This window comes from Homo sapiens, unplaced genomic scaffold (genome assembly GCF_000001405.40).
Source record: "Homo sapiens unplaced genomic scaffold, GRCh38.p14 Primary Assembly HSCHRUN_RANDOM_CTG10".
NCBI lineage: Eukaryota > Metazoa > Chordata > Mammalia > Primates > Hominidae > Homo > Homo sapiens.
In genome coordinates this window covers 50,989-123,077 of record NT_167213.1, presented here as the reverse complement: position 1 = coordinate 123,077, position 72,089 = coordinate 50,989, and the positions used below count along the sequence as shown (strand labels likewise).

Sequence of the window (72,089 nt, the reverse complement as noted above, 5' to 3'; positions counted from 1 at the left end):
ACTATAGGGTTGTAAGTCTTTGATTTAAGCCACAAAGTTGTGGTAATTTGTTATGGCAGCAATAGAAAATTAATTTTAAGAACTTTATTATTTGGAAGATAGGCAGACCAGAAAATCCAAATTATAATACAATTCGATTAAAACCTATGGAGATTTGGGCTAGGTGTTTTAGAAAAGAATTGAGTATTAACAAGACTAACAGAAGAAATACTCTAAAATTTACACACTAAGTACATCACATTTTTCTAATGATCACGTTGATAGAGCAACTTAGAATCTATGTTTTTTATGGTTTTAATAAACCAACAAGCATATATATATAAAATATATGGAATAGCCCCATGGGTACAGGCAGCCCTGGGTCAAAGTGTGGCACTATACTAGCAGCCCACACCCCACCTCACCCACCTACCCTGAGCTGACTTGTCTGCTAAATGCTAAATAAACCTGTCAACCTGTCTGGTTTAACTTAGAAGGGCCTGGATGCAACAAGCCTGAGGGCTGTGACTGGGGGAAGAGAGAGCACAGACGGAGCTCCTCCTCCTTCTGCCACTGCCCACCAACTGAAAACCACCAACTGAAGTTTGCTTAGATTCTCAGCCTACACCTTGTTCCCAACGAAACTCATGCAATACTTTGGCTCCCACTATAATCTCTGGAACAAAATATTCTACGGATCTGCTTTTTGAGCTGCAACTTATCTTACTAAATTCCAAGAAGCTTATGTAAGAGAAAACCACCAGATAATACAAGATTTTCAATGTGATCATCATTGCTACTTTTAACTAGAAATTATCCAGTAAATGTATTGTGAACTGCTTTGTGACTATGGTGATTTATTTAGTCTTTCTGATCCTTGGTTTGATTATCTCAAATATGTGAGTATCACCAATTTTATAAAGTTGCTCTAAAAATTAAATTAAAGAAAAATAATCATCCTTCTCCATATATTGAACACTTACAAAATTATAGGCATTGTGTCCAGGTTCTTACATACTTACCTGAAAGAAGTCTCCTAACAACCCTCTCTTTTAAATTACAAGCATTTTGCCATGATTTTTACACATGTACATTATGGAAGCCTCGTGACAATCACATCTTTTGTAGATCAGCAAACTGAGGCTCAGACGAATTAAAAACACATTCACCATCAAATCATAATGAGAGATGGAACTGGGATTCAAATCCGGTTCTCTCTGATGCCAAAAATGGTGCAATTTAACGAGGACAAAGTTACACCCAGAACATGGAGGGATCAAAACATGTGGATTCCCTTTTCTGCCCCCTCATGTGGGAATTTCAATAGCTTTCACTGCCTCAGAGCAATCTTAAACTCCCTCCCAGGTTGCCTTGCAATGGCCCCCTTATTCGTGGGGATTATTAGGAATCTGCATTTTTGGACCACAAGCATCTACAAAGAGTTGTGTTGATAAAGAAATAAAATTTTCTAGGCCATAGGTTACGTGAATTGTCTAGTTTCTCTGCAAAAAATAAAGGGGCTATTCCATGTAAAAAAATCACAGGATCCACTGAATCTGTGCAGAAAGACATATAACTATACGGCAGGAGCATCTTACTGACAGCTGCGTCTGAAGACTAGCCCAAACACACAAAGCAAGAGCACCTCCAATGACCAGGTGTGGTTGCTCTTGCCTGTCATCCCAGCAGTGTGGGAGGCCAAGTTGGGTGAATCACTTGAGGCCAGGGGTTTGAGATCAGCTTGGGCAACACAGTGACACCTTGTCCCTACAAAAAAATCATTTTTTATTATTAGAATCAAGAAGAGTACCTCTAACCCCTTGCCGTTGCTTTAGGGTAGAGAGCTCTGGTCTAGAACTCAAGATATGAAACTGTGAGTCCTAGTGTAGCTACTTAAATTTAAATACAAGAGCTGTCAGACATTTCCTCTACAGCAACGAAATCTGTAGCATCCATTTTGTATTTTGAAAACTTAGTTTTTGGCCAGCCTCTAGGAAGAAGAAGAGGGCCCAGAACTGGGCATATGGGTATGGAGGGGAAAAGAAACCAGCTGGATGCAACAGGGAAAGACGAAGGGATGGAGACCCCAGGCAGAGCCAGTCCTCATGCTTGGGGCCTGGGCCTAGGAAAGGAACTAGGTGAAGAAGGGAGGAGCCCCAGGCTGTGGATGTCTCTAGGGGAACCTTGGTTCAGCAACGGCCAGAGGAGCTCCTGAGGCCAAGCGGTGTCTGTCGCCTCCCTACCTTTGGGCGTCTTCTGGTCGCCAATGTGCTACAGGTCATGGCTCCGGAATCAAATTGGGCTCAAATTGTGCGAGCTCCAATGCAGTGGAGCCTGGCACTACTTCCACCTCCACCTCGTGGATCTCAGAGCTGCAGGATGGCTCTGCCCACCGCACCCTAAGCTGGCCTCGCTTGGGGCTGGCATTGGGGGACAGCATGTTCTGGACGTCTCTGCTCCTTTCTGCTGGTGCCTGTGCCTTTGCTGGCCGCCCATTCATAGATATCAGAGCCACAGGACGGCCCTGCAGAACCCCTGCGCTGGCCCTGCCGGGGGCTGGCTTTGGTGCACATGCGACTTGTCATCGTGGTCCCCATGGGGCACCTCTGCTCTTCTCGAGGCAGCTTGGGCCTTCACTTGCCCCCACGTCTGCAGAGCTGAGCACCTGCCACCTCTCTCCAGGAAAGGCAACCAAATGCCACCAACTTAAGGCACCCACTGAAGGCCACCAACTGAAGGCCGGTTGCCCTGCCAACCAGATCGTGTCCTGCTTAAGAAGAACCAATCAGGCCTTGAGTTCCTTCCAAGCGCTGCCCTTCCATTTGTGACTTGGGAGTCCAGGCAGTAGGTCACAAAGCCGCGCCCCCCAGCGACCCCGCCCCACCTTTCATTTATTGGTAGTTTGTAGCAACTTTCAGTTTTTCTCACTGTGAATTATGAATATGAATTATGATGGAATTACTGTATCCTAATGTACCTCATGCACTATCTGACAGCCAAAGTCCCCTCTTCCCCCATGGCCTCTGAGTTTTTTGGAAACTAGAAAGAAGATACATTTCTGCAGGTGCTTTCAGAATAAAACATTACCACGATCTAAGGTTACTCTGTGATGTCAAGTCATATTTCATATGTCATACGTATTCATATTTATATTCATAATTCAAAATGCACATATTCAATCAAACTAACAGGACTAAAAAGGAAATTTTCTAAAATTTATACACTAAGTACCTTATATTTTTCTAATGATCACTTTGATAGAGCAAACTTAGAATCTATGGTATCAACAAATGAAGAGGCTTATGCAAGAGAAAACCACCACCTAACACAAGATTTTCAATGTGACCATCATTGCTACTTTTCACTAGCAATTATCCAGTTAATATATTGTGAACTGCTTTGTGACTATGGTGATTTATTTAAACCTACTAATCCTTTGATTATCTCAAAAATATGAACAATACTAATTTTATAAACTTGTTCTAAAAATTAAATGAGAGGAAAATAATCCTCCTTCTCTATATATTGAAAACCTACAAAATTAGTAACATTGTGTCCAGATTTTTACACACTTACCTTATTGAAGCCTTATCACAACCCCATCTTTTAAATTACAGGGATAATTCCCAGATTTTTAAACACTTACCTTATGCAAGTCTCATAACAATCCCATCTTTTATAGATGAGCAAACTGAGGCTCAGACGAGTTAAAAACACATTCACCATCAAATCATAATGAGTGATGGAACTGGGATTCAAATCCAGTTCTCTCTGACACCAAAGGTGGTGCAATGTAATGAAGACCAAGTTATATCCAGCACACGGAGGGATCAAAACATGTGGATTTCCTTTCTCTACCCTCTTACATGTGAATCTCAATGGCTTTCACTGCCTCAGAACAATCCTAAACTCCCTCCCAGGTTGCCTTGCAGAGTATCCCTTCTTTTTGGGGACGATTAGGAATCCACATTTTTGGATCACAGGCATCTATAAAGAGTTGTGCTGATCAAGAAATAAAATTGTCTAGGCCATAAGTTACTGTGAATTGTCTAGCTTCTCTGCAAAAAATAAATGGGCTATTCTCTTTATTTTTTGTTATTCCTCTATTGACAATAGCCTAGAATCAACCTAAGTGTCCAAGAAGACTTGGTTTAACCCTGGGGATTACTAACGTTTTCACTGTGGTCATTGCGATAGATTATATTACCATTCTCCCATTATCTGGTCTTCCTACTGCAGTGGCCCTATCTCCTAGAAGATTATACATTTCTGTCCTATTGAAGGAAGGGTCAGATTTAGACATGTGACTTGTTTGGCCAGTGAAATGCAGGTAGAAGTGGCATGTGTAATTTGTAAGCAGAAAATTTCCTTTTTCAAGGATCTGGGAGCCATCTCTTTCAAATGTAGTCCTCCAGAAAGATAATACCTTATTTCCCAGTATCCATGAGAGACTAAGAGCCTAATCTTGCTCCAAGTTGTAAAAATTACCTTATATCATAAAGATAAAAGAAAGTTTATTTTTCCTTTGAGAAAAGACAGTTAGCAAAGACAGGTGGCCTATGATCGCCCCCTTACCCTCACTTTCAAAAAATCCACGGCCCTTTGTATCAGGGGAGCTGAGATCAGACTAGGTCTGGCCTCTCTCCCGTATTGCAATAGCTTGAATAATATCTTCTTTATTTATTTAACTTTTTCCAGTGCAATTTTTTCTTTGACTCTTTCCTCCCTCTCTAAAACTTACATTGAAATTTTAGTAGAATTCAAGGCAGCCAATCTCGACCCTTGAATATATAAAAGAACACTTTAAGATTAAAAAACCCAAGTTATCTTCCATAAGTTATTACTTTGGACTACTGCCTACACAGGGAGGGGAACATCACACACTGGGAATTGTCAGGGGATGGGGGGCTATGGGAAGTATAGCATTAGGAGAAGTACCTAATGTGGATGACGGGTTGATGGTTGCAGCAAACCACTGTGGCACGTGTATACATATGTAACAAAACTGCACATTCTGCACATGTACCCCAGAACTTAAAGCATAATAAATAAATAAATAAAAAGTAAATTTAACTTAAAAATGTTTTTAAAAAAGTTTCTAGTTCTTATTTTTGCATTGAAAAGGAGAATGATGATTTTTAAATAAGTTCCTCCTCACTTTTAATTTCTACTATCACAGTTTTATTGCTTTTCATGGCAATAGATTCCTCTGGTTCAACAAGAGGGCCAGAACAAGGAAGTACAGAAACATCTCAATATATCTCAAAAAGTTATTTAACATGGACAGTGTCATTTAATATCTTTAACATCCCTATCAAATGGATGCTATTACTATCCCTCTTTTACAGGATATTAAAATTTACATACTGTAAATAACCAGCTGAAAGTCATATAGCATGGAAAATACAATAAACATACAAAGAAGCAATGGCATTAGAAGTGGAGGGGGGTGAAGGATTAAAAGGCTAAACTTAGTTTGGTTAAGAAAAAAGAAAAATAGGAGGTGGCAAACTCTTGTTGGAAAGAGGAAGGATTTGGGCAGAGCAAGGTAGTGGAGTCGACCTATCCAATAATCATATGCCTACGGACACATCTATATGAACAACTATCCACATATGAAATTACCTTTACAAGAGCTAATGAACCCTGAATACATGAGTGAGTCTATGAAGCCCCTTTGGACTGCAAAGAGGAATAAAACCATGCTTGGACAGTAAGGGAAACAGTACCCTGTGACTATGATACTCCTCCCCCAGGACATAATGGTATTATATGCAGAAAGTCCTCTTGAACTCACAGTTCTTACACTGAATAAAGTGAGCAGAAGTTGAATATTTTTTCCACCATACTGAGTGCCTTCACAGTAGACTCACTCCTGCATCAGCCCACAAGAAGCACCATGAGTGTCAACAGAGCTTAACCATCAGAGGCATGCTAGGGACATAGAGAAGGGATAGGGTTAACAATACTTACTATATGAAACTTAGCAGTGGCTAGCCATTCCTACCAGAGGAAACATTATACCAGATAGGTTGTTTATGGGCACCACGCTGTGGGATACAGGATACACAGACTGTCCAGATTTGATGGCCTGACTTGTTCTCCCCCAACAGACAGCAGCCTTTCTGTGGATCACCCATGGGCCCATCCAGTTACATTGCATCAGTGGTGAAGCCCCATTGCAAGACTTATGTCTAACCTTTGCTTTAGGCACCTCCTAATGCTAAAATGGAATATAATGTAAATCCACACAGAATTTCTAAACAAGCCCACTGAGAAACAGTCAAAAACAATCCCAGACTGAGAAGATTGAAATAAATATTTAATTCATCAATATGTAGATGGAGATGTACATCTTCAAAAAATAAGAATAGCCTAGGAAAAACTGCCTCACCAAATGGAGAAAACAAGGTGTCAGCAACTGAACCTAAAGACATGCAAATGAATCATGTGGCAGACAAAAAAATTCAAATAGCTGTTTTTTTTAAAAAAGAAAAATCTGTGCATTTCAACAAAGTACAGAGAAACAATATGGAAATTTAGGAGAAATTCAACAAAGAATTTAAAATAATGGAAAAAAATCAAATGGAAATCCTGGAGGAGGAAAGTTCAGTAAACAAACTGAAAAATGCGCTACAGGGCATCAAGAGCAGAACTGATCTAGTAGAAGAAAAAAAGCAGTGAGCTCAAAGACAGTCTCTTTGAAAATACACTGTCAGACTAGAAAAGAGAAAAAAATGAGAAGAAACAAAGAAAACTTATGAGATCCATGGGACACCATCAAAAAAACAAATCTACAATGTTAAAGTTCAACTAAGAATGAAAAAAAGTTAGAAGCTTATTCAGAGAAATAACAGACAACTTTTTAAACTTGGAGAAGGATTAAGATGTTTAGGATGGCCAAAGCTCACTAATCTGATTTAATCTGAATAAGACAACCACAAGATCTATTATAATTAAATCTTCAAACGTCAAAAAAAAGAAGTAGGTCCTGAAAGCACTAAGAAAAAGGAAGCATATAACACACAAGAGAATTCCAATGTGCCTGGCAGCAGACTTCTCAGCAGAAACAATATGGACCAGGAGAGAGTAGGATAATAGAATCAAGTGCTGAAGAAAAAAATTGTCAACCATGAATACAGTATCCAGCACAGCTCTCATTTAGAAATGAAGGAGAGGTTAAAACATTCTAAGACAAACAAAAGATGAAGGAATTCATTGTAACCATACCTGCCTTAAAATAAATGTTAAAGAACAGTCTTCAAACTGAAAGAAAAGGGCACTAATATGTAATACAAAAAATTGGAAGGTATAAATCCACAGGTAAAAATAAATATTCAGACAAATTCTGGATGCTCTAATATAGTAAAGAGTGAATGTAAGCCACTTACATGTTTTTAGCACGAAGGTTAAAATACAAAACAAAAATAATAACAACTACAATAATTTGTTAAGGGATAAGTGATGTAAAAGATGTAAATTAAGACATCAAAAATGCAAAATATGGGGGAGTGATTGAGTTAAAGAGCAGGGTGATTGCTTTTCCCCATTTCTTATTATCAAAATTAAGCTGTTATCCATTCAAAATTACCTATTGATACTATAAAATATTCTTCGCATGCCTCATAGTAACCAAAAGGCAAACATTTTTATTAGATACACTAAAAATAAAAGAACAAGAAACAAAAACACACAGAGAAAATCACTTAACTACAAAGGAAGACAACAAAGGGAAAAAAAGGTACAAAAATTCTAAAAGACAACAAGAAAACAGTATATGGCAGTACAAGTCCTTATCTATCAATAATTACCTTGAATGTAAATAGATTAAATTATCCAGTAAGAAGACAGAGAATGGGTAAATGGATTAAAAACAAGACCTAACTATATTCTTTTTACAACAGACTCCCATCACCTGTAAATACACTCATAAATTGAAAGTGATCAGATGGAAAAATATATTTTATGACAATGGAAATCAAAAGAATGCAGAAGTAGTTATATTTATATCAAATAAAATAGACCTCAAGTAAAAAAACTGTAAACACAGACAAACAAGGCCATTATGTAATAATAAAAGGGTCAGTACAACAAGAGAATACAATAATTGTAAATATATAATGCACTCAACTTTGGAGAACCTAAATATATAAAGCAAACATTAATAGATCTAAAAGGAGAGACAAAAAAACTGTACAATAATAGTAAGAAACCTCGACATCCCATTTTCAGCAATGAACAGATCATTGAGAATGTCAACAAAGAAACATTTAAACTGCACTCTAGATCAAAAGAATTTAACAGTTATTTACATAACATTTCATCCAACAATTGCATAATTCACTGTCTTTTCACCTGCATATGGACTATTGTCCATGATAGATATGTTAGACCACAAAACAAGTCTTAGCTAATCAAAAAATCAAATCATATCGTGTTTTTTAAACCACATGGAATAAAGCTAGAAATAAACAACAGGAGGAAATTCAGAAATTGTGCAAATACATACAAATTAAACAACATATCCTTAAACAACCAATGGGTCAATGAAAAAAAATTTAATTTTAAAAATGTCTTAAGACAAATAAAAATGAAATCAGAACATATGAAAACTTATGAAATACAGCAAAACAGTCCTTAGAGGAAAGTTTATAGCAATGCATTTCTACATCAATAAGGAAGAAAGTTAATGAATAAATCATCTAACAATGTATTTCAAGGAAGTATAAAATCAAGAACAAACTAAGACCCAAATTAGCGAAAGAATATAAAGATCAGAGCACAAATATACAAAATGAAGATAAAAAATACAAACGACTAATTAAATGAAGGAATCTTTTTTGAAAAGGTAATGCCTAGGTTTTCTTCTAGGGTTTTTATGGTTTTAGGTTTAACGTTTAAATCTTTAATCCATCTTGAATTGATTTTTGTATAAGGTGTAAGGAAGGGATCCAGTTTCAGCTTTCTACATATGGCTAGCCAGTTTTCCCAGCACCATTTATTAAATAGGGAATCCTTTCCCCATTGCTTGTTTTTCTCAGGTTTGCCAAAGATCAGATAGTTGTAGATATGTGGCATTATTTCTGAGGGCTCTGTTCTGTTCCATTGATCTATATCTCTGTTTTGGTACCAGTACCATGCTGTTTTGGTTACTGTAGCCTTGTAGTATAGTTTGAAGTCAGGTAGTGTGATGCCTCCAGCTTTGTTCTTTTGGCTTAGGATTGACTTGGCAATGCGGGCTCTTTTTTGGTTCCATATGAACTTTAAAGTAGTTTTTTCCAATTCTGTGAAGAAAGTCATTGGTAGCTTGATGGGGATGGCATTGAATCTGTAAATTACCTTGGGCAGTATGGCCATTTTCACGATATTGATTCTTCCTACCCATGAGCATGGAATGTTCTTCCATTTGTTTGTGTCCTCTTTTATTTCCTTGAGCAGTGGTTTGTAGTTCTCCTTGAAGAGGTCCTTCACATCCCTTGTAAGTTGGATTCCTAGGTATTTTATTCTCTTTGAAGCAATTGTGAATGGGAGTTCACCCATGATTTGGCTCTCTGTTTGTCTGTTGTTGGTGTATAAGAATGCTTGTGATTTTTGTACATTGATTTTGTATCCTGAGACTTTGCTGAAGTTGCTTATCAGCTTAAGGAGATTTTCGGCTGAGACGATGGGGTTTTCTAGATAAACAATCATGTCGTCTGCAAACAGGGACAATTTGACTTCCTCTTTTCCTAATTGAATACCCTTTATTTCCTTCTCCTGCCTGATTGCCCTGGCCAGAACTTCCAACACTATGTTGAATAGGAGCGGTGAGAGAGGGCATCCCTGTCTTGTGCCAGTTTTCAAAGGGAATGCTTCCAGTTTTTGCCCATTCAGTATGATATTGGCTGTGGGTTTGTCATAGATAGCTCTTATTATTTTGAAATACGTCCCATCAATACCTAATTTATTGAGAGTTTTTAGCATGAAGGGTTGTTGAATTTTGTCAAAGGCTTTTTCTGCATCTATTGAGATAATCATGTGGTTTTTGTCTTTGGCTCTGTTTATATGCTGGATTACATTTATTGATTTGCGTATATTGAACCAGCCTTGCATCCCAGGGATGAAGCCCACTTGATCATGGTGGATAAGCTTTTTGATGTGCTGCTGGATTCGGTTTGCCAGTATTTTATTGAGGATTTTTGCATCAATGTTCATCAAGGATATTGGTCTAAAATTCTCTTTTTTGGTTGTGTCTCTGCCCGGCTTTGGTATCAGAATGATGCTGGCCTCATAAAATGAGTTAGGGAGGATTCCCTCTTTTTCTATTGATTGGAATAGTTTCAGAAGGAATGGTACCAGTTCCTCCTTGTACCTCTGGTAGAATTCGGCTGTGAATCCATCTGGTCCTGGACTCTTTTTGGTTGGTAAGCTATTGATTATTGCCACAATTTCAGAGCCTGTTATTGGTCTATTCAGAGATTCAACTTCTTCCTGGTTTAGTCTTGGGAGAGTGTATGTGTCGAGGAATGTAACCATTTCTTCTAGATTTTCTAGTTTATTTGCGTAGAGGTGTTTGTAGTATTCTCTGATGGTAGTTTGTATTTCTGTGGGATCGGTGCTGATATCCCCTTTATCATTTTTTATTGTGTCTATTTGATTCTTCTCTCTTTTTTTCTTTATTAGTCTTGCTAGCGGTCTATCAATTTTGTTGATCCTTTCAAAAAACCAGCTCCTGGATTCATTGATTTTTTGAAGGGTTTTTTGTGTCTCTATTTCCTTCAGTTCTGCTCTGATTTTAGTTATTTCTTGCCTTCTGCTAGCTTTTGAATGTGTTTGCTCAGGACATAGGCGTGGGCAAGGACTTCATGTCCAAAACACCAAAAGCAATGGCAACAAAAGACAAAATTGACAAATGGGATCTAATTAAACTAAAGAGCTTCTGCACAGCAAAAGAAACTACCATCAGAGTGAACAGGCAACCTACAAAATGGGAGAAAATTTTCGCAACCTACTCATCTGACAAAGGGCTAATATCCAGAATCTACAATGAACTCAAACAAATTTACAAGAAAAAAACAAACAACCCCATCAAAAAGTGGGCGAAGGACATGAACAGACACTTCTCAAAAGAAGACATTTATGCAGCCAAAAAACACATGAAGAAATGCTCATCATCACTGGCCATCAGAGAAATGCAAATCAAAACCACTATGAGATATCATCTCACACCAGTTAGAATGGCAATCATTAAAAAGTCAGGAAACAACAGGTGCTGGAGAGGATGCGGAGAAATAGGAACACTTTTACACTGTTGGTGGGACTGTAAACTAGTTCAACCATTGTGGAAGTCAGTGTGGCGATTCCTCAGGGATCTAGAACTAGAAATACCATTTGACCCAGCCATCCCATTACTGGGTATATACCCAAATGAGTATAAATCATGCTGCTATAAAGACACATGCACACGTATGTTTATTGCGGCACTATTCACAATAGCAGAGACTTGGAACCAACCCAAATGTCCAACAATGATAGACTGGATTAAGAAAATGTGGCACATATACACCATGGAATACTATGCAGCCATAAAAAATGATGAGTTCATATCCTTTGTAGGGACATGGATGAAATTGGAAACCATCATTCTCAGTAAACTATCGCAAGAACAAAAAACCAAACACCGCATATTCTCACTCATAGGTGGGAATTGAACAATGAGATCACATGGACACAGGAAGGGGAATATCACACTCTGGGGACTGTGGTGGGGTCGGGGGAGGGGGGAGGGATAGCATTGGGAGATATACCTAATGGTAGATGACACATTAGTGGGTGCAGCGCACCAGCATGGCACATGTATACATATGTAACTAACCTGCACAATGTGCACATGTACCCTAAAACTTAGAGTATAATTAAAAAAAAAAAAAAAAAAGTTAGAATAAAGAATATCATTGACACCATAAAAAAAAAAAAAGAAAAGGTAAACGACAAATGTTTTGTCAGACTAAGAAAAAAAGAGAAAATTCACATATAATCAGAGATGAAAAAGGATATACTATGATAGACTCTAGAGAAATATAAGGAACCATGAGTAAGTACTACAAACAATTATATGCCAATAAATTGAAAAACTTAGAAGAAATACGTACGCTCTGGACACATATAACCTATCAAAATTGAAGAAAGAAGAAATAGAAAATGTGAACACACCAATGACAACTAATGAGATTGAAGGAGCGATTTAGGCTCTCAGTCAAGGAAAATCCAAAAGACTTCACACAGTAGCTCACACCTGTAATCTCACAGTTTAGGAGCCCAAGGCAGGAGAATCACCAGAGGCCAGGAGTTCAAGATTAGCCTGGGCAACACAATGAGACTCCATCTCTAAAAATAAAAATAAAAATTATCCAAGTATAGTGGTGTGTATTTGTACTCAGGAGGCTGAGGCAGGAGGATCACTTAAGACCAGGAGTTTGAGGCTGCAGTCAGCTATGACTGCACCACTGTATGCCAGCTTCAGTGATAGAGTGAGACCCTGTCTCTAAAAAAATAGAGGAAGAAAGAAAAGTTCATGACTTGGTGGTTTTCGCTGACAAATTCTACAAAACATTTAAAGAACTTATACAAATTTTTTACAAACTATTTCAAAAAAATGAAAAGGAGGGAACTCTTCCAAACTCATTCTATGAAGACAGCATTTCCTAATTCCAAAATGAGACAAGAACAGCAAATAAAAGAAAACTCCAGGCCAATATCATTGATAAACATAGATGCAAACATTCAAAACCAGCAGTTATAGCAATGATAATTCAAAAGCACATTATAAAGATTATTCACCATAATCAAATGGTATTTACCCAGGGAGGTAAGGATAGTCTAATACATGTAAATCAATAAAATGTGATACATCACATTAAACAATGAAGGATAAAAAATAATCATTTCAATAGATGCAGAAAAAGCCTTTGACAAAATTAGACATCTTTTATGATCAAACCTTTTAACAAATTAGTTATAAAAGAACACAATAAAATAAAGACCATATGTGATAACCCACAGGCAACATTATTCTGAATGGTGAAAACTTGAAAGTTTTGCCTCTAGGATCTGGAAGAAGACGAGGATGTTCACTTTAATCACTTTTTTCAACATAGTAATGGAAGTCCTAGTCCGAACAATTAGGTAAGAGAAAGAAATAAAAGGCATCCAAGTGGAAAAAAAAAGTCAAATTATCCCTCTTTGCAGATGACATGATCATATATGTAAAAAACCGTAAATACACCACTGAGAATCATAAATAGTAAATGAACACAATAAGCTTTCAGGATAAAAAAGCAACATAAAAAATCAATAACATCTCTATACACCAATAGCAGACTATCTGAAAAAGGAATCAAGAAAGTAATCCCATTTAAAATAGCTATTAAAAAAACAAAATACCTAAAAATAAATTAAGCCATGGAAAGATGAAAATTATTAAACATTGATAAAAGCAATTAAAAATTAAAATAAATAGAAAGATATCCCATGTTCACAGACTAGAAGAATTAATATTGCTGAAATGACCATACTACTCAAATCAATCTATAAATCCAATATAATATCTATCAAATTTCCAATTTCATTCTTCACGGATATTAAAAAAATCTTAAAATCCATGTGAAACTACAAAACACCCCAAATAGCCAAATAAATCTTAATCAAAAAGAGCAATGCTAGAGGATTTACACTATCTAATTTCAAAATATATTACAAAGCTATCCTAACTAAAACAGCATGGTATTGGCATAAAAACAGGCATGTAGACCAGTGGAACAAAAATAGGGGGCCCAGGCATAAATCCACATATTTACATGCAACTTATTTTTGACAAAGTTGCAAACATTCAATGGGGAAAAGACAGTATTTTCAACAAATGGTGCTGGGAAAAGTGCATATCCACATATAGAAGAATGAAAGTAGACCACTATCTCTCATCATACACAACAATCAACTCAAAATAAATTAAATATTTAAATTTAAGACACCAAACTATGAAACTAGTAGAAGAAAACAGGTGAAATGTTATATGTCATTGGTCTGGGCAAGGACTTTTTAGAAAAGACATCAAAAGACATGCACAACAAAAGCAAAAATAAAGAAATGGGATTACACCAAATAAAAACTTCTGCACTGCATAGGAAACAATCACAAGAGTGAAGAGACAACCTATAAAATGGGAGAAAATATCTGCAAACTATTCACTTCATAAGGGGTTAATATCCCAAATTTATAGAAAACTCAAACAACTCAACAGCAAAAATACAAATAATTGGATTAGAAAATAGTCAAGAGAGCTGAATAGACATTTCTCCAAATTAGATAAAAAAATCACTAACAGGTGAAAAAATGCTCACCACCACTAATAATCAGAGAAATGCAAGTCAAATCCACAGTAAGATGCTATCTCACCCTGCTTAGAATGCTTTTTTATGAAAAAGTCAAAAAATAACAAATGCTGGCAAGGACGTGAAGAAAGGGGAATGTTCATATACTGTTGGTGGAAATGTAAATTAGAGCAATTTTTATGGAAAACAATATAACTTCCAAAAACATTAAAAATAGACTTATCACATAATCCAGCAATCCCACTACTGGGTATATATTCAAAGAATATTAAATCAGTATGTCAAAGAGATTTCTGGACTCTCATGTTTATTACAGCATTATTCACAATAGCCTAGAATCAACCTAAGTGTCCATCAATGAAAGAATGGATAAAGAAAATGTGGTATATATGTTGTATTTGGCCATTCTTGCATTCCTATAAAGAAATATCTGAGATTGGATAATTTATAAGAAAAGAGACTTAATTGGCTCCTGGTTCCATGGGCTGTACAGGGAGTATAGTGCCAACATCTGCTTGACTAGTCAGGAAGCTTGAGAACTCGTTCAACATCATGAGGATAGCACCAAGCCATGAGGGATCCACCTCCACGACCCAAACACCCCCTACCAGGCCCCATCTCTAACAGTGGGGATTACAATATAACATAAGATATGGGTCAGGGAAAATATCCAAACTATATCATATGCACATGTGGCCATAAAAAAGGGTAAAATCGTGTCACTTGTGACAACATGAATGATCATAGAGGACATTGTGGCAAGTGAAATAATCTAAACACGGTAAGACAAATATCACATGATCTCATTCATATGTGAAATGTAAAAACACTGATCTAATAGAGAGTAGAAGAGTGGTTGCCAGACTGGGAAAGATAGGGAGGAGAGGTTTTAACAATGTGTCATGTATCAAAATACCACATTGTACCCCATCAACATGTGAAATTACCATGTATCCACTTAATAAAAGAAAAGAAAAAAGAAAATGGAAGAGTCAAGATACTGGGGCACTGGAAGAGATAGAAGAGAAGGTAAATCGGCAGTAAGGAAGAGAGAGTCTGAAAGAGCAGGTCACAGAGTGGAACATTAAAGTTTATAACAATAGAAATCAATTTTTAAGTTATTGAAAAGTTAAGTTTATAGCCATGAAAGTGAGTAGCTCAACTGAAGTGAAAGTAAAAGTCAATGAAATATTAAATTAGAAAATACATTGCTTGGCATTTAATAGTTACTTCAGAAATATTAATAAATCTTAAGAAAATTAAGAACACCAAAGCATTCATAGTGGGCCATTATCATAATATGAATTTATGTGGTAATATCTTATTCTTTCCAGTGAAGGGAGTAATTCAACAGTCTTGATTATAGGTTAGAAAATGATTTCTCCAGGTGTGACCCACTGACCACATTCAATGTATTTTAATTGCTTGAGCAATTTGTTTCAGGAGAAAACGGAAAGATTTTAAGATGGACCAATGAAATTACCACTGAGTGTCTTTAATGGAAATCTCAGCCTTGTCTAGAATAACCTGGGTTATCTGTTTCTATGGGGTCTCTGTGCCTTTTGTTTTCTTTGTTATTTGCAATTCTGTTAGTTGTAGATTACTGATAGTAATGCAAATATTCTTATCTATAGACAGGCAAATGATTGATTTTGGTGGAAGTATAATTAATTTCCCTTTTTCCACCTTCCATCAAGAAGTCAGTTTTGAACCTATCAAGCAAATTTATTTCAGTGTTCCTTAGTGCCTAGATATGTGTGGCACTTAATTTTCCATAAAACTCAGTATAACATCTTACTGGCTCCCTCATTAAATAAATGAGTTAAACAAAAATCTTAGACAAGTGTTCATTTTATATTTGCAAGTCATAATTTACCCAATTTTAAGCAATTTTCCTTTATCATTCCTAAAAATACAGATTCCTATGTCCCATGATAGACCTATTGAATCAAAATCTCAGGCCTAAGGCACAAGAATTTACATTGTTAGTAAGGTTTTCAAGTGATTTTTAGGCTTCTAAATTGTATTAACCTTTACCATTCTAATTCTTTAAACTTGAATTATTGTATTTATAATTCCATCTTCATCAAAGTAAACTTTTGGTTAGCAAAAACCGTAGAAATCCCCTTATTCAATCAGATTGGGACCAGTAATAAACAGATTAATCACAAATTTAAGTTAGATGGAGGAATCATAAGAAGTATTCGATGTAAGTCCTTAAAACTTAACTTTAATTTAAAAGACTTGTGCAAATAAATTTGCCAGAATTTTGATGACAAGGTCAAAGCCTTGCACGGATTCAGAGTGAAGTTTCTTGTGGAAACTATGCCAATGATATGTTGTCATGGATTTCTTGTTTACTTTCTGTGAAGACAACTGGGGTAAAGCAATCTGAAATCCTAGATTACACAATTTTTCCCATTTGTTTCTAGTTGTCTTGCCAACAGTTAAGGTGACAGCAACTGTTTGAGTTTCTCATTTTTCCAACACATTTAGTTTATTTCTCAAAGAAACAACAATACTAATCTTGTTATACTCATTTTCTCAGTTTACATAATATTTATTTATTTATTTATTTATTTATTTATTTATTTTGAGACAGAGTCTCGCACTGTCACCCAGGCTGGAGTGCAGTGGTGTGATCTCTGCTCACTGCAAGCTCCGCCTCCCGGGTTCATGCCATTCTCCTGCCTCAGCCTCCTCAGTAGCTGGGAGTACAGGCACCCGCCACCACGCACAGCTAATTTTTTTGTATTTTCAGTAGAGACGAGATTTCACCGAGTTAGCCAGGATGGTCTCGATTTCCTGACCTAGTGATCCGCCCGTCTCAGCCTCTCAACATAATATTTAATTAAATCGCATAACTACAAGAACAAGAACAAATGGTGTAAACATATTTAGGAATGAACACAGCTTCCTCTTAGAAACTATACAATTTCTGTGATGGAAGGAGAAATGTACAGGCATTAAAAGCAGCTCAAAGGCTTTCAGTTTGCAGTGGACATCAGTCAGTAAGTTGTACAGGGGTACCAGAAAGTGCTGATTGCAAATCAGTTAAGTGGAGGTCAGTTAAGGCAGCATCCACTGTATCTTAATTCATAAAGTGAATGATCTAAAACTGGGTTCACTTTTGCTATAAAGGACCAGATGATAAATATTTTAGGCTTTGCAAACCATACGGTCTCTATAGCAACCATTCAACTGTACCATTGTATCAGGAAAGCACCATAGATCCATGGATGTGCTCCAATAAAACTTTATTAAAACAGGCAGCTGGTCTGAGAGTCATGTATATATCTTGCTGTTTTCATACAATTTTCTAAGTTAGTAGTTCCCTGCCTTTTTAACAATCAAGGATTACTTTTAATCCTCTCCTCTGATTTTATGTTTCAAAAGCCTTAACAAAAACCCACAAAATATATTTATTTTGTAATTTTGGGGGGGTTCTTATTATACTAATAAGTAATCAATGATATATAAAGGCTACCCATTAGGTCAGTATGAAATAATCAACATTATTAACTCTAATGACTTCGTTCTGGATAGAAATAAAAAGTATTCAACTATATATATATAACTTAAAACCTGTATAGTTTTTCTGGCATAAATATATAACTTCTCGAGATTTTTCAAGTATTAAATACAACTTTTGGGAATCCTCACACCTGGCTCCCTATGATGACATTCAAGAATTCCTTAGGATTCTGGGAATCTTAGAATGAAAGTCACTGCTCTGTAGGAATGAATGAATAAGAAAGGGAAGGAAGAAGAAAGAGCATGTGTACTAAATGTAAATTAATCATTAAGGAATGTTTATTTTATTAATAAATTTGTCAACTTTAGTTTGCCAAATCTAACAAGATACCAACATGGCATTCATGGTGATCACACCTCTAGTCAAATTTTATTTTAGTTCATTGACTATAATATTAATATCCTGAAATACTCAAAAATTCTGTCTTAATTCTGTGAATAATTCACTTATTAATCACTCTATACACTACTTAATGAATGGAATGGTGCTTGGAATAAAGATAATTACAGGGCTAAAAGGGTTTTCTCTAGAGGCAGTTATAGAATTTTGTTGTCTGACTGGAATAAAACAAAATTAATCAATATTTTCTGCAACCAGTGGCTTTTGACTTAGTCATCTATTAATATCTATCAATCCCTATAACCTCAGTCCTATTTCCTCCATTCTTCTTTTTTTATCATAAAAACTTGTCCATTTTTTTCCTGTTAGATCTATATGTTTCTCCTCTTTTCTTTTCATCCAAACAACTGGACATCAGCTTAGTACAGAGAGTGCAATTGATCCGAACCCTACATAACTCACTGTTTCCATTTACATAACTTACATAACTGCAAGCTGAAATCACTATCACTCTAAAATTTTTTTAATTCAAAATTTTAATTTCATTTAATCATATTTATTTATTCATTAATTATTTTGAAAATAATTTTAACTTGTATTTTACATTCAGGGGTACATGTGCCAGTTTGTTACATGGGTATATCTCATAATGCTGAGTTTTGGGGTATGAATGATCCCAATCATCCAGATGCTGATTTGGTATGGTTTGACTCTGTGTCCCCACCCAAATCTCATGTTGAATTGTAATTCCCAATGTAGGGGGAATGACCTGGTGGGAGGTGATTAGCTCAAGAGGGCAGATTTCCCCCTTGCTCTTCTTAGATGGTAAGTGAGTTCTCATGAGATCTGATGGTTTAAACATATGGCACATCCCCCCTGGCTCACTTGCTCTCCTGTCACCATGGTAGAATGTGCCTTGCTTCCCCCTTCACCTTCTGCCATGATTGTAAGTTTCCTGAAGCCTCCCAGCCATGCTTCCTGTACAGCCTGTGGAACTGTGAGTCAGTTAAACCTCTTTTCTTTATAAATTACCCAGTCTTGGGTAGTTCTATATAGCAGTGTGAGAACAGATTAATACATGAGCATAGTACCCAATAGTTAGTTTGTCAAACCTTGCCTTCCTCCTTCTCCCCTCTAGTAGTCCCGGTGTTTATTCTTTCCATCTTTATGTCCATGAATACCCAGTGTTTAGCTCCCACTTATAAGTGAGATAATGTGGTATTTCGTTTTGTATTCCTGCATTAATTTACTTAGGATAATGGCCTTCAGCTGCATCCATGTTGCTTCAAAGGACATAAGTTTGTTATTTTTATGGCTGCATAGTATTCCATGGTGTGTGAAATGGTTTGGAAGGTGGCCCCTATAAATCTCATGGTGAAATGTAATCCTCAGTGTTGGAGGTGGCGCCTGGTAGGAGGTGTTTGGGTCACGGGGGTGGATCTCTAATGCCCTGATGCTGTCCTTGTGATAGTGAATTCTTTCAAGATCTGGTTGTTTAAGGGTGTGTGGTACTTAACCCCACTCCCATTCTCTCTTGCTCCTGCTCTGGCCATGTGATGTGCCTACTCTCTCTTCACCTTCCATCATGAGTAAAAGCTCCCTGGAGACTCCACAGACGCCATGCAGATGCCGTCACCATGCTTCCTGTACAGACTGCAGAGCTATGAGCCAATTAAATCTCTTTTCCTTATAATTTACCCAGTCTCAGGTATTTCTTCATAGCAATGTAAGAATGGCCTAATAATACTGTGTGGATGTACCACATTTTATTGATCCAATCCATTGTTGATGGGCACCTAGGCTGACTCCATGTCTTTGCTATTGTGAATAGTGCTGCGATGAACATGCAAGTGCATATGTCTTTTTGGTAGAATAACTGATTTTCTTTGGGTCATATACCAGTAATGGAATTGTTGGCTTGAAAGGTAATTCTATTTTAAATTCTCTGAGAAATTTCCAAACTGCTTTCAACAGTGGCTGAACTAATTTACATTCACACCAATTATGTGTAAATGTTCCCTTTTCTCCACAGCCTCCCAAGATCTGTTGTTTTTCGATTTTTTTAATAGTAGCTATTCTGACTGGTATAGGATGGTATCTCATTTTGGTTTTGATTTGCATTTCTCTGATGATTAGTGATGTTAAGCCTAATCTTTACCACCAGAAAACTGGGAAAATACAGTGTCGCTTGTCAAAATAAATTGTTTTACTTTGCTTTAAAAATAATCAATTGAGTAGTATATTTCTTCCAGCAAAATTAAGAAGTAAACATTTAGAAATGTACAGTACCTTGCCGTTAAGTGTTCACACAAGTATACCAATCGAACATAAAGGCCACCTTAAACTTTCATTTGAAATGAAAGACAATTTTTAAGAGGTTAAGGGCTAGTAATTTGTTAAAATCCTGAAGTTAAATTAGCTCAGGTAAATACAAAGACTTTCCTTTAATTAAAGCCTTTTAAATGAACGGTTTAAAGCATAGTTGGTTTCTCCGTCAAATATTGTCCAAAGCCACTGTTTACAACTCAGTATATCAAAGAAGTTTTCAGACATGATTATGAAGCTCCCTCAACTTACAATGTGCTATTTGCAACCTTAGATGCTATAATTCTGGCTTTTCTACCTTTTAGCAACAATAAGCACACCCTTCCCATTACTCCCCCACCCTAACTTACCCCTCTTTGCATTTAATATATAATTTTTCTCAGAGTGTTCTTACACATCTTTGACTGCAAATATGACAAAAACACACAGTATAATACATGTGCCACATGTATAAATGTTGTATCTAGTCATACAATTTCCTTTTAAAACAGAAATATTTTATTTTCAAAAAGCAAAGACTCTAGGAATCTTTTCTAGCTGCCAGTCATAAAAACATAAATTCCTGGTTAGATTCCAAAATTTGTCTGACCATAAGAACCACTTGTGATGCTTGTCAAACATATGTATTCTGAGTCCCATCCGTGATCTCCGGAATCAGAATCAGCAGGTGAGAGGCCTGGGAATACACATTTTAAACAAACGTCCACAGTGATTACGACTAGTAAAGCTTGAAAAAAATTTCACTAGGATCTTTATGACTGAATAACCTCACAAACATAGGAAAGTTACTGAAGAAAAATACGAGCAGAATTTCAGAATTCTGCCTTTGCTGAAAGTGTTTGTTCCCTCCTCTACTCATCAAGACCTGACTGCTTATGTAACTCCCCCAAACCACCAACACCTGGAAGGAGTTGAAAATGATTTTCATGAAGAAGAAAAGCTGATGTTTAATTTCAAAACTGACGGTGACAATAGAAGGGAGAGGCATGAATTTATCTTGATTCTAACACAAAGCATTGTATTTGAGTCTGCAAACGAAATTGGTTTCATTTTTATTTTTTGTAAGTTTTCGCAAAACTCTGTGCATATATAGAGGCTGGGCAAGAAAGAAAGAAATCCAGAAAAATGGCATATGCCATCCCTTATTTATTTCCCCATGCGACCAGCCAACAGCTTCTTCACCTAGTCCCTGCTTCAAGCTGACTTTCTGTCTACTCCTCTATCGGAAATGGAGCTTCCCTAAAGACTGCCTCAGTGTCAGTTACCCAAAGGCCTTTTTCCCATCTTGTGCTCCTAAACTTCTATGATATTAAATGATATTACCCTTTCTGGAAATTCTCCTTAGCTTTGATTTTATAATTTTACTCTAACTCTGTTTCATTCCTTCTTTTATAGCCTTTCTTTTCTCTATCCCTTTACTGCAGACATGTTGTAGGGCTTTGTTCTTGACCTTCTGATCTCTCCACATTCATTCCCTCAGAGCATGTATCCATTTTCTTTGTGTCGGCCTTCCTGACTATCTGATTATTACCATCATATAACGATGTTGGTGATGAGCATAGCTAACATATCCCAGGCATTTTCCATGTAGGTTATAATAAGCACCCTATATAATTCGTACCATTTAATTCTTCAACCCTAAATGATACTATTACTAACCACATTGTATGAGATGAGGAAACTGAGATTTTCATCAAAACAATGAAAACCCAACGTGAGAAGCCCCTGTGTGTCTCCTTTGTTAATGCCTCTGGGCATCATGGCATGTGGACTGCGGTGGAATGGGGATTAGGAAGTGCAGCACTGTGAAAACACCAGAAAATATGATAACGGGTAAGGACGTTCATCTCTGCACATTGACATGGTTTTGTTTCTGAGTCAGGTTTGAGGTGAGCCAATCCTGACTCCATGGTGCCACCAGGGATCACAAATTTAATAAGATCTTCGTGGATGCTTGGAACCCAACTGGTCTGTTTTCTACTTTAGGGAAAGAGCCACAGCTTGAGTGGGGTGGTTTTGGTGTCACATATGCTATCAATAATACCCATCGTTTTGGTGTCACATACGCGATTAATAATACCCACCGCTGCAGAGGAATCACCGTGGACTACTCCTCGTTGCATCCCATGCTCTTGCGATGGATCCCTCTCACCTGTTTACTGATTTCATTCAAATTCTTCAGCGACCACAGGACCCCGACTTGCCTTCTCTATCCTGGTTCCCATCACTCTGCTTTACAGGCCTGGCCTGCTCGCGGCTCCTCACACCAGCGCTGCACGGCTCCCTCCACGCCTCTGCCCTGTTTCCTCCATCAGACAGGGCTAGCTTCCTCCATCTCTATCGGGCAAAAGCCTGCCCAGCCTTCAAGACCCTCCTCAGATGCCGCCTCCACGATTAGGCTTCTTCCTGAGCCCTGAGCCTGTAACACGCGCCTGTAACTCTCCACCTCAGCCCACATTCCCACAGCACTCGCGACGTCTGCGGCCCTCAACATGGCGCTTCATTCTATTTCAGGGTATTCCCTGCTTGTTTCCTGCACACACAGTCGCGCGAGGCACAGCCCCGAGTGACCCGCGCACGAGTGGCCCGCGCTTCCAGACGCGCCGCCGCAGGCCGACGAGGGAAGCCTGAGCCGCTTCCCGCCCCCGCGGAGACCGTCGCCAGCCCGCAGCTCTAGCGGGAGGCGGTTCCACAGCGCGCCCGGCAGCCCCGCCACCGTCAGCACCGGCGCCTCGGGCGGGCTTTCCCCACCTCTGGGAGGCACGAATCCTCAAGTGCTCCTCAAGAGGACGCCAGGGAACAGCTGTGTGTGGACACCTTTCGGCCCTCTGTGGCTGCCATAGCTCCCACCCCCCCGGGGCAGAAAACCGGAAGTGGAAATCTCAGCCATTCAGCGTTTGGGTGAAGACGGAGGCGGGTTCTGGACAGACGTACGCTGTCAGGGAGTGTTTACTTTGCCTCCACTTCTGTTCCTCCCCGCCCTGGTGCTGCTCCGGGTCACATACTCGTCCTGAGCCGGCTTCAGCCTCTCCGCGCAGAAGTGTCCCGGAGCCATGGCCGAGTACTCTTATGCGAAGTCTACCAAGCTTGTGCTCAAGGGAACCAAGACGAAGAGGTGGGTCCTGCACCTCCGGCGGGAGCCTCCTCAGTTCTTTTCGGACGCACTCCACCCCCCTCGAATCCGGTGGAAGCCGTGGCGCGGAGAGCCGGCTTTGTGGCCTCCCAGGCTTCGCCCTGGCCCCTGTCCGGGCTGGACGGAGGCCGGACCGCAGTTCCTGGCGCCTGTGCAGAGAGGGGCAGCCTCCCGCACTGACGACCCTGGAAACAGGATAGACGGGCGGGTGACCCGTGGCCCCGTACCCACGAGTTTCAGTCCTCTGAGGCATCTCTGCAGGCCTCTGCCTGGTGGGTCTCCGTTAGTCTAATCTTGTAGTTCATGATAATAACTTCCTTTATTAGGGATTATTCTTTTCTCCATTGTCTCTTCCTGGAAAAATTATTGATTAATTTTTTCTAAGCTAATATGTAGAGTGAAACCAGGAAATTGGTTAATATGTCTGAACTTCCATTTACTCATTAAGAGATCAAATATCTTTGAACCTCCGTTTATACATTTATACTTTCAGACCATTTTTTATACCTTTAGAAGACTGTGAGGATTAAATGAGAGAACATATATGCAGTAAATAAATTGAGCCAAATGTGAGGAGGTCGTAGTGGTAATTTATTAGCTCTTTAGGAGAAAAATACCTGTGCATTCATATCCCCGTTTCTTTTTTAACTGGCATATTTGCCTGAGGTTGACTGTACATGCAAATATTGAGCATTTCCTCCTGGTCTCCGTGATAAACAAAGGTTTTGATATTGTTAGGCGAGATGGAAAGAAAGTATCAAGGAGTGAGCTGAAGCCACTGCCCTTGAGAACCCTCTCGAGGAGTCTGGCCTCATGAAGATGCCAGAATAAACGGCAGGTATATCCTGAATGAATGTGAGATTTTTACTCTGTGAATTTCCTGTGAGGAGTGGTGAGTTATCTTCTGAAAACTTTATGATGAAAATGCATACAAGAGTGTCTTAAGATTATCGTAATAATCATAATTAATGCTCATATAGCACTTTCAATACGCCAAGAAATTGTTGTAGGCACTTTGCACATTAACTTTTTTCAAATCGCTCTTGGGTTTTTATTTTTTTATTGCGATGTAATTCATAATTATAAAATTCACCATTCTGTACAGTCAGTGGTTTTTAGTATATATTCAAGAGGTTCACCACTGTCTAGTTGCTCAGCATTTTCATCATCTCAGAAGAATCTCTTCCTACCCATTAAAGCAGTCACATCCCATCCTCCCCCTCTCCTAGTCCTTGGCAACCACTAGTCTGCTATCTATGTGAAATTGCCTATTCTGAATATTTCCTAAGAAATCATGCAACATGTGGCCTTTTGTATCTGGCTTCTTTCACTTATAACATTCTTGAGGTCCATCATTGTTGTAGCACTTGTTCCTTTTTATGACTGCGTAGTATTCCATTGTATGGATGTAACATTTTGTTCATCCATTCATCAGTTGATGAACATTTAGGTTGTTTCCCCTTTTTGACTATTGTGACTAATGCTAGTGTGAATATTCTTATGTAAGTATTTTTGTGGGTGTATGTTTTCATTTCCCTTGGGAATACATACTTAGGAGTAAAATTGCTGGGTCATATGGTAACTCTTTAACTTTTTGAGGAACCCTAAACTGTTTCCTGTAGATGCTGCACCATTTTACATTTCTACCAGCAATGTGTGAAGATACATATTACCTCTTAATCCTCACAATAGCCTTAAGAATTAAGTTGCTATCCTAATTTTTTAAGTGGGAAACTGACTCACAGAGAGATTCAGTACCTTTTCCAAAAATCACAGAGCTAAGAAGTGACAGAATCGGGATATAAAATCTGGCAGTGTGGCTCTACAATCTGCTTTGAACTTTAACATAATATGTACAAAGCCTGAAGCAACTTCTCAGTACTGTATTTAAGAGGGCATAGCAATGTAAGTCTTCCTAAATCAATAATTTATAAATGTAACAGCTTAAAAGACTTCCAAGTTTCAATCTTACAATATTTATTTATCACACAAGTCAATATATCTAAACTCATCTGTATAAATTATGTCCTGTAGTAAGAAGAAAAAGAGCAAAGAGAAGAAGAGAAAAAGAGAAGAAGATGAAGAAACCCAGTTTGATATGTTGGTGAGTCAGTTTTCAGTGCTTTATTCTGAAAAAAGTTAACATTTGTTGAGATCTCATTGAAAATATTTTCCTAGTTAGAAATTTATGATGTACTCATATTAGTCTTAAAGTGCTTAAATATTACCTACAGTTGTAAATTCCATTTATTCTTTAGCACAGTAGATGCTACTGATCCCTTTACTTCATTATCAGAACAGAGCACAGGAGAGAATTACAACTCTCTGACTTAGTAGGCAACATTAGACTGCTTAATAGCCGGAAATTCTGATACATAATTATAAAGGCTTAATGTAAATGTTATTCAACGAACTATATTTTACAAGTTATTTTCTTTGAACATGTATAACTTTTAGTTGTAGAAGTCAGTTGTCTCTTAAACGAAGTATCTTCACAGGAAAAATCATTATTTTGTGAACTCTGAAATGAATGAAAATTTTAAATACAGTATCAGGGTAGCCTGTAAATGATACTAGAAATAAACTGGCCCAAACACACTTAACCAGCCTGTTTTCTGTTTAGCTGTTTCCATACTTTTTTTTTCTCTTTTAAAACTTGGCAAGTTGCATTTTGAATCTTCATAAATTATGGTAGCTTAAAAAATATATAAAATATGGAATGGTAGAAAGCTAATGTTCTGGAAGGATCATTGCTTTTGAAATGGCAATTCAACAATTCTAAAATTAGGGTAAATATCTAGGGTAGATATATAGATGTGGAATTGCTGTGTCAAAGGATAGGTGAATGTTTAACTATGTAAGAAACTGCCAAAAATTTTCTAAAGTGGTTGTGCTATTTTACCCTCCCACCAAGAATTAATTAGTTCTCCAGTTACATCCTTGCCAAGAGTTAATGGTGTTATCAGTCTTTTCTCCCAGTCTGAGTTTTACCTTTTCAGTTTCTTAATGGTGGTTTTTGGATGGACAGCTTTTTTTTTTTTTTTTTTTTTTGAGATGGAGTCTCGCTCTGTTACCCAGGCTGGAGGGCAGTGGCGCAATCTCGGTTCACTGCAAGCTCCACCTCCCAGGTTCACGCCATTCTCCTGCCTCAGCCTCCCAAGTAGCTGGGACTACAGGCACCTGCCACCACGCTCAGCTAATTTTTTGTGTTTTTAGTAGTGACAGCGTTTCACCATGTTAGCCAGGATGGTCAGAAGCTTTTAATTTTTATAAAGCTTAGTTTATTTTTTAATTTTATGGTTACTGCCTTATCTCTTTGATCTAAGAGATCTTTGCTTACCCCAAAGTCAGGAAAATATTCTACATTGTCTTTCAGAGACATCATAGTTTTAGTTTTTACATTAAATCTGTCATTAATCTCAAATTAATTTTTGGCATGGTGTGAGTTTGGTTTCAAGATTTACTTTTTTTTTTAACATCTTGATAGCCATTTGTGCTAGCACCACTGGTGTTTCCTTTTTGCATTAATCCAGTTTCATATCTTCATAAAAAATCAATTAACTTTCTATGTATTGGTCTATTTCTGGACTCTGTTCTATCGATTGTCTGTTTTTCTGTTGGTATATTTCTCTTGATTTCTATAATTTCATGAAGTCTTGAGATCAGGTAGTATGTGCTCCAACTTTGTACTTACTAACTATTAGTTTATTAATTTCTACAGTGAAGCCTGTTGGATTTTCTCGGAGAATTGTATTGAGTCCAGATCATTTGGGGCGAGAATCAACATCTTAATATTGGGCCTCAATATTTCATAATTTTCAATGTAGCAGTATTGCATGCCTGTTTAAAAATTTATTCTTAAGTATTTTATAATTTGACACTACTGTCAGTAGAACTTTTGAATTTGATTTTCCAGTTGTTTGCTGTCAGTATGTAGATATACAATTGATTTTTGTATAGTGACTTTATAGTCTGATAACGTCTGTTTCACTTATTACTTCTAGTGGTTTGTTTATATAGAACACTAAGAAATTTGCAGTTATGTTTCCTGTGACTATCATTTTACTTCTTTCTTTCTAATCCTTATGTCTTGTCTTGCTTTTTATTGGTTTATTATACTGTCCAGGACTTCCATAGTGTTGAACAGAAGTCATGAGAATGGGCATAATTGCATTGTTTCCAAGCTTAGGCAGAAAGCTTTCAGTAGTCCACCATATGGTATGATGTCTGTAGGAACTGCAGAGAAAACCTTTATCAAAATGAAGACATTCCTTTTAAACTTTATTTCTTGGGAGTTTTTATCATAAGGATGTTTAATGCTGTCAAGTGCCTCTTTCTGTATCAGTTGAGATGATTACACAACTTTCTTCATTCTGCCAATGAATTACATTGGTTTCATTTTCAACTTTTAAACTCACTTTACATCCCTGAGATAAACCCCACTTGGTTGTGGTGCGTTGTCCTTTGGGATATTGCTAGAGTTGATTTCTAGGTGCTTTTTTTTTTTTTTTTTAAGATTTCTATATTGGTGTTGATGGGAGATATTGGACTTTTGTATCCTTTTCTTGTAATGGCTTTATTTGATTTTGGTGTCAAGGTGATATTGGGTGTCATAAAATTACATGGGAATTGCTGTCTCCTTCCCTGTTTTTGGAAATAGCTGTGTAAGATAGGTATGATTCTTCTTTACATGTTTGATAGGATTTACCAGTGAAGTCATCTGAACCTAGAGGGTTTTCTTTGGTTTGGTTTTTGTTTTTGTGGGAGAATTAAGATTTTTTAAGAGATATTTTCAGATTTTTCTGTTGTCGGTTTTGGTAATTTGTGTCTTTTAGGAAAATTTCATTTCATCCAAGTTGTTGGATTTATTGGCATAAAATTGTTCAGAATATTCCTTTAATATCCTTTTAATGTCTGTAGAATCTAATCTGTATTGCAGTCTCTTCATATTGGTAATTTGTGTTTTTTTCCATTTTTTCCTGGCTCAGTTAGTCTAGCTGGAGGTTTATCAATTCTTTATAAGATCATTTATTTTAGATCATTAATGATCTTTTAATACAGAGTTATTCAATCTTTTAGCTTCCCTGGGCCACAATGGAAGGAGAATTGTCTTGTGCCACACATAGAATACACTAATGATAAGCTGATGAGCCAAAAAAAAAAAAAAAAGCAAAAAAATCTCATAATGTTTCAAGAAAGTTTATGAATTTGTGTTGGGCTGTATTCAAAGCTGGCCTGGGCCACATGCAGCCCTTAGGTTGGACAAGCCTGTTTCAGTATTACTTATTTTCTCTTTTTTTCATGTTTTATTTCATTTATTTTCAGCCTTTTTTTCCCTCCATTTAACTTATTTTCAGTTTACTTTGCTCTTGTTTTATTGCTTCTTAAGAAGGGAGTTGGATCTCTTCATTCCATGTTAGTTTTAGTTATAGTCAACACATTTTGTTTTCATTTTCATTCCATTCAAAATATCATCCAGTTTTCCTTGTGATTTTTCTTTTCATGGACACTAGAGTTATTTAAAAGTGTATTGTTTTTAATTTCTACTACATAGAGATATTATAGGTATGTTATTGTTGCTGATTTCTAATTCATTTATAGTATAGTTGGAAAACATACTTTCTTAGTAAATTTCCATGTACACTTGAAAATAATGTGTATTCTGCAGTTTTGGTTCAGAGTTTTGTTTTTGTTTTTTTTTTTTTTTGGAGATGAAGTGTCACTCTGTTGCCCAGCAGGCTGGAGTGCAGTGGCGTGATCTCGGCTCACTGCAGCCTCCGCCTCCCAGGTTCAAGTGATTCTCCTGCCTCAGCCTCCGGAGGAGCTGGAATTACAGGCACCTGCTACCACGCCTGGCTATTTTTTTAATATATTTTTAATAGAGGCGGGGTTTCACCACGTTGGCCAAGCTGTTCTCAAACTCCTGACCTCAGGCCATCCATCCGCCTTGGCCTCCCAAAGTGCTGGGATTACAGGCATGAGCTGTGGCACCCTGTGGTTCAGTGTTCTTAAGATGTCAGTTAGATCAACTGGTGGAGCTTGTGACTATTCACATCTTCTGTGGCCTTACTGATTTTTTACTCATCCTACAATGTATTGAGAGTTATGTTAAAATCTCCAGCTGTAATTCTAGATCTGTCTACTTGAGCAGTTTTTGCTTAAAGTATTTTGAAGCTGTCATGTGTACACATTTAGGATTGTTAAGTCTTCCTTATAAATTCAGTCTTTCATTTTCATAACATTTTAACCTTTATTTCTGTTAAATGTCTTGATGCCTAGTTAAATTATTTGACCACCCTTTTGCTCCTGTCAAGCCTGGGCCTTTGTTAGTTTGTGCTTATTTATTAGGTTTTTGCCTGTAGACTTAGACAGTGACTCTTACTCTAGGAAAGATTCATCCTCATGGGCCCCAGCCACATGTTCTAGGTATACTTGGTGAGTTCTCTCCACTCTGCTATGTCCCAAATTTGTGTGATCTCTGGCATCTCCACTCAGCCCTCAGAAGTGCCAGCCACTCTGCAGAGGCCCTGTGGAGCCTGCCTACTGTATGCACTCCCCCCAGCCCTTGGCCCCAGGGCATACTCTTTTGAGGCCTCACCTGTATGTAGTTCCCTCTTCTCCAGTACCTTATTCTATAAACTCCAAACACGTTAGCACTGCAAGACTCTTAGCTTCGTGACAGTGACATTGCCTCATTTTTGGAGGTCTCTACCTCTCTCTGTGTGGTCAAGAAACTGCCATTGGACAGAAAAGAGAAGTGTATGTGAGATTTGCCTCCTGTGTTTTCCTGTTCTCAAATATCACAGTCCTGTTCTGCCTGTGTTCCAATCCCCGAAAACAGTTCTCTCAAATATTCTATCTAGTTTCAGTTTTCTCGTTGGTCATGGTGGGAGGGCAAGTCCATCTTGGCTGGAAGAGGAAGTCCTTCTGCATCTTTTTCTCTTTGTCCTTCCACCTTCTTTTGCATTGTGGATTCTCTAAACTTGCCGTATATGTAAGCATGTGCCTATTTGTCAAGGGAAAGGAAAAACCTTTTAATTTTTTAAAGCTGTTCTGTTGGTTCCTCACAAGGATCTGAAGGGATGGGTAACCAGGATGAAAGAAATTCTGTCTTTCACATGGAGAATACCGTGTGTGACATTAATAAAAATGAGCATGTCTGTAAGCAAAGAGTTTCACTGAGCTCTGCTAGATTCAGAAGCAATTGAACTTACAACATCGTAGTTTGCAAAACACAGATTTGATTTACCCAGGAACTAAAGCTAAGTAAGCTATGGGTTAATAGAAGTTCTGTGAAGGGTACTTAGACTACAGTAAGATTGGGGAAGAAAATTCCATTTCCAAATCTAGGATATATCATTCCTTTGTGCCAAGCACATAATGAAGGTAGAGGTTTAAGGGGGCCCTTAGCACAGAAGCACTGGGTTAGTCAGAAGGTGAGGTGAGCTGTCACACAGCCTTGATGCTAGAATGAGGGTGCCCTGGTAGTATCTTATCAGCCATGACACGGGTGCATCGGGACTTTTTCTTTTTTTTTTTGAGACAGGCTCTTGCTTTGTTGCTCAGGCTGGAGTGCAGTGACATGATCATGGCTCAGTGCACCCTCGACCTCGTAGGCTGAAGCAATTTTCTCACCTCGGACTCCCGAGTAGCTGGGACCACAGTCTTGTACCACCATACCCAGCTAATTTCTTAATTTTTTTGTAGAGATGGGGGTCTCCTTTTGTTGCCTAGGCTGATTTTGAACTCCTGGGCTTAAGTGATTCTCCTGCTTCCACCTCTCTAAGTGTTGGATTACAGGCATGCCAGACATATGGAAAAATTCTCAACTATCTGAAAATATGTGAAAAGCTTTGTTATGCATTGTGAGACAACACAGCGGGAATATTTCATCATCTGCCTAAGGTTTAAAAGGAAATAACTTTAAGCATGTGTCTAAATAGCAAGTAATGTTTTAGAGCGGATTCTCTTAAATTCAGCTCAGACGTCTGCAGCATATACACAGCTTGAGCTGTAACCTGACATGGAGACAGGCTACTTCAGTGCCCACTGTTCTTAGGATCCACTGCTTTTTCACAGCTAAAACCCCCGAGTGGCACCGTTAAGTATTATGTTATGTTACTTTAGTCGTTAAACATATAAGCATACCTCCAAATATTGAATGTAGGCCACTTGCAGAAAGTAGGCAGAATGCTCACATTTAATTCTTGATGATACTGTATTTAGCTTTCTTATTCTTTGAAATCTCATTGAGAAGAAATACTGGCATCTGCTCAAAGTAATTTCTTTTTCAGTTGACAATATTATAAGTAATGTTATTGTATCATTTCACTACTTGGACAGAGTGTGAAAATTTTGAGGAGCTTGTCTGCCAGAAATTTCTTCTTCATTTGCGAAACATTAATGAGATATTATATTTAAATTATTTAATATTAAGTGTACTTGGTGAACATGGCATAGAACATACAAAATAAAACTAATTTACAATTATTAACTATTACATTTATAGGAAAGACTTGCTAATCATAACACTGTTCATAATGATTCTGAATAAAGCATTATTTCTTTTACTGAAAACAATTGTAGCTATAACTCAATCATCTAAATTGTCATTAGTTTTATTGCTTTCTAATCATCTTTAGCTGAAATTTTAATTTTGATTAATTTTCTTTTTCTCCATTGGTTTCGTGTGTGTGGAGGTAAAATATACAGAATATAGAATTTGCCAGTTTTTCTATTTTTACGTGTACACTTCAGTGGCATTTAAATACATGCAGCACCATTTTACCTTCCCACCAGCATTGCACAGGGTTTCCGTTTCTCCACATCCTGCCCAACATTTGTTTTTCTGGTTTTCTTGGTTTCCGTTTTTTGTTTGTTTTGATAATAGCATTTTAATGGGTGTGAAGTGGTATTGCATTATGGTTTTGATTTATATTTTCCTAGTGACTAGTGATGTTGAGCGTCTTTTCCAGTGCTTATTGACCATTCGTATATCATCTTTGGAGCAATGTCCATGTATATCCTTTGCCCAGTTTTGAATTGTGGTGTTTGTCTTTTTGGAGTTCTCTATATACTCTGGATATTAATTCCTTATAATGTATGTAGTTTACAAATATTTTCTCCATTCTCTGGGTTGCCTTTTACTCTCTTGACAGTGGTTCTTGATGCACAAAAGTTTTTAATTCTGATGAAGTCCAGTTTGTCCGTGTTTTCTTTTCTTGCCTGTGCCTTTGATGTTCTATATAAGAAATCATTGCCAAATTCATTGTCGTGAAGCTTTTCCCATTTTCTTCTAAAAGTTTTCTAACTTTAGCTCTTACATTTAGGTCTTTGGTCTATTTTAGGTTACTTTTTGTATTTGGTGTTAGATAAGGGTCCAACTTCATTTTAGCTGAAATTTTATGTATTTTAAAATTGATTATGAAAAGCATGAAATGTTTAGTTGAATAGAAAATTTTGTGCAGTGGAATTAACTGAATCTTTAAAACCTTTTTATTATGGAAATATCCAAACTAATCCATACATAGAAGAATATAATTAGTCCCCCATGTGCCCAGGCCCCAGCATTAATTATCAATGTTTTGCCAATCTCGTTTCATTTACATACACACCCCCACACACATTTTTTCCTAGAAAATTTTAAGTAAAATCACAGATATTATGTCATTTTACCCATAAGTACATAAATGTACATTTCTTAACGTGGTATGTCTTTCTCTCATCACCTGTTTTGTTCTTTACTTTTATGCATTATACTATGTCATTATCAGACCTTGCAAAATTAACAAGAATTCCTTAATATGTCATATCCAGTTAATGATTGACTCATTTCTACTCTAGTTAAAGTACAATTTAGGAGGAGTTTTGAGGATATTTTTTAACATTAAGATATAAACTTTTATAACAAGTGCTAAAATAATTGTGGCTAAAGTCTAACATTTCTATTGGCAAATTGGAAATTAGTAAACATAGACATAGATTCTGCTCATTTTGCTTTCAATCTAAAATCATAGTTAAGATTACTGGCCGGGAGCGGTGGCTCACATCTGTAATCCCAGAACTTTGGGAGGCAGAGGCGGGTGGATCACGAGGTCAGGAGTTCAAGACCAGCCTGGCCAATGTGGTGAAACCCCGTCTCTACTAAAAATACAAAAAAAATTATTCGGTCATGGTGGCAGGTTCTTGTAACCCCAGCTACTCTGGAAGCTGAGGTAGAGAATTGTTTGAATCCAGGAGGCGGAGGTTGCAGTGAGCCAAGATCGTGTCACTGCACTCCAGTCTGGGCGACAGAGCGAGACTCCGTCTCAAAAAAAAAAAAAAAAGTTTACTATGCTAGAAAGTCTTCCTGTAGAGACATTTTTAAGAAGTATTATGATAGGCATTGCCTCTGGAAAGCAGGCATGAATAGATGGCTGGGGTCTATCATGAGAGAGACCGTTCTCCATATATCACTTTGTACCTTCACATGTTGCCTTTTGTTTTGTTTCGGTCTTTTTTTGAGACAGGACCTTGCTCTGTCACTCAGGCTAGAGTGCAGTGGCATGATCATAGCTCACTATAACCTTGAACTCCTGGGCTCAAGTGATCCTCTTTCACAGCTCCCCGAGTAGCTGGGATTACAGGCATGCACCCCCATGCCTGGCTGTATATTGCTATTTTGTATTTTAAAAACCTAATCCTGACTGTGCTGGTAATCGCAGGAATCTGTGCACATACATGCAAACAAGTACATGTAAAACTGGTGAAATCTGAATAAGCTTCATGGATTATATCAACGTCAGTTTCCTGATTCTAACAATGTATGATACTTATGTAAGTTGTCATCATTGAGACAAAGCGAGTAAAGGATATGTGAGATCTTCGTATTATTTCTTATGACTGCAAAATAAAAGGTTTTTAAAACTAAGTTATAATAACAAAGAACTCTGTGTCAAAACTAAAATATAAAGTTGAAATATCAATTTTATTTTTTAGGAATCTGGTGAACAGTAACAAACTTTGATGAAATTTCAGGAACCATAGCCATTGAAATGGATGAGGGAACCTATATACATCCACTCGACAATGGTCTTTTTACCCTGGGAGCTCCACACAAAGAAGGTTTGTGTCTGGAAGGGAAGATCCTGCCACAAGTGTAGATTTTAGGACATTCATTCACTTAGGCCAAACTCTAACTAGTCTCAAACATTTTCCAAAGGAATGGAACCATTGCATTTGACTCGTCCATTTTTTTAATTCCTTAATATTTACTAGCCGTTGGCAAGTCCCTCTTTCTAATATAAGCATTTGAAAACATTCCATATAGTTCCAGAAGAGTATCTTTGGAAATCAAAACAATATGAATAATTAAAATAGTAAGTGGAAAGAAAAAAGAAAACCTATTTGAGTCAAACATGTTTGAATTTCTTTTTTATTCAGACCTATTACCAAAACTAACCTGGGTGCATTTAACAATTTGAAGTTTCCTCATTTTCTTTAGCCCATTAGAGGAAGCACTAATGAGATACGAAATAATTAGAAGATAAAAAGCAGTATCATTTGGTCAGCAAGGCCATCCATTGAATAAATGAAAGCATTTAGCTTTTTTAAATAAGTGCTTATTTATGACTGTATTTTAAAACATAAAGAGAAGCTATCTCGAAAGTTATTAAATAAGCATTATATCACCCTGTCTTACTCAGTGTATAAAATTAGCACTGTAGTTAAAAGAAGGTAAAATAGATCTTGATTCCAAAGATACAGTATTACAGTGACATCAGTATATCTGAATATTCTTACATTTAATTGCAGAAGAAAATAGCAACATTTTTAAAGCAAAATAATGTCTTTATATTTATAGCAAATGTCAAATTTATTTTCAAATGTTTTTTTCTCCAATATTGATGAGGGCCCTAGTCCTCCAGAGCAGTTTATGGCTGTCAAATTATCTGATTCCAGGTGAGCTTATGTTGTAATATAATTAGTAACCAGTTATTTTAAAAATTTAATTGTATTCATTAAAATTTTTAGTATCTGTCTTAAACCCATGGTAATTTTGATATAAAAAATGAAATAGCTTTTTTGAAAAGTAGATTTTGTGATCTACTTTTAGTGGATTTCCTATCAATATATAATGCTAGGCTGGAAGAAAGATATGTAAGTTAAAAAATGAAGATTAATAATTTCACACACCAAGTAAGATAGATTAAAAAATAAATCAAATACTACAAAACCTTGTTCACTGTTGCTATGATATTTAAACTCACTGTTTGGAAGTCTAAAGACAAACAGGAAGACTAAAAAAAGGAATATTGTTGAAACCAGCAGAGAATGTTACAGCATCATAACAAACAAAAGAATATTTTTACTCACTATTTTTACAGTCATTTTATAAAGTAACCTTTTTTATTCTCACCTTGTGCAGAAGTATAGAATGATTCTTTGGGTAAAAGATACTGAAAGTGAATTTACATATTTTAGTAATTGGTTACATCAACATGATAATGATTTCTGTTATATAATCATTAACGTATAAAGGAGTAAAAGTCAATTCTGGCATCCGAGGAAATTCTTGGTAAGGTAAAAGAAATCATAATTTTAAAAAATCACATTAAGATGATTATTTCTATACTTTCTTTGAAAGTCTGATAAGTAGGGTGAAAGACAGAATAAAAGCAGAGGAAGAAAAATTCAATAGTTTTAAACTGCTTTACAATTATAAACAAAAAAGGATTATAAAGAAAACTGACAAATGAGGAAAATATTTGCAACAATCTTAATAGGCAGTGAGTTCTTACTCTTCATATGTATCTTGTATAGAATTCATAGCACTGAAGAACCCAGTAGGAAAATTGCGAACAATCAGATCTGAATAGAAAAATGGACAAGGACATTACCAGATAATCTAAAAACTAAAAAGGAAAGGAAAAGAGAAACAATTGTTATTCTAGTTAACTACTAAAATGCAAATTAATAGGATACTGTTTTTTTCCATATCAGGTTTTCAAGTATTTTTTTAGAGTCATAATGTTTTAAAAAAAATCCATGATACAAAACATACTCCGTTAATTTGAGGTAAGAATGTAAATGGAAGCAGCATTTTCTGGAAAACAGTTTGATGACATAAAGTTTTAGTAATTTATTATTGAAATTTATAACTAAAGAGGTATAATTGAAGAATGATGAATTTTGAAAATATTTGTTATGTAATAAATAAGGTACCATGTTTATATTAAAAAAGCAAAATATAAAACTAAATTTAAAACTTTACTGTCCAATATGGCCACAACTAGTCACATGTAGCTTTTTTTTTTTTTTGAAGGCACAGAGTCTCACTCTGTCACCCAGGCTGGAGGGCAGTGGTGTGATCATAGCTCACTATAACCTCAAATTTCTGGGCTCAAGCACTCCTCCTGTGTCAGCCTCCCAAGTAGCTGGTATTACATATGCACACCACCATGCCCAGCTAACTTTTTAAATTTTTTGTAAAGATGGGGTCTCACTATGTTGTCCAGGCTGATCTTGAACTTCTTGCCTCAAGCAATTCTCCCATTGCCTTCCCAAAGCACAAAGATTACAGGAGTGAGTCACCACTCAGCCACATGCATCTTTTGAACACTTGGAATATGTCCAGTCTGAAACTTTAGATATGTACACACCCACACACATACACATGTCCTGTTTTGATGTCCTATAATTAATTTTCTCTCAGTTTTTAACTTTTGTCCATCTTATTAATGTACAGAATCACCCTGAAATCTGGCTATGGAAAATATCTTGGTATAAATTCAGATGAACTTGTTGTTGGGCATTCAGATGCAATTGGACCAAGAGAACAATGGGAACCAGTCTTTCAAAACCTAAGTGCTGTTATTGTTTATAAAAACTTCCTGTCAGTTTCACACAAAGTCTGTAACAGTCAATCATAATATATTTAAAAAGAAAAAGTAGGATGCAATAGTGTAATACATTAAATTGGAATAAACCAGCAAGAACATAGAGCCTTAAAGAGATCTCAAAATACAGTGCAACAAAAATCGCATTAGTACTTTTGCCCACAATTATTTCTCTATACCCTTAGTGCCTAGATATGGATCTCATTTCCATTAAAGAACCAGTCAATTTTAGGTCACAGAGTAGGAAAACAGAATAGTTCATAAGTATCTTCTTTGTAGCAGAAATCATGCATGCTTTCAGAAACATTACAGACTGCAAGCAAACAGTGGAGCTAGCTAAGACCAAGTTGTGACAATTTGCATATAAAATATAAATAATAATAGTTCACTGAAGTAAATTATCTCTAAGATTTTCAGCTCATAAGCTTAAAATAGTGTATGAAAAGATAGTTTTAATATAAGAAGAAAAAAGATAATATACTAATTCTCAATTTTAGTAAGTAGACAGTTGTAGTATACGGATGTTTTGTTAAATCTTTGTTGATACAGAATACATAATTTCCTTTTTCTGTTTGTGTGAGAAGTAAAGATTGAACAAAAATATGTGAGTGCTAAACTGTCTTTAAAAAGTAGATAACTATATCAAAAACAGTAAGGACCAGTGGGCACCACGCAGAACAAGCAAATAGAAGATAAGCTCAGCCTTTGAGTAGCAGCTTTGGTAGTATACAATAATGAACTGAAAATAGGAACACAGCAGTGTTTTCTAAGATGACAGATTAAACAAACATCCCACCAGAAAGAGGTAATCACTTAGACTAATTTCGTCATCCCCCAGGATAAAATCTTAAGTCAGTGACTTGAAAACTATTTTGACCCAATCCATTGAGAAATGCATTTTTACATTGCCAGCCCAGCACAAACATATGTATAACTGAAGCAAGAGTTGTACTTAACAATACTTACTTATCCATGTGTTATGCACCTTGATATTTCGTATTCTCTTTTACCCCTTTCTCTGTGTGTCTGTGTGTATTCCTTTTCCCCCCCACCCACCCAATACCCTTGAGGAAACAATACATTGATTTCATTACTTGCTAATGTGTTGCAACCCCTTTGAGATGTCCTACTAGTTATGATGAGATGCTTCTAATAAAAGTTACACCAGTAGAAAATGCCAATATTTCATAAGGCCAGGATGATGACTTAGATAGCACTAATAATACAACACTTTAGGAAAGTTCATTTCATTTTATTTTTAGGAAGGACACTAAGCTTCAAAAATTTAAATTTGAATGAAAGAGGGTCTTAAAAATCTATTGCAAAAAGGACTCAGCTGAATAATCTGTGGCACAGGTTTAAATCGCCTTGGACCACACCGCCATGTTCCAGGGCTCACCAGGAGCCATCCAGATGAGAGACCTCCCAGCCCTTGTGACTTGACTAAGAAATTAAATCCATGTTATCAGCACGTTTTTAACTGGATGTGATATAAGTTTAACATATTTTGTAATCATTTTATTTATAAATATTTTGTCTAAATGTTATGATATTCCAGGTTTTCCAAAAGAATCAACCAAAAAGAAGTTATAAATAAACGTTATATTTGGTACGGGAGTTAAGCTAACAAAATTTATAACCCAGATTTAAATACACAAGAAAATCAGTTTTTAAAGTTTTGTTTAATAGAAACCAGTGTAATACATCAAACATTAAACAACTAAAAATGTATATGAATATTTATTTTCACACACAAGGGTCCCTCAGACATTGATTCTTAAATTCAAAACACCAAAGTCATTATATGTACCTTTTCATGTTTTCTAATTGTGAAGAAAATAAATTTTACTTAAACTGTTAATATTTGAATAAAGTATGCATTCATAATTATGTTCTTGTCTTTGAAGTTGATTTTCCAAGCAGAACTAAATCAGTTTTATCTTCAGTAGATCTTTTAGAAAGGAAGCAATCCTACTAGGAAGATACACTACAAATGTTTATTGTGGTAATCTTTGAATAGTAAAATGAAAGGTGATTTTGGTTTCCTTTTCTATATGTTCTTATATTATATTTTTCAGGTTTTTCTCTAAGTTCTTTTCTGTGATTTTTAAATCAGGGAGGAAAAATTAATTCAGTCTAAACACTTAATGTTTTTTCCACAGGAAGTATCCTCATGGCTATTTTGTTATTTTCTTTCACTTAGGGGAAAATGGCTTTGTTGGCCTCAAATGGCTGCTTTATTAGATGCAATGAAGCAGGGGACATAGAAGCAAAAAGTAAAACAGCAGGAGAAGAAGAAATGATCAAGGTAACGATGACATTTTATACAGATGACTGCATTCACACATGCAATATGACTGTATCTCTTTAAAATGTTAAGTCATCATTTACTGTCACTTTAAAGATTTACTTAATAGCTTTTTATAATGTGGTGTTTCAAATAGACTCATTTTTAATTACAAATCTCATAGTTGATGGCTTGTTTCTACAATGTGGTAGAGAAATCAGTGCATCTAGGAGCTACCGTGCCACTATCTCCATGGATTAGTATCTTTTTCTGGTAGTTCCACATACTCTTTTTAAACTTTCATTTTCTTATTTTCTTGTTTGTATTTTAAAATCTAATTTTTAAAATAAATAACATGTACATGTGGTCCAACATTTTTAAATAAAAGCATATGAAGATGAAGACATATGCCTGCCATGCATCTTACCTGTGTCCCAGGTCCTGTTCCTCTTTCCCTTTGTTTTGTTTTTTTATAGCCTCCTAAAATTTCTTTATAAACATATGAGTATATTTATAATTTTCAACTGTTTTACACTAAAGGCAGCCTCCTCTATCGTCTTCTTGACTTTGATTTTTTTTTCCTTAAAATTGTATCTTGGAGAGTTTTCTACTATTAGTTTGAATGTAGAAAGTTTTCTCTTTTTCTTGCTTTTTCTCTCTTTCTCTTTTTTAACAGCCACATAATATTCCATTTTAGGGCTATACCTTAATTTATTTAGTCTTTTATAGATGGAAATTTAGGCTGTTTCCAGTCTTTTGCTCTTATAAACAGTGCTGCGGTACATAACATTGAATATGCATCAATTTGTGGATGTGCGGGTGGACCTGAAGATAAATTTCCGGAATCAGAATTACCAGGTCGGAGTATATGTGTTTGTATTTACATAATGCTTGAGCTTCTGTGATGATAATCACTCTATGAAACATAAAAAATCATAGCAGAACTTCTGGGGCCTTAGCCCTTACATTTTAAAAATATTTTTAGTAATAGTACCCATCATCTTTGCATTAGGAGAAACAGGAATCACATAAAACATGATTTTTATTTTATTTTGAAAATTTGTGTGCATCACTAAGCTGGAAATAAAAGTTCCTTATTCCAGGCTAAATTCCCTCATCCGTAGTCAGATGCGTTATCCATTGCACCAGTGGCCTGTGCCCTCCCTAATCCTACTCTTTGTTTTACATCATTGTAAAAGTTACACAGACATCTTCATATCAAGGTGAAATTCTAAATAATACTGTTAATATAACCTAGATAAATCAGGTAGTTAACTGGAATTTGATGAAAACATTTAAGGCTTAATTTTTTAGACTCACAAAAGCCACTGATCTTTAATGATAAACATATACCAGGGTGTGTCTAAAGAATAACTCCCGCCTTCTTGACACATGGCTTTTCTGTGTCTTGGCATTCCATCGCAGTACTGAGCATCCTGAACCTTGCTTTGTTTGTCTCTGTTGGGAATCACAGGTTGCATCCAGTCTGACCCGGATTTGCTCTGTAAGGCATTGTAGGGGCCAGAGTGGAAGGCTCTAAGAGAGGGGACAAATGCCTTTTCTAAAATGCCCTTCGTTCTTATAATTAGAGCATAAAAATTTATGTTACATTTTTCTCTACTACCAGTGTAATTTAAAAGCATCTATCAATTCTCTGTGTGTGCTTCATTTTAGATTTCCGGTCATGTTTGATTTTCTTTTTAGAATAGTCTTGATTTCAGATAATTTCAAATCTAAAGCTCAAACAATTTCATTCTAAAATGTAGGTATTTTCTTACAGTTAGAGAAGTGAAATGTTATATTTTTTCGTTGCATGCATCCGGCACATAAGTTGTAGTCTTGAATTTCCATAATGCTCCTGTGAGGTGGATATGAGCTCAGCCTTACAGACAGGAAGACAGCCTCTGACCCTCCTTACATCCTCATTGTTTTTGTCAGTCAGTTCATGGAAATCACAGTGATTTCAAGATGTGGTAAGACAGGATGTGTACCCAGGCCCAGCTGACTCCAGAGGCCACTCTCAGTATTTCATAGAACATTGCTTCTCAGGAAACAGGCCGTTGAGGAAATGCAGATGGGTTTGTGACTTACATTTAATTTTACTTATTTATATTTTATTGTATCATGTTTAAATTTTTCATCTGGATATCATCACAAAAGTGTTATTGAAGGCAACAATTGGAAATATATGTGCAGTGTTTTGCACTTATACAAAGATACAAAGATACTTACACAAAGATTGCGTTTTTCACTATTTAAAGAAATTTTCTGATGAAATACAAAGTTTTCTGGGTCTCTTTGGTTAGTCAAGTACTTGGAAACTCTGAACAGTGATTACTTAGGACTCTTTTCATACCATTTAATTGCAGGCTTTCCTAATCTCTGTCAGTCCTTCACCTTTATGACCTTGCCTTGTCTACCAGAACACACATCCCTCTTACTAAAGGTAGCATTGTCCTACAGGCCCTAGCAGGGAATGTTTTCATGTCTGGGACCCCTCTAATCAAAACTGTCACAAAGATGTCATTGGCACAAACACGTTATTTGTCATCACTTTCTAAGCAGCCCTGGAACTGGAATCTGGCCACAGAGATCCCTTAAGAGACATGAGTCATTACCATTGCCAATTGCCTGTTCTGTGGGTGATCCTAATTGTTGAATGCAGATCAATTAACTTATGACATGTGATAGTAAACAGCTATCCAAACTTAGGAGGATATAAGAAGCTTGTAAAAGAGGTGGGTTCCAATTAATTAAAAACAAGTTGTGTAATGTTAAAAATCTTAATACTTTGGTAATAGTCTGTGCAACGTAAAATAGCTATTAAGCTTTCAATCTGATCAAATGAACACTTGTCTACTAGGGATAATTTGATCCTAGTGTATTCACTTGGAGGACAAAACTAAATTAATGATTGCTTTATTGCCTAGCAGGATCTGATGTGTAAAATGTTTCTGAAATAATTTTGTCTGTAGTGTTTCTGACACAAGGGCTGCGGAGGAAGCATGTGATAGCACTTACTCATATAGATTATATATATGAAGTAAAAACACATAGCCAGAACCTGTCTTTTTCTGAATATAGTTGCTCAGTTAATTTTTTCTTCTGCATAAGAAATCATCTCGAATGTTCTTATGTGATACGTAAAGTGGGGAAAGTGGAAGATAAACATATAACCCATTGGATTCTCTTTTCCAATATCTAGATTAGATCCTGTGCTGAAAGAGAAACCAAGAAAAAAGATGACATTCCAGAAGAAGACAAAGGAAATGTAAAACAATGTGAAATCAATTATGTGTATGTATGCTTTTCCTTTTAGACCTACGGATTTGACAGTGAAGTGCTTCTCAAAGTGCTTTCAAAATAAATTACCTAATTAGCTGGGGATGGTGGTGCATGCCTGTAGGCCCAGCTACTCGGGAGGCTGAGACAGGAGGATTCTTTGAGCCCAGGAGTTCAAGGCCCCAGTGAGCTCTGATCACCACTGCATTCCAGCCTGGGTGACAGAGCAAGACCCTGTCTGAAAAAATGAAACCTGATGGACAAAAGAGGCAACACAATGTAGCCTCTGGGACAGAGCACTGAGCTAAATGCTTTTCTTTTCTTGAGGGTTCAGTTTTCCTAATCATCCTACCAGCTCCCAAAGCTAGTCACTCGGGTTAGTCAATCTCTCTATTCATTCATAGAATGGGCATGATGCCAGTCAAAGGCTGTGCTATGGCCAGGACACAGGGGACTCCAGCCAGCATGCCCTAATAGAAGTGGGGCCTTTTGCTACCCAGTCAATGAGTAGCCCTCCTCTTGAGAGGTCACGAGAGTCATCTTTGTTGTTCAAATGCTCCAGCTTATTAAAAAAAAAATACAATTAGACTTTTGTTTCTCCCCCAAGACGGAGTCTCGCTCTGTCCCCCAGACTGGAGTGCAGTGCCATGATCTCGGCTCATCGCAACCTCCACCTCCCAGGTTCATGTGATTCTCCTGCCTCAGCCCCCCAAGTAGCTGGGACTATGGGCACGCGCCACTACGCTCGGCTAATTTTTGTATTTTTAGTAGAGACGAGGTTTCACCATGTTGGCCAGGCTGTTCTCGAACTCCTGACCTCGAGTGATCTGCCTGCCTTGGCCTCCCAAAGCTGGGATTGCAGGTGTGAGCCACTGCATCTGGCCTACAATTAGACTTTTTTAATAAGTGAAAAAGAAATTAACAGTATTTATAAATTTAATAGTAAATATGTATAATCAGAGTTTGAGGTACTTTTCAATGAAGACATTTTCTTTGCAGAAAGAAATTTCAGAGCTTCCAAGAGCACAAACTTAAAATAAGTAAAGAAGACAGTAAAATTCTTAAAAAGGCTCAGAAAGATGGATTTTTGCAAGAGACGCTTCTGGACAGGTAGCTATTTATTTACTTATTTTCACTGTTTTCAGTAGCCAATAGAAATGGCATGTAGAAAACCTATATTCTCTTAAATTACTGTAGTTTTCAAATTTTTGTCTTCATTTCTAATTTATGAGTGTGCAAAATTACCTAGAGAGGACATCATGAGTTTGGGAAAAGACTGTCAACAAAGAATATCTAAAAATTATAACCGATTCTAAGTATATACTTTAAGAAATTCAGGTTTGACTGTATCTACTTCATAAATTTATCATTATCTTTTTATAACTATTAGAACCAGAGTTAGAAAGAAGCAGTTTGGCTAATATAAAAATTATGTGGATTCTGTTAGAGTAGTTCAGCTTCCTTAAAATAAGCATATATCAACTAACAAACTAAATATAAAAGCTAAACAAGTGAAATTGAAGCAGTTTTATTGTAAGATTTGGAAGAGTGCAGGATGTTTATCATAGCACATTATTAATATTTATTATTCTTCCTATGTAGATAAGTAATGTCCTAGATTTATACCATAGAAAAACAGGTAGAGACGTTTAGCTGTGAGTGTACAAGTATAAATCAATTAAGTGCCAGATTTTGATCATCACCAGTTGCTCATTCAAGTCCTATGTTGCAAAGTTACTCTTACCCTTTTTTACATTACTTGATAAAGGCAATGTTTAATTACATATTTCCTGTTAACTAGCTGGTAGAGTACATACGTAAAGTCAGTAAATAATGTTACAAATTTTTTCCAGCTGAGTAAGTGAATATGTATCTAGTTGTAAGAAATCAAGAAGAGGATAAAAAATATAATCAGGATGTGGACTCTAAAACGGAATAAACTCTATGTCCTGTAACTTTTCTCACTTGTAATAATACAGCATTCTCACCCTGTTAAATGGAAATTTAGAGCACCCTTAAATTCCGGAATAAAATTGCTATTTGGATAGAAAAAACCCTTAGGCAACATTTATTGAATATTAGGAAATAACTTTTATAGGATTATAATCCATTTTTTATAGAAACCAAATTTAAAAGTATACATATTTTAATATAAGTGTTGTGATAATACAGTAACCAAAATTGAACACACAGTTTTATAGCTTTTTATATTTAGTAGCAGTTGAATATATATGGCATGTTTTACATAGATTAATTTTACTATTTTTATTTGTTTAAACAAGAGGACCAAATTGAAAGCCGACAGATACTGCAAATGACTGGGATTTTTGTTTCTGCCTTATCTTTTTGTGTTTTTTTCTGAATAAAATATTCAGGGGAAATGCTTTTACAGAGTTCTTGAGTTGTTGTGAAATTATTGTTTAGCTAGTAGCTAGTTTAACCAGGATTAAACAAGTATAATCAGGATTCTTCATGGATGTACTTTTTAGCTAACTACAGTTTTTCACATGAAAATGAAACTTACAGTACACACTTAACGTACCACAGAATTATTTTCTGGGTTTCCTGTCCTGAAGCATGAAGTGTACTAGAAACCAATTCTTCCTGCGCTACTTGTGGAATCTTTCTTACTGGATCATAATCTTACTTTACTTTATACAATAGATGCTTAATCAGTGCCTTTAATAGGAAGTTAGAAACTCCCAATCCAATCAACAAGGCTTTGATTCTACCTCCTAAGTACTACCCAGATCACAGACAATCCAAATGTCAGAACTAGGGGGCTGGGCAGAGAAGACAAATCATCTATTAGGGAGTGGAACAGAAAGTGGAAACATTACAAAGGAGCAAGTAGGCTCAGAACAGAGGGGAGAGTAGTACTGGGGAAACTCCCTACTGAAGACAGATTTGCCACAGTGGATATGTATGTGATGCTTTTGTCCTCGTGGCCTGGAATGGAAGCTGATAAAGAAGTTCAGACGCTACGTGTTGCTTAGGTCTGCTTTGTTGAAGCCTGTCTCTTTCAGAGTTCCTAAACACGATATTCCCATGGCATCTAATCCCAGTGAGTGCTCCAAAGCCAGGCTGTGTATCAGATGCCACGGGAAATTCTGCCTCAGGACTGAGGTTGGTTCAAGCATCTGGATGATGTCAAAAGTCCACGTTGTGTGCTGGCCTAACCTGAAAGACCCTATCTAGTTCTAGCCTTTAAATTCCTTCTGTCACCAAATCTAGAGTTACATGGCATCTGTACAAGCTAGGTAGCTGAGGCATGGGATCAGCCCTATAAAGGAGCTTTTGGAACTTTTGTTGTAGATCTAGCTTCAACTTGGCACTCCAGTTCCAATAGCTGGACTTTCTCTCATCGTGTGTTCTGATCCTTGGATTCGGAACAAAGTAACCACTCTGATCCCACAAAGCAGTGGTTCCAGTTCCCAAATGGTGACTATTTTGCCTCCCAGGGGACATTTTTGGTTTTCACAACTGGAATACGGTGTTAGAGAGTAGAGGTTAGGGATGCTGCGAAGCATATGGCAGAATCCTGTTCCGCCCAGAATGCTAACAGTGCCAAGGTTATGGAGCCTTCCCACCCAAGGGCTTGGTCTATTCCTTGCTTTTGCTAGCTCCCTAACCCTTAAACACAACAGTTCAAATCTATATGCATAAGCATCTCCTAGGGACCTGCACATTTCCAATATTGACTACTGAGACCCATCCATAGAGATACAGGCTTAGGAGGTCTAGGATTGGGCTCAAAATTTGCATTTTTATAAGTACTCCAGGTCATTCTGAAGCAAGTGATACAAACCACAGAATGAGGAACACCACCTTCAAGAGACTGAATCTGGCTTCCCAACACTAGCTTGGTATCTGAGACCATCTGCCTGCTGACTGGCTTTCCTGGCACAAATATTCTGCATGTAGGCACAGTGTGTTCCTGGACTCCATGCCAACCCGTTCACCCTCATGTTCCCTTGGTTCCTGTCCCCAGTCCAGCGAGCAGAACTGATTACAGATCTTGACAACAGAAGATACAGATTTAAAATAACTTGCCTGTTCCCGTGGACTTTATCCACTAGTGAAGGAGGACAAGTGGATAAGGGGAGAGGGTAGGTGGGGGCTCCTTCCCTATTCCTCCCATTCCACTTTATACAAACCTCAGCTAGACCACTGGGAGAGCAACGGAGGTTAAGAATGACTGCATCTAAATATTGTCATCTGGTCCACTCTTCTTCCATCTTGTACACAGGATATCATGAGTTTTGTTTAAAGCACTACTGAAACCAAGTTAAACTCTGGCTTAGCATGCCCCTGACGGATCAGTGTAGTAATCTTATCAAAACCAAGATTACCTAAAAGCACTAACCAAAGGAAAAGCTCCCTCACCTCAACCTATGACTGCTCACATTTTTCAGATTGAATCATTTCAATTGTATTTTAAGGTTCATTGACTCTTTACCACCTCCAAGCTGCTCCTGAAAGCAACTGATTATTATTTTTTAATTTTGAAAAGGTTCTCACTTCTAGAATTTCCACTTAAGCCTTTGTTATTATTGTAGTTTCTTCTTCTCTGCTGTGATTTCCTATCCATTTATTTTAAGGGTTTTTGGGGTTTTGATTTTAGTAAGAATTACAATAACTACTTTAAAAATCCACACTAATTCCAACATCTGGGTCATCTCGAGGTCAGTCTCTATTGATTGCCTTTTTCTTTGAATATGTTTCTTTATATGTTTATTATAATGGGATTGAATTCTGAAGATTGTAAAACTAGATTTTGTTCTGTTCCTCTGAAAATTTTGATAATTTTTTGTTGTATTTGTTGTATTTTGCTTGATTTTTTTTCTATTGTATACTTTACAATATATTTTCCTCCAATGGTATTAACATATCTATTTCTCAAAATATTTATGTTTATGTTAAAAATTATACAAAGTAGCTTGGTGCAGTGGCTCCCGTCTGTAATCCCAGAACTTTTAGAGGTCAAGGCAAGAGGGTCACTCGAGCCCAGGAGTTGGAAACCAGCCTAGACAACAGGGCAAGACCCTGTCTCCACAAAAAATTATTAGGGTGGTACAAAAAGTAATTGCGGGTTTTGCCATTACTTTCAATGGCAAACCCCGCAATTACTCTTGCACCAACCTGATAAAAAATAAGCTGGGTATGGTGGTGGCATGTGCCTGTGGTCTCAGCTATTTGGGAAGTGAAGGCAGAGGTGGGAGGATTGCTTGAGCCCAGGAGTTCCAGACCAGCCTGAGACCCTGTCTCTATGAGAAAAAAAAAAAATTTAGCTGGGCCCACATACCTGTGGTACTAGCTACTTGAGAGGCAAAGGCAGAGGTGCCAGAATCACCTGAGCCCAGATGCTCAAGGCTACAGGGCACTGTGATTGCGCCACTGCACTCCAGCCTGGGTGATGCAGCACGACCCTGACTCCAAATAATAATAATAATTACAAGAAGGAAAGACCTAGAACACCAGGTTAGGGTTAAGTATTCTAAAATTTAGCTGACTTACTCTACTCTGTTCTCTATAAAACAGGTTGCCACAGAAAATATAGCATGCCCAGTTAATTTGAAATTTCAGATAAACAAATACTTTTTTCAGTGTAAGTATATCCCATGCAATATTTGGGACATGGTTATACTAAAATATTATTCCTTGTTTATCTGAAATTGAAATTTAACGGGGTATTACATAATTATAGCAGCCTGACCATAAAAGATATGTACGCTGAGCAAAATTCTACTTTAAACTTCAAGCTTTGTAATAAATGCATTATTAACCAAGAACTATTGTTTACTGAGACCTGTGTAGATCCCCATATTTATCTTTTTAAATGTGGAACTAGGAAAGCTACATAAAAAACATTTATAGAAATAAATGACTGTTCTATAGCTGAAAGGAAAACTCTAGCTTTTATTTTTCTCCCCAAACCTAAGCTTTATTCTACATTTGTATAAACAATAAAATTACAGCTCAACTTTGGAAGCACAAATCATAATATAAAAATAAAACAAAGATCCCAGAAATATTTAACAGGCAACAAATCTTTCACATCATCTTACTATAGCAACTAAACATATAATAACTTAGAATCATCCATTAATTATAAGTAAAGAATAAATTCTTTTACAAAGCATAACTATTAATATTATTGACGATCATAAGAGCAAATATTTTAAGTAAAGCACCATGAATACTTCACAGAAAGGAGCGAGTTGCAGACACAGTCATTCTTGGATTTCTTTCAACAGCAGGCTTTCTTCCCTTTTGTCCTGAACTGGGAGTTGAATATTTCCTCTCTTTCCTCTCTGACCCTCTAGTCTCTGAAGCATCTTTTGTACGAGAGGTATGTGGAGAGACTTCCTGGAAATTTGGATTTGTAAATTGTGCTGTTGTATCTTCTAGGCACTGCAGTGATCCAGATATAGAGCCGTTGCTCTTGCTTCTATAAGTGTAATATTTTGATTCAAAAAAGGAAGCAAAAGGAAGAGAGTTGATTACATTTTGGTACTGACATTAATAATAATAAATAATAATTGTACTTGTAATATAAACATCTGAAAGTTTTAGTTCTAAGAACGGCTGTCCACATAAGAAAATTATGTAAAAATAATTAATGTCTATTATAATTACTTTTCTCTAACCAAAGAAAAAGTACAATTTAAAGACGGCTGTTTAAGGATCAAATTGCAACAACTGGTAAAATAGATATTAGTCATATTTATTAAGTGACACACAGTGATACTGAAGGCACTTATTTCTCAAGAAACATCATTGTTTTTCCCAAAAAGAACATACTACATCCTAGACATGAAATGAAAATAAGGTTTAATTTTCACCACGGGAGGGCAACAATAAGAGAACTGAGGTGGTACAGATCCATTAGAGGACCATATCCATGATTCTATCAGTCTCTACTGTAGGACAGAGCAATAATTTTTTAAAAATCTCGGTGAAGGCTCCTTTTCAAAAAAATACAAAGATTAAAGCCTTTGAAACGTAAATTATTTTTTCCAGTTATTACATTGAGAACAAAGTTATATTTGCAAAGTTAAGATTTTTATAACTATCCCTAAAACTGATTCTCAGTGACTCCCTTGATCTACATATGTTAAGGAAAAAGGCAAGATGAAGATGTGTTAAATATTTTCCAATTTTTAATAATCGCTTTAATATAAGGTATACCCAAATAATGGTGAATTAAATGACCATGAAAGTACGTTATAGCAGATGCCCACTCATCAGTATGCCTTGAAATTAAAGGTTTATAAGGTGCATAAGGGCAAAGTTTTTGATGTTGCCATTACGTTCACAAAAGTATCTCAGGCACATACAGCATGAAGTTCAGTAAGTGCTTGCAACATAAGCAGCACTAAATTTTGTTGAATAAATAAATACTTTTGTATAGCATCTGTTCAAAATCTCTGAAGTAAAAATGAAAATAATCTGAAAATATGCAAAACCGAAATTTCCCATATAGGACTGCCAATTCATACAAACAATAAGATGAATTTCAAAAGGAGAACATGACAGTAAAATCAAGTTTCAAAATGACTGGTCTTTTTTAGAAAAACCCATGTTCAAAAAAAGGAATAAGACATCAAATGTTTTGAGAACCAAAATTTTACTGCTGCTTTTCTAACACCCTGTTGCTAACCTGAGCCCCCATCCTCTTACTGTCAATAACAGATTTTCATGATAAAATACAAGAAACAGGCCCAATGCCTGTTAATAACAGATTTTCATCATCAAATACAAGAAACAGGCAGGGCACGGTGGCTCACACCTGTAATCCTAGCACTTTGGGAGGCTGAGGAGGGTGGATCACTTGAGGTCAGAAGTTTGAGACAAGCCTGGCCAACATGGTGAAGCCTCATCTCTACTAAAAATACAAAAATTAGCTGGGTGTGGTGGGAGGTGCCTGTAATCCCAACTACTCAGGAGGCTGAGTCACGAGAATCGCTTGAACCTGGGAGGTGGCGGTTGCAGTGAACTGAGATTGAGCCACTGTACTCCAGCCTGGGCGACAGAGCAAGACTCTGCCTTAAAAAAAATAAATAAAAATACAAGAAACATCTCATAAAAACTAAATAATCACTGTTCTAACAAACCACAATCCACGAACAAGAATGGAAGTTTCAAAAGTAAGTTGTTTAAAAGAAACAAAATTTCATTTTACAAACCACTCACTTTTAAGCTGATAAAACTCCATGGCTTCCTTAAGAAACAAGAGCCTTTCGATGCTGAGCAGGGCAGTTTTGAAACTACCCCACCTCATTTTTCAGTACTTTTTCCAAATACTTGAGTTGATCCTGAGGTTCTCTATTTCTCTCATATTTGATCCTTTCATGACTTACTGAAGTTGAAAAGTTATTTAAGAAAACACAGTGGTGTTCTTCACTCATGTAATTTGTTCATGTATCAAAGGATGGAGACAAAGCTGGATGAAATGCTACAAAATTAAACTTACTCTTCACTTCCACATGACAATATAAATTCGGGAGGATTAATTTTCCCATTTATTTAACAGAACATCCTTGCTCACACTCTAAAGTAGAAATCTGTTCATGAAACCAATGAAAGCATGATATTTGGAAGAAATGGTATTACAAAGAAAGCAATGAATGAAGCAATCAAATTGCAGTGACAAAAATCATATAAATAACACCACTACGGAGCATTTTAAAAAATCTACACTTAAGTTAAAAAAAACTATTAGACTTAATACAAAAAAATGAATTTTTGCTTCAGATGTTAGCAATTTTTAAAAATTATACATAATGAACACCCCCCAAAGGCAATGTAGGGTTCATTTAAAGAAGAACCCATACTTTCAAAGAAGAACCTCTATTTCTCTGTTTGAATGTAAATTTAAAAGTACTTGTTTCATAATGTGCTGTTGAGACAATATGACATTGGGAAATTCCATTATAAATATACAAAAATCAACTCAAAATCAAGGAGAAGATAGCGATGAAAGGAGAGGGAGAGGGGAAGTGGCTGAAAGACACACAGTGAGTAATCCCAAGACTACATTCACAAAATCTTGTTTTCTCACTTTCACATCCTAAATGCCTCTCAGAGTATGAACATCTCACTGCTCTGAGTGTAATTCTCATGCTTAAAATTTTATTTTTGAAGCACGTTAGATGATAAAATGCAAACTATTTGGTACTCAACTGTTCTTTTCTACTAGAGAGAAACCTGGATATTTGTCATTATTGAGAGTCTCTAAAGTACTGCATAAATACTTTGGTCTACATTGTGATTTACAGGCAACTTAATGAATCTTTTGAAAGGGTAATTTAGAAATATGTGATTTTTGCTTCATGGCCAACTATAATTATTAGTCCTCTAGTAAGCAGCAACACAAATATACCTACTCAATAGCATTAAGTGGGAACAAAAAATATTTCCTACTTTAAACAAAATTTAAAGCTAGATTCAGAATTAAATAATGACTCTATAATATGTAAACAAAAAAGCAGTTATGATTTTTTTAAACGTGTTATGGAGTCTTACAAGGCTTAGATGAGTCTGCAAGTCTCTGTCATCTGCATTGGTAAGAGTGAGGCAGAAAAAAGAGGAACAGCCAAGAGCTTTCCTTCAAACATGAGTAAACATAGTGTGTTGGTTAAAATTTTTAAATAAAATTTGGTACTATTTAAATGTCTCAAGAAAGCCACAGAGTCACACCAGGCTAACCCTGCGAACACAGTAGAAACCAACCAGCATAAATCACAGAAAGAAAGTACACATTAAAAAAAAAGATCAGTGAGCTGTAGAACAACTTTTAGTAGCATAACTTACATGTTACTGGAATACCCAAAGGAGAATAAACAGAACAAAAGCTTAAAAAGCCCCAGAAAATTGAAGAAATAATAGTAGAAAAAATACAAAATTGATGAAAACAATAAACCCACAGTTTTAAGAATCTCAAATAACCTCAAGCACAAGAAATGTGAAGAAAACTATACGAATGCAGTTCACTTTCAAACCACTTATCACTAAAAAACCAAAGATAAGTAGAAAATATTAAAAAAAAAAACCAGGATTTTTTTAAGGATGTCTTATGCGCTAAAAAAAAAAAAAAAAAAAAAAAAAAAAATGAGAGAAAAATTTTCCACAGGAATGTCTTAATCTAGTAAACAGAAGTGTACTGAAAAATCTAGAAAACAGAAGACTAGGTGAAGCCAAGATGGCCGAATAGGAACAGCTCCAGTCTACAGCTCCCAGCGTGAGCGATGCAGAAGATGGATGATTTCTGCATTTCCAACTGAGGTACCAGGCTCATCTCACTGGGGAGAGCTGGAAAGTGGGTGCAGGACAGTGGGTGCAGTGCACCGTGCATGAGCCGAAGCAGGGAGAGGCATCATCTCACCCGGGAAGTGCAAGGGGTCAGGGAATTCCCTTTCCTAGTCAAAGAAAGGGGTAACAGACAGCACCTGGAAAATCGGGTCACTCCCACCCTAATTGTAAAGACCGTCAAGGCTAGGAAGAAACTGCAGCAACTAACGAGCAAATAATCAGTTAACATCATAATGACAGGATCAGATTCACACATAACTATATTAACTTTGAATATAAATAGACTAAATGCTCCAATTAAAAGACACAGAATGGCAAATTAGATAAAGAGTCAAGACCCATCAGTGTGCTGTATTAAGGAAACCTATCTCAAGTGCAGAGACACACATAGGCTCAAAATAAAAGGATGAAGGAAGATCTACCAAGCAAATGGAAAACAAAAAAAGTCAGGGGTTGCAATCTTAGTCTCTGATAAAAAAGACTTTAAACCAAGAAAGATCAAAAGACACAAAGACGGCCATTACATAATGTTAAAGAGATCAATTCAACAAGAAGAGCTAAGTATCCTAAATATATATGGACCTAATACAGGAGCACCCAGATTCATACAGCAAGTCCTGAGTGACCTACAAAGAGACTTAGATACCCACACAACAATAAGGGGAGACTTTAACACCACACTGTCAACATTAGACAAATCAGCGAGACAGAAAGTTAACAAGGATACCCAGGAATTGAACTCAGCTCTGAACCAAGTGGACCTAATAGGCATCTACAAAACTCTCTACCCCAAATCAACAGAATATACATTTTTTTCAGCACCACACCACACCTATTCCAAAATTGACCACATCGTTGGAAGTAAAGCTCTCCTCAGCAAATGTAAAAGAACAGAAATTATAACAAACTGTCTCTCAGACCACAGTGTAATCAAACTAGAACTCAGGATTAAGAATCTAACTCAAAACTGCTCAACTACATGGAAACAGAACAACGTGCTCCTGAATGACTACTGGGTACATAACAAAATGAAGGCAGAAATAAAGATGTTCTTTGAAACCAACGAGAACAAAGACACAACATACCAGTATCTCTGGGACACATTCAAAGCAGTTTGTAGAGGGAAATTTATAGCACTAAATGCCCACAAGAGAAAGCAGGAAAGGTCCAAAATTGACACCTTAACATCACAATTAAAAGAACTAGAAAAGCAAGCGCAAACACATTCAAAAGCTAGCAGAAGGTGAGAAATAACTAAAATCAGAGCAGAACTGAAGGAAATAGAGACATAAAAAACCCTTCAAAAAATTAATGAATCCAGGAGATGGTTTTCTGAAAGGATCAACAAAATGGATACACTGCTAGCAAGACTAATAAAGAAGAAAAGAGAGAAGAATCAAATAGACGCAATAAAAAATGATAAAGGGGATATCACCACCAATCCAATAGAAATACAAACTACCATCAGAGAATACTACAAACACCTCTATGCAAATAAACTAGAAAACCTAGAAGAAATGGATAAATTCCTCGACACATACACCCTCCCAAGACTAAACCAGGAAGAAGTTGAATCTCTGAATAGACCAATAACAGGAGCTGAAATTGTGGCAACAATCAATAGCTTACCAACCAAAAAGAGTCCAGCACCAGATGGATTCACAGCCAAATTCTAGCAGAGTTACAAGGAGGAACTGGTACCATTCATTCTGAAACTATTCCAATCAATAGAAAAAGAGGGACTCCTCCCTAACTCATTTTATGAGGCCAGAATCATCTTGATACCAAAGCCTGGCAGAGACACAACAAAAAAAGACAATTTTAGACCAATATACTTGATGAACATTAGTGCAAAAATATTCAATAAAATACTGGCAAACCGAATCCAGCAGCACATCAAAAAGCTTATCCACCATGATCAAGTGGGCTTCATCCCTGGGATGCAAGGCTGGTTCAATATACACAAATCAATAAATGTAATCCAGCATATAAACAGAACCAAAGACAAAAACCACATGATTATCTCCATAGATGCAGAAAAGGCCTTTGACAAAATTCAACAACCCTTCATGCTAAAAACTCTCAATAAATTAGGTTTTGATGGGACATATCTCAAAATAATAGCTATCTATGACAAAACCACAGCCAATATCATACTGAATGGGCAAAAACTGGAAGCATTTCCTTTGAAAACTGGCACAAGACAGGGATGCCCTCTCTCACCACTCCTATTCAACATAGTATTGGAAGTTCTGGCCAGGGAAATTAGGCAGGAGAAGGAAATAAAGTGTATTCAATTAGGAAAAGAGGAAGTTAAATTGTCCCTGTTTGCAGATGACATGATTGTATATCTAGAATACCCCATTGTCTCAGCCAAAATCTCCTTAAGCTGATAAGCAACTTCAGCAAAGTCTCAGGATACAAAGTGAATGTACAAAAATCACAACCATTCTTATACACAAATTATAGACAAACAGAGAGCCAAATAATGAGTGAACTCCCATTCACAATTGCTTCAAAGAGAATAGAATACCTAGGAATCCAACTTAAAAGAGACGTGAAGGACTTCTTCAAGGAGAACTACAAACAACTGCTCAATGAAATAAAAGAGGAACCAAACAAATGGAAGAACATTCCATGCTCATGGGTAGGAAGAATCAATATCATGAAAATGCCCATACTGCCCAATGTAATTTATTGATTCAATGCCATCCCCATCAAGCTACCAATGACTTTCCTCACAGAATTGGAAAAACTACTTTAAGGTTCATATGGAACCAAAAAAGAGCCCGCATAGGCAAGTCAATACTAAGCCAAAAGAACAAAGCTGGAGGCATCACGCTACCTCACTTCAAACTATACTACAAGGCTACAGTAACCAAAACAGCATGGTTCTGGTACCAAAACAGAGATATAGACCAATGGAACAGAACAGAGCCCTCAGAAATAATGCCGCATATCTACAACTATCTGATCTTTGACAAACCTGAGAAAAACAAGCAATGGGAAAAGGATTCCCTATTTAATAAATGGTGCTGGGAAAACTGGCTAGCCATATGTAGAAAGTTGAAGCTGGATCCCTTCCTTACACCTTATACAAAAATTAATTCAAGACGGATTAAAGACTTAAATGTTTCACCTAATACCATAAAAAACCTAGAAGAAAACCTAGGCATTACCATTCAGGACATAGGCATGGGAAACGACTTCATGTCTAAAACACCAAAAGCAATGGCAACAAAAGCCAAAATTGACAAATGGGATCTAATTAAACTAAAGAGCTTCTGCACAGCAAAAGAAACTACCATCAGAGTGAACAGGCAACCTACAAAATGGGAGAAAATTTTCACAACCTACTCATCTGACAAAGGGCTAATATCCAGAATCTACAATGAACTCAAACAAATTTACAAGAAAAAACAAACAACCCCATCAAAAAGTGGGCAAAGGATATGAACAGACACTTCTCAAAAGAAAACATTTATGAAGCCAAAAAACACATGAGAAAATGCTCATCATCACCGGCCATCAGAGAAATGCAAATGAAAACCACAATGAGATACCATCTCACACCAGTTAGAATGGTGATCATTAAAAAGTCAGGAAACAACAGGTGCTGGAGAGGATGTGGAGAAATAGGAACATTTTACACTCTTGGTGGGACTGAAAACTAGTTCAACCATTGTGGAAGTCTGTGTGGTGATTCCTCAGGGATCTAGAACTAGAAATACCATCTGACCGAGCCATCCCATTACTGGGTATATACCCAAAGGATTATAAATCATGCTGCGATAAAGACACAAGCACATGTATGTTTATTGCAGCGCTATTTACAATAGTGAAGACTTGGAACCAACCCAAATATCCAAGAATGATAGACTGGATTAAGAAAATGTGGCACATATACATCGTGGAATACTATGCAGCCATAAAAAATGAAGAGTTCATGTCCTTTGTAGGGACATGGATGAAGCTGGAAACCATCATTCTCAGCAAACTATCACAAGGATAAAAAACCAAACACCGCATGTTCTCCCTCAGAGGTGGGAATTGAACAATGAGAACACTTGGACACAGGAAGGGGAACATCACACACTGGGGACTGTTGTCGGGTGGGGGGACGTGAGAGGGATAGCATTAGGAGATATACCTAATGCTAAATGACGAGTTAATGGGTGCAGCACACCAACATTGCACATGTATACATATGTAACAAACCTGCACGTTGTGCACATGTACCCTCAAACTTAAAGTATAATAAAAAAAAGTCAAGAAACAACAGATGCTGGCAAAGCTGTGGAGAAATAAACACTTTTACACTGTTGGCAGGAATATGAATTAGTTCCATCATTGTGGAAGACAGTTTGGCGATTCTGCAGGGATCTAGAACCAGAACTACCATTTGACCCAGAAATCCCATTACTGGGTATGTATCCAAAGGACTATAAATCATTCTATTATAAAGATATATGCATGCGTATGTTTATAGCAGCACTATTCATAATAGCAAAAACATGGACTCAATCCAAATGCCCGTCAATGATAGACTGGATAAAGAAAATGTGGTACATACACACCATGGAATACTATGCAGCAATAAAAAGGAATGAGATCATGTCTTTTACAGGGACATGAATGAATCTGGAAGCCATGCAAACTAATACAGGAACAGAAGACCAAATACCGTATATTCTCACTCATAAGTGGGAGCTGAATAATGAGAACACCTGGACACAGGGAGGGGAACAACACACACTGGGGCCTGTCGTTGGGGACAGGGAGGGAGAGCATCAGGATAAATAGCTAAAGCGTGTGGGGCTTAATACCTAGGCGATGGGTTGATAAGTACAGCAAATCATCATAGTGCACGTTTACCCATGTAACAAACCTGCATGTCCTGCACATGTATCCTGGAACTTAAAATAAAATTTAAAAAAATAAAATAAAAGGAAAACAGAAGAGTACTGAAAATTGGCTCACACTTCCACAGCCTGTACAGCAAGCATGATGCTGACATCTGCTCAGCTTCTGGGGAGGCCTCAGGAAACTTAACAATCATGGTGGAAGGTAAAGCAAGAGCAGGAGGAAAAGAGAGAGGGGGAAGGTCCTACACACTTTAGCAACAAGATCTCATGAGAACTCCATCACAAGAGCAGCGCTAGGGGGATGATGCTTAACCATTAGAAACTGCTTACATGGACAAACCACCTCCCAGCAGGCCCCATCTCCTACAGTGGGAACCACTGGAAGCTGCTCCCATGGACCAGCCACCTTCCAGCAGGCCCCGTCTCCAACACTGGGAACGACTGGAAACTGCTCCCATGGACCAGCCACCTCCCAGCAGGACCCATTTCCAACACTGGGGATTACATTTCTATATAAGTTTCCAATAATTTTGGAATACATACTAATAATATATTTATAAAAATATGGTCCAAAGTAGACAAAACACCATTCACTCTTCTATTTGAAAGTTTTCCTTCTATTCTATTGTCACAATCTCCAGCGTTATTAATCAGAATCCTGCATTTAAGGGCATCTGTTAAATTTTATAGCTGATTATAAAACCATCATTTAAAGAGGACCAAAATGAGACAACTGTCTGTGGATGACAAAATCATTAAAGGCAGCCACAGTTGAAGACACGAACAACAACCTTTAAAGTAGAATTTGCTGTAGAGCCTATTATGAGGGGGACATTTCTAGTTATTACCTCTTTTATTCTAAACCATGGAAAAAGGACCTATCAAATAAAGTCCTTCTAGAAGAGTGAAGGGCTCCTGGCAATGTTCTCTTTAATCCATGATGTGGGATAAGGGGAGTTTTGACTGATTATGAGGCAATGTAGATGCCACTAAAGTTTCAACACCCTAAAAGGAAAAAAAAAGGAGGGAGGGAAGTCCTGGAAGAACCAGATGGAGCCGTAGCAGAAGACGATTTCAATCCACTGACCCCTGAATTGTGGGCTGGTTGTGCTGCATCGCTCTGCGACTTATGGTTCTGCCACAACAAAGATCTAATTCCCAGGGTTATAGGAAAAGACACCTGCGGTACCCCTGAGGCACAGAGAAGGGATAAATCCAAACCTGACTTAAGTCTAGGGTTCTTAAACCACACAATCTGCTCACAAGGAGGACCTTAACTCTGAAGATACTGATTTGGGGCTGTTTCAAATAAAAAAATTATAAGTATGAGTGGGAAAGAGAACAACCTTCCCCATATCCAGTGGCAAAAAAATGAGGGAGAGGGAAGGAAGGAAGGACGGAAGGAGGGAAGGAAGGAGAGAGGGAAGGAAGGAAGTAGGGAGGGAGGTAGGGATGGAAGGAAGGAAGGAGAGATGGAAGGGAGGAATGAAGGAAGGAGGGAAGGAGGGCAGGAAGGAATGAAGGAAAGGAGGAAGTAAGGAAAGGGAAGGAGGGAGGGAGGGAAGGAAGGAAGGTGAGAGGGAAGGAAGGAGAGAGGGAAGGAAAGAGAGAGGGAAGGAAGGAGAGGGAAGGAAGGAAAGAGGGAAGGAAGGAAGGAGAGAAGGAAGGAGGGAAGGAAGGAAGGAAGAAAGGAAGGGAAGGAACATGGATATGCACAAAAACAAAATTTAAATTAAAACGGAAGTCTATCATCTGACCTAACTGGAAATGTACTATCTTCTAAAACAATTTATACAGTCCAAAGATAAAAGGGTGCTGACTGGTATTTGTAACTCTCCAGCATATATTCTGAATCAATTTTAACATCTGCTGAAATCTACCAATTGGTATACCTTCACAAACTTAATCAATACTGGAGCTCAAACTTTGTTATACCTGAGATTTCACTAAATTTAAACTTTGCATCCCCTAATCCTAGCAGAGTAACTGCATATAGAATAGAGGACACATAGATATGCCTCATATTTGTTCCCTTGAGTAAATTTCCTGTAGTCATAGAAGAGTTTGTCCATAGGGGACATGGATGCTCTGACCTAATGAGTAACAAATTGAAATTAAACCATTTGCACTTACACATTGACTTCACAAATGTAACCTTACAGAACTCCCTCTCCTGTTTTTTTTTAAATTTGATTTATTTTTAATTTTTCATTTTTTTAGAGATGGGTTCTTGCTCCATTACCCAGGCTGTATGAAGTGCGGTGGCACAATCATAGCTCACTGCTGCCTCGAACTCCTGGGCTTAAGCAATCCTCCCATTTTAGCCTTCCAAGTAGCTGGGATTACAGGCATGCACCAACACAGCCAATTAAAAAAAAAATTATAGAAGTGCAGTCTTGCTACGTTGCCTAGGCTGGTCTCTAACTTCTGGCCCCAAGCAATCCTCCTGTCTCGGCCTCCCAAAGTGCTGGGATTACAGGTGTGAGCCATGGTGCCTAGCCTCCCCATCTTGATAAATTAGCAAATATGGTCCAACAGAAATTACACATGATTTCAAATAAATAAAACTTATTATATAAGACCTAATTAATTAGTGAAGGGGTGATTATCCTCATTGCTTCAACATTTAGCAGTAGAATTTGGCCTGTTCTTAAACCTGCAAAGAATAAATGGTGTTTCACAGTGGATTGCTGTAATGTGACTGCAGTGCTCCCATCCATTAGGGCCCTCGTACCCAATGCCAAATATTATTGTGGTTAATTTATTTTTTATTTCAATAGGTTTTTGAGGAATATGATGTTTTTTTTTATTTCAATAGGTTTTGGGGGAACAGGTGGTGTTTGGTTACATGAATAAGTTCTTTAGTGGCGATTTCTGAGATTTGTGGTGCACCCATCACCCGAGCAGAGTACACTATACCCAATATGTAGTGTTTTATCCCTCACCGCACCCACCTCACCACTCCCAGCCTTTCCCTGAGTCCCCGAAGACCATTGTATCATTCTTATGCCTTTGCATCCTTATAGCTTAGCTCCCATTTATGAATGAGAACATACAAGGTTTGGTTTTCCATTCCAAAGTTACTTCACTTAGAATAATGGTGTCCAGTTTCATCCAGGTTGCTGTGAATGCATTACTTCATTCCATCTTATGGCTGAGTAGTATTCCATGGTAAATATTTATAACACACTTTCTTTATCCACTTACTGATTGATGGGCATTTAGGCTGGTTTCAAATTCTTGCAATTGCATATTGTGCTGCTATAAACATGCGTGTGCAAGTATCTTTTTCATATAATGACTTATTTTCCTCTGAGTAGATACCCAGGAGTGGAATTACTGGATCAAATGATAGATCTGCTTTTAGTTCTTTGGAAATCTCCTCACTCTTTTCCATAGCTGTTGTACTAGCTTGCATTCCCTCCAAAAAGTGTAAAAGTGTTCCCTTTTTACCACAACCATGCCAACATCTATTAGTTTTTGATTTTTTGATTATGACCATTCTTGCAGGAGTGAAGGGGTTATCATATTGTATTGTGGTTTTGATTTGCATTTCCCTGATAATTAGTTATGTTGAGCATTTTTTCATGTGTTTGTTGGCCAGTTGTATATCTTCTTTTGAGAATTGTCTGTTCATGTCCTTAGCCCACTTTTTGATGGGATTTTTTTTTCTTGATGGTTTATTTGAGTTCCTTGCAGATTCTGGCTATTAGTCCTTTAATCAGAAGTACAGTTTGCAAAGATTTTCTCCCACTCTTTAGGTTGTCTGTTTACTCTGCTGATTATTTCTTTTGCTGTGCAGAAACCTTTTAGTTTAATTAAGTCTCATCTATTTATCTTTGTTTTAGTTGCATTTGCTTTTTGGGTTATTGGTCATGAAGTCTTTGCCTAAGCCAATGTCTAGAAGGGTTTTTCCAATGGCGTCTTCTAGAATTTTTATAGTTTCAGGTATTAGATTTAAGTCCTTGATCCATCTTGAGTTGATTTTTAAAAGGGTGAGAAATGAACATCCACTTTCATTATTCTATGTGCGGCTTGCCATTTATCCCAGCACCATTTGTTGAATAGGGTATTCTTTCTCTGCTTTATGTTTTTGTTTGCTTTGTTGAAGATTAGATGACTGTAAGTATTTGGCTTTATTTCTGGGTTCTCTATTATGTCCCATTGGTCTATATGGCTATTTTTATACCAGTACCATGCTGTTTTGGGGACTATGGCCTTCTAATATAGTTTGAAGTCGGCTTCTAGATTTGTTCTTTTTGCTTAGTCTTGTTTTGGCTATACAGATTCTTTTTTGGTTCTAGGCTTTTATTACCTTAAGGTATGTCCCTTCTATGTCTTTTTTAGTTCCATGTGAATTTTTGTAGTTCTGTGAAGACTGATGTTAGTACTTTAATGGGGATTGCATTGAGTTTGTAGATAGCTTTTGGCAGTATGGTATTTTCACAATATTGATTTTACCCATCCGTGAGCATGGGATATGTTTCCATTTGTTTGTATCTATGATTTCTCTCAGCAGTGTTTTGTAGTTTTCCTTGTAGAGGTCTTTTGTCTCTTTGGTTAAGTATTCCGGATATAATTAAGATTTTGTCTGCAAAGATTGCATGCAATTGACAATTATAGGAATATACTATTATAATTATAGGAATCATAATATTCCTCAGGTTTTTATTGCAGCTATTGTAAAAGGTGGTGAGTTTTTTATTTGATTCTCAGCTTGTTCACTGTTACAGTATAGCAGAGCCACTGACTTGTGTACCTTAATTTTGTATCCTGAAACTTTGCTGAATTCATTTACCAGTTCTGGTAGCTTTTGGGATGAGTCTTTAGGGCTTTCTAGGTTTACGATCATGTCATCAGCAAAGAGTGACAGTTCAACTTCCTCTTTACCGATTTGGATGCCCTTTATTTCTCTTATCTGATTACTCTGGCGAGGACTTCTAGTACTGTGTTGAATAGAAGTGGTGAAAGTGGGCATCATTGTCTTGTTCCAATTCTCAGGGGGAATGCTTTCAACTTTTCCCCATTCAGTGTAATGTTGGCTGTGTTTGTCATATATAGCTTTTATTACCTTAAGGTTTGTCCCTTCGATGTTGATTTTGCTGAGGGTTTTAATCATAAAGGGATGCTGGATTTTGTCAAATCCTTTTTCTGCATGTATTGAGATGATCACATGATTTTTGTTTTTAATTCTGTTTATATGGCCTATCACATTTATTGACTTGCAGATGTTTAACCGTCCTGCATCCCTGGTTTCTCTTCAGATCGTATACATCTTTCACCTTATGATGGTTAATTTTATTTGCCAAGTTGGGTTGCCTAGATATTTGGTTAAACACTCTGGATGTGTCTGTGAGGGTGTTCCTTGATGAGATGAACATTTGAATATGTAGAATTAGTAAAGTAGTTGCCCTTCCCAGTGTGAGCGGGCCTCATCCAATCCATTAAATCCCAAATAAAACACAAGGGTAGAGGAAGAGAGAATTCACTCTCTTTGATGCTTTCAGAGCTGAGACATAGATCTTCTCTCGCCTTTGAAGTCAGACGTGGACTGTAACTTATGCCATCAGCTTTCCTGGTTCTCAGGACTTTAGGCTTGGACTGGAACTCCACCATTGGCAGTCCTGGGTCTCCAGCTTGCTGACTGCAGGTCATGGGACTTGTGAGCCTCCATAACTACATGAGCCAATTCCTTATAATAAACCTATATATATTCATGCAACTGGAAATATTTTGTTGTTATATATTTAGCTAACATGATCTTTTTGGGCCTATTTTAACAGAGTCGCAGTCATAGCCTGCCTTCATCTCTGAAGGGACCAGGTAACACACGGAGTGCCTTGGCAGCCTCGTCATTGCATGCAATCTTCACAGACAATATCTCACTGCAGCCACCTTTCTACAGGAGTACAGGTGTGACATTATACTGATGACATCATTCTCAGAGAAAATTCATTTTACACACTGAAGATACACAGACACAAAGAGCCTTATACAAAGGGAATGGACCTTTCCCCAACACAGTAGTGCAAGGCCCTGCCACTTTGCTTCAATTCCTGAAAATTCCTTGGTAAACTTGGGGCTGCTCTATTCCTGACAGTTTCAAGAAATAGTTATTCATCCTCTCAGCATCCACAACGTTAATACAAGCCCAACATTCTTTAATTTGTGTTTTGTTTTTTGGAGACATAGTCTTGCTCTGTCACACAGGCTGGTATGAAGTGGCATGATCTCAGCTCACTGCAGCCTTGACCTCCCAACCTCAAGCAATTCTCCCATTTCAGCTTTCCAAGTAGCTAGGACTACAGGTGTGTGCCATGACACTCAGCTAATTTTGTTTATTTTTTTGTAGAGAAAAGCTCTCGCTATGTTACCCGGGCTGGTCTCGAACTCCTGGGCTCAAGAGATCCTCTGGCCTCGGCCTCCCAAAGTTCTGGGATTACAGGTGTGAGTCCATGTGCCCAGCCCTTTAATTCTTTACTTGGGGTTCAGGTGACTACACATTTCTTACTTACAAATTTTACTTAATCTCGCTGATGCTGTCACTTGAAAGCTGACCCACCTTGAATGAAGCCTCCTCCAACAAGTCTGGAATCCATCCGAATTTAAATTAACAGGCGCTCCTATGAATTCCATCAGAGAACACACTGTAGATGCTTTAGCAACCTCTTCCCATGCCTCCGAAGTATCTGGTTTGCATGTGGTGGCCATTAGTCATCCATGGGCTTCTGATGTAAAAAACAAACCTGCCTCTTTTGACCCTGTGCTGTACAGCATCAGGGCAGTGATTGCTGGCCACATACTGGACCCTTGAAACAGAGGGCTCTGCATCCATGTCCATGAGCCTTCATGCCCATCTGGCCATCAGGCCTTGGGAAGCAGCACCCCACAGCTTTGGCACAGCTGCAGTGACCTCCTTGCCTCCGAATGGAGTCAAATCTTTACACGATGCAATTCTCATCTGCAGGAAGCACTGGCCTCCTTCATCCTTAGGCTACAGTGCTGACACTGGCCTCCTTCATCCTCAGACTGTGGTGCCAGATGTCACCCCTCTGCGAGGCCCTTGGGATCGACTGAGTGACCAGCAGTGAAGTTTGTCAGCCTTCTGAATGGATGCCATGATCAGATGTGATGGAGCTCAGTGGGATTCTGCTGCTTTCCCTCCCTTAGCTAGGATGTCCCTGATAAAGGATGACACACAAGCCTCAGCACAACTGGCCAAACTTGAGGTGGTCATCATAGCACTGATGCTGGGCCAACAATTAACCCCACTTGTACCTTTTTACAAACTTTTTGACAATTGCCAAGAATTGTCCAGCTTCCCTCCCCATTGAATTAAATACACTTCTTGTCTCATGGATACTCAGAATACCAATCAAGGTAACAGATGCCTTTATTTTAACTAAGGACACGGTACAGATCTCACAGGGACACTCCTTATCCCTTGCAGAGTTCCAGACACTACTGATGGTCACCAAAGCAACATTTCATCAGAAAACACAGTGCTGGGCTTGTGAAGAAGGTGTCCAGCAGAGCTTCCACTGCTCCTGTAGGCTGCAGGAAGCTGCTTCAGTTGAGAGATACACTGAGCTCCTCAAAGAATTCCTATTTAAGGTACAAAGCAGCGAGTGGATGCCCTGCTGGATTCCACTATTGCCACAGGCTTTGATAACTCTAAGTTCATGCTCCTTAGGAAAGTGCACTTTTTACACCAATGCTAGACAGTTCCCTCAGTTGCCTTTACTGGACATCAAGGAGTTCACATTTTTGACAATCTTTCAGTCCTGAACTGTCCAAGGGGTGGAGGTAGCTCCATACAGGAAGCTGCCTGCTGCGTGTGGATCAGTAATATCAGACTTGCCCAACAGCTCACTGGAGACATGAAAACCCATGCATGGGGGATGCATGACGTCACCCAAATATTTACCACACGCTTGTGCTGCCAGAGACCCCAGATCACTTTTCCTGCCTCCTGCTAAACAAATGGGAGCAGTAGCTTCTCATCAGCCTCCACATTTCATTACTCATAATTGTGGCCTTCCTAATGTCTCATGCCCCTAAGCATTTATTACAATGTCTCAACAGCCTTCTCTCAGCCTCTCAAAATATTAGTCATCATTAAAATAAATGTCTGATGTTAAAGCATCAGGGTCAATTGTACTGTGACACCTAAAATTTCATGCTGCATCCCACCAGGTCCTCAGCCTAATGGCTTTCATGCCCCCAACAGACTGCTAAACTCTTTGAATTAGTCAAGCACATCCCTCAAGGGACAAGGGGTTACCCCACCCTCTGATTTCTACCAAGCCTGCCTCCCGCACCCTGTGCTCCAGAGTGAACCCCCGGGTAGACCTGCACAGATGCAGTGTCATCCCCTGTTGGGCTGAGTATGCGCGATGAATAAGTTACGGTGAATTTCGTCTACTCAGTGTTTGTTGTGTCTGCAGCCATCCCTAGAATTCTAGGGCAAGACTAATTTCTTCACCAATGACGTGAACAGGAAGGAACCCAACTAGGAATTGCCTTTTTTAAAAAATCCCTTCCCACCCTCTTAATTATGTAGTGCATGCATTTTATAGCTTTTTTGCTCATTCCATTATCTGAGGTCAGGCACTGATATTTAACCCATCTTTAGCCTCGGAGGAGGGCAGAGGAACAGGGGTCATATTTATTTCCCTAGTGGCAAAGACATGATTTCCTCCTGTGCCACTCAAATTCACTCCTTCTTTAACTTGATGCTCAGTAGGTTGTGTTTCACTTGTCTTTGCAGATTGTTAGGAAGACGAGACTCAGCTTTCATTTTTGATGTTGTCATAGAGAAGACTCTATGGTAATGCTTATTTTCACAGTCAACTTTCTCTTCTTTTCCCCCAGACAGAAATTGCAAACTCAGGTGAGTGACAGCTTTCTGGAGTCTGCAAACATAGATTATTTTCCCTCTTTTGATGGCAAATTTCTTATATCCCCACGAAAAATAAAATACTTACATATAATTTTGGCATGTCATATTGGTTGCCAACTACACGTAAAAACATTCCTTGATTTTAAATCTACATTAATTATAGAAACTTGGGTAGTCACAAAAAATTATAGTGTAAAAATTTATAGACCTCTTCTTAGGACTAAATGAGTTACTGTTAACTAATATTTATTGTGCAATTAGTGCATGGCAGAAGCTTCCTATGTACTATTTTATTTTATATGTAAAACAATATTCTATGCACAATGTTATAATCTCCCCGTGCCTCCAATTTGGACGTGATAAAACAGCGTCGTAAAGTTTTCACCCCAGAGTTCTCTGCTTAGTAAGAAGTAGAAGGAAGTCTAAACCTAAGTCATCTGATTTCAGAGCCCATATAATTAAATGCTCTAAATGCAGATTCCCAGGGTGGTGGTTTCTATGAGAGCCTGTCACATACGATGTAGGACACTGCTTCTCTGTAACGTGTGCAAGATTCCCTTGATGATGGTGACTATGAGAGCCTGTCACATACGATGTAGGACAGTGCTTCCCTGTAACAGGCGCAAGATTCCTGTGATGATGGTGACTATGAGAGCCTGTTACATATGACGTAGGACAGCACTTCTCTGTAACATGCACAAGATTCCCGTGATGATGGTGACTATGAGAGCCTGTCACATGTGATGTAGGACAGTGCTTCCTCTGTAACATGCACAAGATTCACCCGGGGATCTTATTAAAATGCAAACTCACAGACCACACTTTGACTAACTAAGATAAGAGCATTTAAATTGATGTCCTGGTGACAGTGCTAAGATGCTACTGTTCATGTGGGCACTGGCTCACCATATTAACAAAACTTAGGACTTCCAGTCCCTGCTGGAAAAGAAATACAGACACATAGGATGTGACTGTGCATATGGAAAGTCTGTTGTGTTCTGGACATTGTACTAGACACTAGAGATAAAAAGTCAAATATCCCTTGCCTCTATCTGAAAGGAGCTTCCTACTCAGTGGATTCTGACTGCAGTATATATTTTCTCTTCTGACCTGGGAGAGTGAGCTCTACCTCAATGTTGGTAATTGAACACTGCCCAGTGGATTTGACAGGGGAGACCACAGGTAGTTGTGTTCCTACATAGCTATGACCATAGTATATCTCATGATGCCATTTCCCCGTTGTCAAAAGGCTCCCTCCAGTATCATACACGCTCCCCATGATTATACATTCTTCTTCCTTCCACCAAATTTTCCTTAATCTTGTAAAGATAAAAACATAAACCACATTCTTGTCATATTAATTATATATTAATGATGAAAGTTCCTTACTTTTCATGTGTTTAATATTTTCTCCCAATTTATAGAATATATTGGTTAATATAAGAATAAATTTTAGCCATGCACATCTATTACAAACTTCATTTTATACTTTGCTATTTTTAAATTTCTTATGCTCTTATAAAACGTGTGTTCTGGACTCACGTTGGCTTCCATTTCTTCCCTCTGGCTTCTATTAGTTTAGGCTATGAGCATAGATGGAAGAGGTGGCTGTTGTATTGGATCAAGGATATGAGCAGAGATGGATGAGGCAGCGGCTGTAATGGTTCAAGGCTATGAACATCTTGTGAAGTAGGATGTTAAATCTGCAAATATCAGAGTGAATCCAAACTTATCAATTCAACACTGGATTGTAAAACAGCTCAAAAAAAGACTAAAAACACAGCTCTACACTTTAGGAGGTTGGGGCAGGCAGATTGCTCGAGCTCAGGAGTGGGAGACAAGTTTAGGAAACATGGAAAAACCCTGTCTCTAAAAAAAAAAAAAAAATTGAATTAGCTGGGTATGGTGGTATAAGCCTGTGGTTCCAGCTTCTCAGGAGGCTGAGGTGAGAGGATTGCTTGAGCCTGGAAGGTGAGGCTGCAGTGAGCTCTGATCACACCACTGCATTCCAGCCTAGGTGATAGAGTGAGACCCTGTCTTAAAAAAACAAACAAACAAACAAAAAACAAAAACAGCTATAAACGAATGTGGCTAGAAAAGTAGCTCAAGTTGTTCCTGTCTGGTGAAATACAAACATAAATGAATTATTTATGTGCCAGTGGCTTCCTGATGCTGAGAGCAAAGCCAGTTGTTCTGGCAGGTTCTGGAAAAATTTATCACCTCATGGGGTTCAATGCCAATGTCAAATCATAAATATAATAATCAAATCTGAAAGTGAACCCGGTTTCAGAGACATCCAGAAGCCACTGTGTATGAAGCTCCTTTCAGATAAAGAGAAGAGATTATTTGACTTCTTATCTCTGTTGTCTAGCACAATGTCCAGAACACAACAGATATTCCATATGCACAGTCACATCCTATGTATGTGTGTTTCTTTTCCAGCAAGGACTAGAGGTCCTAAGCTTTGTTTGTATGATGAGCCAGTGCCCAAATGAGCAGGAGGATCTTAGCACAGTCACCTACACACTCATTTCGATGCTCTGACCCCTTATCTTAGCTAGTCAAAGCGTGGTCTATGAGTTTGCATTTTAATAAGATCCCCTGGTGAATCTTGTGCATGTCAAAGGAAGAGAAGAACTGCCCTCAAAATATAGAGCAGGTGAACTAAATTATTAACTTATAGAGGTAGGCTGGCTATTTATTTATGTATCTTGTTGATGGGAAGATTCAAATTGATATACACAATCACCCCCATAAGGATTTCAGGTAAAAAACAAACAAACAAAGGTTTAGATGTTAGATATATTTTACAATTACCACACTAGTCTTTTTACTACAGCATCTAGTAACACATTTCCCATAGATCTAGATGGAAATTTTCATCCCATAAGCCTTTGTTAGTATTTTTAAAATTGAATACTCAATAAATAGTGGCCAAGTTGAATCTCTTAGAGGAATCTCACTCAAACTACAGTCATATTTTCCAATAGGCCCCACAAAAATCATTGCTCTAGAGTAATCTAATATATTTATCCACCTCTTTAGACACTTAGGTAAGTATAATAATACAAGTTTTGTGCGTGTGTGTGTATTGTGTACCTTGTGGCCTCTTGCCCAGTTTCTGCAACACCTGAAGCTGATACATGTTTAATGTAAATAATGTCCAGCAATGTTACAAATGTTGACTTTTATATGCCCATCAGGAAAAAAAAGATGAATGTTATTGTAGAGGAAATTTTCATTCTGGAAAAAATGCATACTATTTGAATATTATTTTCATGATTTCCACAGATATTACACACAGATATTATATTCCAAGGATTATGTTTAAAGTCATCAAAAATAGAAAATACATCTATATTTCTAACTGAAAATAATAACAGTAAGTAGCCCACCTTTGGGGAAATGTAATAAAAATATTAATGACCATCACAACTCATTAAAAGCATAAATTGTGCAATGATTTAAACTACATGTTCTTCATATGAATGTGTGTAGAAATGTAGACACATTGGATAAATGCTATTTAAAGTCTGAGTGCGTTGGTAAATGATTCAGTCATCTGTAGGTTGAAGTGATTACTTTTATCTGCCTTCATAGTGAGAATTAGATTTCTATTCTTTGTAAAGCAGGGAATACAGATTGTGCATGGAGTAAAAGAACTCAATCCTTATTAATAATGATGGTAGCTGCGCTGCATAAAAGAAAGCCTGTCAGAGTAACTTATTCAGTTTTACATCATAATCAGAGGTGTGTCCATCTCTGTTGAAGGCAGAATTAAAAACCCCTTCAACATTTTTAAAATAATAGATGAAAAACATCTCAAAGTCTCCTTTAAAATTTGAATTGACGATTCCACATAAAAGGAAGGGACCAAAAATATCTTAAAGAAATACTTCACGATGGAAGTGATGTTTTAAGTGAAATTTCATCAAGGAGAAGTTTTTCCAAAAAGTATTTTTACCTCAGGAAGAATCTCATTAGTTTATTCTGTAAATAGTTCCTAGTAAAATGATAAAGACTTGATTTTTCAAAAACAATAAAAAACTTACACGGTTTAATCTAATGTTGTGATTTCGAAAGTGCTTCTTCTGCAATCATAGTTATGCGTGTGTATTTATATGCATTTTCTTAGCTCATTCAAACGCCAATAAAATACTATACTATCCAGGTTCCTTAAAAGCTGAATTAAGTTCTAAAAGTGAGGATTGTATGTACTCTGTGAGGTGTGCGCAGATGTATGTGTGTGATGTATATGTATGGTGTGTGTGTGTGTGGTCTGTGTGTGTAGTAAGTGCATGGGGTACGTATATGTGTGTGTGGTGTGTACTGGAGGTGTCGTGTGAATACTGTGGGTTGTGTATGGTGTGTGTATGTGCTGTGTTTGTGGTGTATGTGTGTGGTGTGTATGTGTACTATGTGTGGTATGGTGTGCTTGTGATATGTGTGTGTGCAGTGTGTGTGGTGTATGTGATGTGTGTGTTTTTTGTGTGTATGGTGCTGTGTGTGCAGTGTGTGTAGTGTTTGATGTGTGCGTAGAATGTGTGTGTGGAGTATGTGTGTGGCGTGTGTGGTGTGTGTGTGCACAGTGTGTGTGGCGTATGTATGTGATGTGTGTGCTCTGTGTGTGTGTGTGTAGTGTGTGTGGTGTCTGGTGTGTGTGTGCACATGGTGTGGTGTATGCAGTGTGTGGTGTCTGTATGGGGTGTGTGCATGTGCACATGCTGTGTGTGCAGTGGGTGTGGTGTGTGTGGGGTGTGTGCAGTGGGTGTGGGGGGTGTGTGTGCATGTGCACATGGTGTGTGTGCTGTTTGGTTTCTGTGGGGTGTGTGTGCATGTGCACATGGTGTGTGTGCAGTGTGTGGTGTCTGTGGGGTGTGTG

General features: G+C 37.5%; 1 long non-coding RNA gene and 1 pseudogene across 2 annotated transcripts; both read left to right on the top strand.

Annotated features, from left to right (window-relative positions):
- Window positions 1–23,435: 23,435 nt before the first annotated feature.
- Window positions 23,436–66,729, top strand: LOC283788 (FSHD region gene 1 pseudogene; annotated as a pseudogene). Its single transcript, NR_027436.2, has 7 exons — window positions 23,436–23,952; window positions 25,715–25,784; window positions 34,658–34,783; window positions 39,761–39,865; window positions 43,050–43,141; window positions 44,126–44,236; window positions 64,089–66,729. The product of NR_027436.2 is annotated as an FSHD region gene 1 pseudogene (transcript).
- Window positions 34,790–39,447, top strand: LOC105379420 (uncharacterized). Its single transcript, XR_950598.2, has 2 exons — window positions 34,790–35,620; window positions 37,407–39,447. It is a non-coding gene; the product is annotated as an uncharacterized LOC105379420 (long non-coding RNA).
- Window positions 66,730–72,089: the final 5,360 nt, after the last annotated feature.